The 71,673-nt window shown below is 40.3% G+C and overlaps 3 protein-coding genes and 1 long non-coding RNA gene across 6 annotated transcripts in view; 2 read left to right on the forward strand and 2 right to left on the reverse strand.

Moving 5' to 3' along the window:
• SNAPC3 (small nuclear RNA activating complex polypeptide 3) overlaps positions 1–2,786 on the forward strand; it is a 21,550-nt gene extending 18,764 nt beyond the window's left edge. For both annotated transcript variants that reach the window (XM_027742375.2, XM_039385646.1), the window contains exon 9: positions 1–2,786. This exon is cut by the window's left edge and continues 526 nt beyond it. The gene's annotated coding sequence lies outside the window, so the exon portion shown is untranslated.
• Positions 2,787–7,045: 4,259 nt separating this feature from the next.
• Positions 7,046–41,244, reverse strand: PSIP1 (PC4 and SFRS1 interacting protein 1). 2 transcript variants are annotated; one of them, XM_027742368.2, is made up of 17 exons: positions 41,225–41,244; positions 40,488–40,668; positions 39,750–39,826; positions 35,807–35,945; positions 31,290–31,406; positions 28,303–28,410; positions 27,416–27,478; positions 26,162–26,261; positions 24,455–24,530; positions 23,478–23,700; positions 22,783–22,901; positions 20,357–20,412; positions 19,153–19,223; positions 14,181–14,282; positions 13,267–13,486; positions 10,302–10,413; positions 7,046–7,833 (listed from the first exon to the last, which is right to left on the reverse strand). In XM_027742368.2, the coding sequence occupies exons 2-17, from the start codon at positions 40,557–40,559 to the stop codon at positions 7,773–7,775; spliced, it is 1,716 nt and encodes a 571-aa protein (XP_027598169.1). In that variant the 5' UTR covers positions 40,560–40,668; positions 41,225–41,244; the 3' UTR covers positions 7,046–7,772. The 2 variants fall into 2 exon arrangements, with proteins under 2 accessions (XP_027598169.1, XP_027598168.1); XM_027742367.2 differs by lacking the exon at positions 41,225–41,244 and adding an exon at positions 41,036–41,132.
• Positions 41,245–45,299: 4,055 nt separating this feature from the next.
• On the reverse strand, positions 45,300–46,699 carry LOC113999149. Its single transcript, XR_003544756.2, has 2 exons — positions 46,554–46,699; positions 45,300–46,219 (listed from the first exon to the last, which is right to left on the reverse strand). It is a non-coding gene; the product is annotated as an uncharacterized LOC113999149 (long non-coding RNA).
• Positions 46,697–61,266, forward strand: CCDC171 (coiled-coil domain containing 171). The gene is made up of 7 exons (XM_027742372.2): positions 46,697–46,795; positions 49,478–49,542; positions 49,799–49,947; positions 51,491–51,623; positions 53,072–53,246; positions 55,702–55,883; positions 59,758–61,266. The coding sequence occupies exons 3-7, from the start codon at positions 49,901–49,903 to the stop codon at positions 59,929–59,931; spliced, it is 711 nt and encodes a 236-aa protein (XP_027598173.1). The 5' UTR covers positions 46,697–46,795; positions 49,478–49,542; positions 49,799–49,900; the 3' UTR covers positions 59,932–61,266.
• The last annotated feature ends 10,407 nt before the right edge of the window (positions 61,267–71,673 follow it).

The raw sequence follows: 71,673 nt of genomic DNA on the forward strand, positions 1-71,673 counted from the left end.
TGAAAACTCATCATCTATGAATAGGGGTGCAGGGCACTGAATTTGTAGGGAGGAGAATGCTTTCTGAGAAAGCAGCTCAGAATTACGGTTAAATTCTTGGATCTTGCCTGCAAATGGGGGTGCTTCCAATCTGTAAGCTACTGCTGTCCATGGTTTGTGACTCTGAGGACTCATTCTGTGAAGAATAAACTACATTTCACTGATTAATGAACTGTAGCCTGCCTTTCAAATAATTTTGTTAACTGTTTGCAGTGCACAGTGTTCACTGTGCACTTTTTTTGAAGTATTCTGTTACTGTAAGTAATGATGTTTTTTATTAAAATGTGACCAATTTGTACTTCCTGTAGTCTGATGTTAAACTGAAGCTCTGTCAAGACAGAATGTACTTTTTTTTAAAGTCTTCTGGAGTTAAGAGGATTATTACTGGAGTTCTTTGCAGTTTAGGAAAGTTTGTAGTGCTAACTGCTTTTCTTTTGAAAACCTCAGCTAATTCTCATTAGTGTAAAGACAGCCTACTCTGACAATCTGCATACAGCAAAATGACAAACTGAATTCTGTTCAGGTCCTGTAGCTGCAGATTCTTCCAGAGCTTACTTGATTATCTTAGATGTCCTGAAACAAAGGTATCTTGAGCATTTGCAGGACTCCAGTGATCACTCATATACCTGTCTGCTTTCTGGTGGTGTATTAGGTCACATGAATATAAATCTGTGCTTTTTTTAGGAACAAAAGAAAAAAGGTTAGTTTTTTTTTTCTGCTTGTAAGCCAGCCAGCTGTTGTATTTTAGTAAATCAAGCACTGATAACAGCAGATGGTGATAGTTCTTTTATCCTACAGGAATCTGCAAAAAACGGAGTGCCTTGCCCACCACAACTGTTGCAAGTCCAGCTGCTGGGACTAGACTGCTTTGTGGTGCTGATGTTTAAAAAGCCCCCGCAACACAGCTCTGGTTGCAACTGCAGCTGCAGTATTTGCCTCCTCTTTCCAGTCCTCTTCAGTATTGGATCTCGGATCATAAAGACAGCTGGCATAATTTCTAAATATATTGTTTGCTTGTTTGATGGCTTCTTATGCTGAGTTCAGCATAAGTTCTATGCAGTCAGGTTTTTGTCTGGGGGTTTCTTCCTTTAGCTGTAGGCAAAAGGGAGTGGCCAAAATGTGAGTTTATTCTTTCATTAAAATAATTTGCCTCAGTATGCTCTCTCACCCAACCCACTTACCTTCTTTCCATTAAAAAAGTTGCTGTCAAATCTATTTCAAAATTGGTGTCCCTGCAAATTAAGAAATTTTAGAGGGCCAGTGCCATACTTCCAGTCAGGCAGAGAGAAGCTGGCCACACTCTGGGTGTGGGAGTTAGGAGCATTCAGTGCTTAACTACAAAACAGAGAACTCTTATTAGAAGCTCGCTGTTTGTGTGACCTGGTCCTACTTCATATTTAATGATTTAATTTAAATAACAAAGGAAACAAAAAGGTTACGTGAAGTCACAGTTTTTAAAGATACTTCCCAGAAGCTGTCACAGGACAACTGGGTCTGGTCTTGATTTGACATGTCTTTCTGAATTAGTCCTCTAAGTGAAATCCAGCACAGCACTCAGTGTCTGTAACTAAATTTTTATGACACCAGCTGGGTATTTGTGTTTTAGCAACTTGTTAAATGCTGTGAGTTTTTTGGTGATCAGAACTTCAAAGCAGCTTTATTAGTTCATGATGTAAAATGAGAAAGTTTTTTTTTTTATAATCCCTCCTCTGTGTGTTTAGTAGTTTAATCTCAAAAGCATTAACCTGAACTTGTGGGTGGCTTTTTGCTTTGATCTTTTTTAAACATTTGGTTATTAGGCAGCACGAACCTCTTCAAGTTATTTCAAACTTCCCAAAGGTCTTGGAGATTCTTTCCCTCATCAAAGTTTTTGCCTTGCTGACAAGATGGTGATACAAAACTCTGTTTCTTATACTGAGGAAGAGGAGATGTTCCTTTGATTTACTGCTGCTGTGAAGTTCCAAAACAAAATGTGACTCATATATACAGTGTCACTTCCCAGTGGTAATCTGGCACTTACAATGTTACTCCAAAAGCCCCATGTACTTGAATGATGAGCAACTCAGTAGGGTTGCACAGTATTTTAAGCTGTAGTGAACTTGATTCTTGAAGTAAGGATGCTGCTGTCACAGCTAACTTTGCTTTAAATTTTGTGCATAGCTGTGATTTCTTTCTTCAGAAAGAATCAGCCTTATTCCTTGTGAAACTTAAGTTTGACTGCCTAGTCGGTCTCAACTCTCATAAATTATATTTGTATCTTTCAAGAGACACAGTTCAAAGACACTCAGGCATCTTGGAAGGTGATTTGACCTTCCAAGTCAGTCAGTCAGAGTCAGTCAGATTTTGTGAATTTAGGTTAGTTCTGGTTTGTAAACAGGCAGTAAATTCAGACAGTAAAAGCCCAAGCAGCTGCATGGACAGAGTATGACACAATCAGGAGCTTCATCTTTGCATCCATCTCAACTGAAGCAGCAGCATGGGGACCCATTATCTCTGAAACAGATGTGACAGATGTGTTAGCTCTAAAACACTTGTGTGAAAATTAGGTGGATTTGGCATCCTTTTCAATAACACAGTACCTCTTTTTTTTTTGGTATAAGGGGCTTGATACAAAGGGATGGTCAAAATTGAAAAGTGCTTATGTGAGGATTTCCATTAACATCTTTACAAAAACAGGTTCAAGGGTTACAGTGAAAGTTGTTTTAGTTTCTTAAGGTTTCAATAAAATACACCTCGTGACTAATGTGGAAACATGAAAAATCCACTGTATAGTAATTATCTGTATTTGGAAACTGAATGAGAATGCTGCTTGTCTGATGGTCAGCTGTACAGCCATGTCAGTAGTTCCCCTTAAGAGCAGTTTGTTGTGAAGTGCTGGAGATTGCCAAAACTCAAAATCTGTGGAGGCCAATCATTGTGCCCATCTGCCAAAGACAGTTTCGTACTGGGGAGCTGCCATGGTGACTGAACTTGCAGGTTTGACTTGAGGTACCCTCTTCAAGACCTGAAGGCTATTCATTTGGGGTATATAAACACCTTCCATTTCATTACACAAGCACATACTCATTTTGCACATGAAAAGCTTTGCAAGCAATTTTAGCATTTAGTAACTATTTGCATGTTTTTTACTTAGTGTGGGAAACTGCTGTATTCAAAATCTTAATTATACTGCTTTGAACTGAAAGATCTTTCCAAGACGTGTTTTAACTTCCAGTAATCACGTCAGTGGGTTCTGCTTTGTAAAGAGGCTTCAGTATTTAATCATTAACCTTTGTAAGTGCCTGCAGCTTGGGACTTTAATTTCCAAGGCAGCCAAGGTGTTCCTACAAAGTGCTACTGTAACTGACTGCCACTGTGTTTTGTGCAGTCATTCATGAGTGTGAGGCTTTCCCCAGGCACATCTAGCATCTCTTCCCCCTTTAACTGACAGTGAAAAGAGAGTTTTAGATGGCTTGCAACTTCACACAGGTAGAGTGGAAGTAGTACCAGTTTGTCAATATGGACAGTGTTTTTGTTAAGGCTGGTACAGATGCCTAAATGTCCATGTGCTTCTATCTTGACAGAGATTGACAACGGAGTAGGTAAGGAATGATGAAAAAATGTATGCAATTTGTAGTCCTCAATACAGTGAGGAAACCTTTAGAAAGCATGCAGCATGTTCTAATATTAAGAAGTCTGCAGTACAAATGTAGCAAATAGCTCCGTAAATCCAGCTGCTGGTGAACAGTGTTGTTTGAATGTTGAAATAAATATTCTTCTGTTGGCTCTCCCACATTACCGAACCCACAATCCTGCCTCATCTTAACATTACAGCCAGTGTACAGAGTATTAAGACCAAAAATAAACACAATGTGTTGTGCTTAGGGACAGCTTATAGAAGCAGGTAATTTATCTACCTGTAACGCTGTGTAAAACTTCAGTGAAACTACTCCAAATAGACACCAGCAGCAGCTTATGTGTGGGGAGACACCATTGGTCTCTGGAGTGGCATATTTAGCATGGGAAAAAAAAAAACATCCACTGTTACATATTAAAAAAAAAGTGCAAAGTTGCAAAGATATCTAAAAAGCATTTTTGAACACAATAAACAGAATACTGTTTGTGCAGTGAGGGTCAGGTAATAAGTTCTGATTTCAGGCTTTTCACGCCTTTTTCTGTGCCTCTGGTCACTAGTGGGGATTTTTTTCTTTTGTAAACCATGGAAGTGAAGTGGAGGTTCAGGCTAGGATCCTAAAACTGTTATGCAGTTTACTATTCTAGTTTGTTAAAAAAAGGAGGGGGGAAGAGGCAAAACAAAAAGTAGTTTCATCTCTCCAAATTAGGAGGTAAGAGAATAAGAAGTTACTTCATAGAAGGGTATAATTTCAGGTTAAAACCCCATTATTTTCAAGATAAATCTGTCACTTCCAGATTCTGGAAAACATGGAAGTTTGAAAGCAGTGCTGAAGCTACTGACCTTCCCCTGGTTGTGATGTATGGAGTGCTGGAATTGCTTTTTCCTATTACTGAATATCAAGCTGCTTGGCACTTCTGTAAGAGCAGAACTACAAACAAAAGTGAAGACTGTACCAAGCCGCTGAACTTGAAATGGGGAAAGTCTGTATACCTTGTTTTATTTATGAGAAATCCCCTTTCTCCATACCATGGGTAAGAACAAAAGAACCATAAAAAATCCAGGTGGGCTGACTGAAGAGGCCATGGCAGCAATTTGCAAGGCATGTAAACAAGAAATAATGTGACTTCTCAGTAGTGGATACTATGCTGTTTTGGTCATGTCTCAATACTGGAAACTCTTCCTTGTTGAATGGTGCCTGTTAAGGGTTCTGAAGTCGTGGTCTCCATCAGGTTGTAATTGTGCTTTACTGTTCCTGCCTCGAAGGTGACACAATACAAAGTGATACACACAGCTGGAACACTGTTGCCTTCCCCAATAACCCCATAACAAGATTTGGGTCCATCACTGCTGGTCACTTTGTAAATAGCACCTCCTTAGAGCACAGGAGCAGTCAATTTCAAGTAAGCCAGGCAGGTGAGGCAGGAGGCCAGCTTGGTTGAGCAGGAATTTTCTTGGGAGCCAAGGGAGACCAAGAATATGTATGCCCAGTGGAAGCATGGACAAGGCAACATGGCAGAAATACAGACATGCTGCTTTGCACTGTAGGGAAAAAATTCATGCAGCCAAAGCTCAACTGCAGTTGAAGCTGGCCAGAAATGTGGGAGTGATAAAAAGAGGGTTTTTCTTTAATACGTCAGTGGCAAAAGGCAGTGCAGAAAAACATCAGCCTGTTACAGGATGAGGATGGTCACCTCACAAACAGGGACAGAGACAAGGCAGAGGCTTTCTTTGCCTCTGTCTTCAACACCTATGACGGCCCACGGGGGTCTCAGTGCCCTGAAACTACAAGCCTGTCAGTCTCACTTCAGTGCCTGGTAAAGTAACAGAGAAGTTTATTCTGGAATTTACTGAAAAATACCTGAAGGACAATGCAGGCATTGGTCAGAGCCAGCACAGCTTCAGGAGAGGAGAGTCCTGCTTATCCAACCTGATTTCCTTCTATGACAAGGTAACCCACACAGCTGATCAAGAGAAGCCAGTTGATGTAATCTTTTTGGATTTCAGTAAAGCTTTTGATACTGTCTCTCACAGGATCCTTCTGGACAAAATGTCCAGCACACAGCTGGATAAGGACAGGATGTGGTATGTGAGCAATTGGATCATGGGTGGAACACAGAGGGTCATAGTGAATGGGATGACATCAGACTGGTGACCTGTCACCAGTGGGGTTCTACAGGGCTCCATCTTAGGCCCAGTTCTCTTCACTATATTCATTAACAACTTGGCTGCAGGACTTGAAGTAATACTAATTAAGTTTGCCAGTGACACTAAATTGGGAGCAGCTGTTGACTCCCTTGAAGGCAGGGAGGCCCTGCAGAGAGACCTTGACAAGAGCACTGGGCAATCACCAACCATATGAAGTTCAACACGAGAAAGTGACGGATTCTGCACCTGGGATGGGGCAACCCTGGATGTAAATAAAGACTGGGGAATGAAATGCTGGAAAGCGGTGCCACAGAAAGGGACCTGGGGGTCCTGGTCGATGGCAAGTTGAATATGAGTCAGCAGTGCCCTGGCAGCCAGGAGGGCCAACTGTGTCCCGGAGGGCATCAGGCAAAGCATCGCCAGCTGGTCGAGGGAGGGGATTGTCCTGCTCTGCTCTGCGGTGGCCTCACCTTGAACATTGTGTGCAGTTTTGGGCACCACAATATAAGAAAGATATTAAACTCTTAGAGAGTGTCCAAAGGAGGGCAACAAAGATGGTGAAGGGCCTTGAGGGGAAGCCGTATGAGGAGCGGCTGAGGTCACTTGGTCTGTTCAGCCTGGAGAAGAGGAGACTGAGGGGAGACCCCACTGCAGTCACAACTTCCTTGTGAGGGGAAGAGGAGGGGCAGGCACTGATCTCTTCTCTGTGGTAACTGGTGACAGGACTGAGGGAATGGCCTGAAGTTTTGTCAGGAGAGGTTTAGGTTGGATATTAGAAAAAGGTTCTTCACCCGGAGGGTGCTTGGGCAGTGGAACAGGTTCCCCAGGGGAGTAGTCACAGCACCAAGCCTGACAGAGTTCAAGAAGCATTTGGGTGATACTCTAAGGCACATGCAGGGCTAGGAAGCTGGACTTTGATGATCCTTGTGGGTCCCTTCCAACTGAAGATATTCTGTGATTCTCTGAAGATTCTTAGAACTATTAAACTCTTAATTTTTAACCTGGCTGGCCGCTATCAAATACCACACATAAGTTGTTCCTATTACTGATATCAGGCAAAGTGTGTGTTTCAGAAACAGCTTCCAGAGAAACTTGTACCTGTTGTGTTCCCTTTCATGCCTTCAGGAACTTTTCTTAAAATAATTTACCAGTGTTTCTGTTAAAATTCAAGTTAGGTGTCCCCAAGTTAATGCCAAAGCAATAAAATCAAAATAGTACTAAAATCAGACTCTCATTGCTCCTATGAATGGTTTTGTCTATACAACTCTCTCTTTATTAAATTCTTTAATTCCGTAAATTGTTCAAGACACCGTTTTCCAACCATTGTGCATCAACAGGTTCTGTGAGAATACCACACCTCTTTCCAGTATACTTACTATACCAAAAGCATACCATACAGCCACATTACAGTAAATTGGCACAATGCATTTTGCAAAAACAGAACTAGACTTATTTAAAAAAAACAGTTAGGTATACTCATACATTAACATTGTAACAGCTACAAAAACGCTGCTTTCAACTCCTACAAAACAGTGAAAAGACATCCCCAGCAAGAGTTGAAAACCTATGGACAAACAGAGGTCAGTATCATAGGAAGAGAGGAGGTTTTATACAAATGAAGCAATTGGAAAATTAGAAGTATTTACACTTTTTCCTGCTATTAGCTAGACAAACATACAATAGTAAGTTAAAAAATATACTACAGCTCTAAGTCCTTTAACTTGTAAGCATTTGCCTTCTCACTGGGATTTCTGACTTTTGAAATGTGTTACCTGTTAATACTGGATAAAACTACTGGCAAAAGTGTTTACATACTTTAAAACCAAGACTAAAGGGGCTTTTATTCCACAAAATTTAACTTTAAAATACTATGCTTATAAAATTATTTAGAATTTCAGCAGTCTATAGATTTCAAATGCAAAACTTAACAATCCTCTTTAATTTGTAATTCAAAAAAAATGCTCCTGTGATGTCATTTGTTTTCAAAGGCAGAATCATCTGCTGTCTTTTCAAGCTCTCTCTCTTCACATGTCCTAGAAACAAAATAATGCAACATCATTGACCATAAAAAATGCAGCAAGAAAGACTTACTCCATGTGATTGTACAGTCTAGAGCAAGCAATGCTGATGCACATTTATCACAGTAGATGAAGTTTGGACAAGGAGGCTGGTAGTGATACCAGCGGTAGTATCATACCGAAAACGCTAGGCCCTCATATCTGAAGCTAAGATGGTAGTGACTGGCATCACTACTGATGTATGTGATGGGCTGTGAATAGCAGTCATTCAAAACTCGATTTGTATTCCATTAAAGCAATTCTCCTCAGTCTGCTGCCAAAGGTATGTCAGTTTAGGTGGAAAAGTGCTCTGGCTTAACATACCTTACCACATGTCCCTGCGTAGCCAGAAATAATCAATCCACTGTCTCCCGAAGACAGGTAACTTCAGGCAGCAGTATGTATTTTTAACAAACAAGAACTGAAAGATATTCTTAAGTGCCAATCAGTTCAGAAATATTACACAACTTCAGTCTTCCAAAATTTTTGACGTACCTCTTCAGAAAGGTACAGACATATCTCCCCTCTATCAGGAGAAAAGTTCAGAACTGAATAGACAGCACTGTGATTGAAGAGGTTTACAAACTATATGCTTAGAGTCAGCAGTGGGAACCACACAGGTGTTTTTAACATTGATAATACTTATTTTGCTTACTTGTGTCTCACTTCTAAGCAACTGGATACTGTAAATAAAAATGTATGAAAAACACTGAAAGGAAGTTTGTATGATGGAGAGTCTGGAGTGTACTTGAATTCAGAGCAGGTATGTGGATGTATTTCTCAATATGCAAATATTTGCATGAGGTGTTATAAAATCTGGTTTACAGCTGTTAGCCAACAGTAAATTCAAAGAGACTGTACCAAAGTAGACATAAAGTTTTTTTTGTAAAGTGGGTTTCTTTCTGTGTTTATGAAAGACTTTGACTGTGTCAAGAGTACAGAATTCAAAGCCACAGCAAACATCACATACACTTAACGATATAAGTGTTTATTAGCAGAACATGATACCCTCACTAGCTCATGCATGGAAAATATATTTGCAAGTTCTACAGACACAATCACAATTACTGAAGTATTAAAGTTAGAAATTGTCTTGCCTCAAAGTTACTTTTTTGAAACACTATATGCAACAGCCTTTTCCAGGCATGTTGCGTAACTGTCTGGAGTACTGGCCTTACATTTCTTTTGACCAATGTCCATTGAGGTGTCAAACATGCACCCAAATTTCTTAATTCTTTTAATCACAAATACAAAGGGCAATCTGACTGAGATTGTCTTCCTACCACTCAAAAATCCAAGTGTTGTCAGGTTCTAGAAGAAGAATGAGGAAAGAAGCAGGCCATGAAAATAGTCTACCCTGGACAAGCAAGTTTAGTAGTTGTTTTTTTTTAAATACTTGGCCAAGTATATTCTATTAGAGGAATAGAACTGAACTACTGAACTGCCTTGATGTTAATGCCAAGTAGTTTGAGTGTTGCACCTTGTTAGTACCACACTGTGTGATTGGCCAAATCACTTATTTAAGCAGCAGGTTACAATGTCTAACCTGTATGAGGAACCTACACTTGCAACTCCACTATGTTCCTGTAGCATGCTGCTCGCTCAGACCAAATGAATATTTGGCATCACTGCTCAAAAACTCCCAAACTTCTGAAAGCTGTGTAATCAGAAGTCAGTACTTCTGGGGACACCTCATATCAAATACCAAATTAAATTTCATCTTAAGGCGTTTTTTTGTTTTGTTGTGTTTACCTGCATGAAGCTACATTCTGTTGTGTATTTCTCCATATGCTGTAGGAGATTCACTGCCTGTTCTGTTTACAAAACAGCATTTTTTAGTAAGACCAAGGTTTAAATACTTAACCTCCTGACAAATTCAAGCTCTCTTAGGACTTCTTGTCTGGAAATGGTAAGTGCATCAATAAGCATTTGAAGTTCTGGAATTTCTCAGGTCTATGTTCTAGCCTGCAGTTTATCTGCATTTGAGCAATTCTATAGCTACACTGTAGAATACTAATTAAAGCAGCTTGGCTATTGATGAGAATACATGAATTCACAAAAAAATTAATAAATCCCATTTGTTTCTATAAGATTGGGTTCAGGCTTCCTTTGCTTCCAACTTAATAGCATTGAGTAGTCTAAAATAAAGGAAAAAGCTTTTACTTTGCCCTGTCCCACCGCATGCTGATTCTCTCCTACAACAGGACATCCTGCAATTTTGTTAAGTCTCCACTACAGCAGTGAGTGAGATAACTTTTAAAATGTAAATTCGAAACTTAAACAGAAGATTTACTTGCTATTATCATTCTCTGAAGTTGAGACAAAATTCAGTGAAGAAAACAGTATGCCAACATGGTTAAGTCACCTCAATCTACTGCTGTTCTATTTTACATCATTAAGCTAGAGCAGAACAAAACCTTAGCTCAGCAAGGTTATTAACTCACTTTTTCTTACTGCCAACTTCATGCCTATCTTTCTTTTCCTCAGCGCTTTCTCCATTGTGTTGTAACTGGTTGGTGTCCTGGGCTTCAGACCCTCCATTCAGAACCTTTGAACCTTTAAAATGAAAGTGCAGGAAAGCAGTACTGCAGACAGCAAAACTGTACTCAAAAGCCCCAGATAATTTCTTTATCAAATCAAGCATTATAAGTGTTTTCTCCTCACCTTGATACCCACACACCTGAAACAATACAAAAGACAGCAACTGATATGGTTTCAACTCCTGAAAATTCCATGCAAAGTGCCTCATCCCATAATTCTAGTAATGAGAATTGAACAGCGTATATCTTTCATGCAATTTCAAGTTCTTCTTGTGCTTGCTATGCTACAGATATAGGACTAATGCTTGTTTGTATTCTGACCAGTCAAAGAATATACTTCAGCAGTGAATTCTGTTTACTATTCTAACCTGGTCGGACCATTTATGGGGATTCTTGATACTCTTAACTGTACAAGTTAATAGTCCACCACATATCATTTACTCTCAACTCTAACAAATAAATGTGTGTAATCAAAATATGAGAGTGTATATAAAAAGTAAAAGTGGTTAGTTATAGCACGCAATTTGCAAGCAGGAAAACAAAATATGGAGTAGAAGCTGTATTTAGTGAAGTCCAAGCAGGAATACCTAACTTAATTTCGGTCATGACTACATGCTTTGCTCTGATATTACAAGCCAGTGAATTTTGAGTGAACTGCTGAGGAACAAATGACTAAGTCAGAACTGAATCCTATACTTCAAGTTCCAGGTTTATAAAAAAACCCCCTCTATTAAACTACTGTACTACAGCAAGAAAAAAATTCACGATGTTTCTCATCTGAATTCTTACAAGCTAAGACATGCTAAAAAGCAGACAAGATCATTTAAAGATGACATTCTAGTAGTGTATCTATTTACACTTGCTCAGAATCAATTCTGAACTTGAATGTCATGGGAGGCATTTAATAAAACAGTAAATGCTATAATCTCTTGTTACTAAAGGGAATCTGATGCTGTACGTCAAGTACAATCAATTACATTACTGTGTTTTGTAAAGATAGTCATAGTTCAGCAGTTCAGTTTGGGCAGAAGAGTGCACATAAGGATCAGAATTTCTCTTTATAGCAAATCAAGAAAAAACTACTTCCCTAAAATATCCCCCTACTCTGACAGAAGTTCTTTCCATTCTCTGTGACTGGGTAACAATATGGTATTTTACTGTGTCTTGCTGAAGTTGTGTTAACCTTATCTGGAGTGGCTTCACTAGCCAGACAATGTGTAGGAAGTCTTTCAGTTTAGCCCTTTGTTAACGTATTCGTTGTGCTGATCACTGGTTTGGGGAAAGATCTGTATGGAACATCTACTAGATCACACATTCTCTCACCATAAAATGTTTGGATTTTATCATCATCCTTGCTTCCATAGCAATTAGAAATAAAGTAGCATATCATCTACAGTTTTTCTGAATCCTTGGCATCCTTTATCACCTCAATTACAGTAATTTGTTTATTCCAGATCCAGGTGTGTAATTTTCAAATGATTTCCTAAAACAGTTTTGCTCCCACAGTTCAAGTTCAAAGTAAATATAATTTCTGTGAGGTGCTTGTGGAGATTAAGGATCTAAATAATTTAAATAGATGAGTAGAATTCCTACATTTTCAAGGATTTAAATACATTTGAACATATTTAAAAAGGCAACTATCTATTTTACTACTGATGTATTACTGAGCATGCTTACTATGGAAAGCTTTCAATATTATGCTGTACTTGTACATTACTGATTTATCTGTGATAGTACTGTTAAGAGCATAAACATTTATTCTCCCATAATAGTAGTTCTGTTAGACTGAACTACTGAAGTTGCATCACAGGAGTAGTACAGAAGTACTTAAAAGTTGCTGCTACACAAGGTAGAGCATGCATGATACAGGAAGAGGCTAATGAAGGGAATGAAGCAGCTGCAAGTTCCATTGACAGGTGGAAGTCTAGGCATGGGAGGAATGGAAGGTTTTGGCTGGGGTAGACTTAGTTTTCTTCACAGTGTCTAGTATGGGCTGTGTTTTGGATTTGTTTTGGGTTGGTAATAGGGTAACAAGGTTCATAACGCAGAGATGTTTTTGTCATTGCTGAGCAGGGCTTACACAGAGCCAAGGAATTTTCTGCTTTTCATAATGCCAATGCTGGCAAGGAGCCTCAGGGTGCATGGGCAGCTGGGAGGGGACACAGCTGGGACAGGTGACCCAAACTGACCAAGGGGATATTCCGTACCATATGACATCATGCTCAGTATATAAATTGAGGGGAAGAAGGGGGAAGAGGAGGGATGCTTGGAGTGATGGTGTTTCTCTTCCCAAGTCACTGTTATGTGTGATGGGGCCCTGCTCTCCTGGGGATGGCTGAGCACTTGCATGCCCATGGGATGAACTCCTTGTTTTGCTTTGCTTGTGTGTGTGGCTTTTGCTTTTCCTATTAAACTGTCTTTATCTCAACCTGTGAGTTTTCTATCACTTACCCTTCTGATTCTCTCCCCAGTCCCACTGGTGGGTAACTGAGCAAGTGGCTGGGTGGGGCTTGGTTTCTGGCTGGGGTTAAACTGCAACAATGGTAGTATGCAATTCTACCTCATGTCTAATTTTTTTTTTTATCCTGTAATGTAATCAAGTTAGAAAATTTAAAGAAGTAAAAAATGCTAAACTCAATTTTTACAAAAGCCTTTTCCTTCAGGTAATAAGAAATAACATGGCCATGGAAAACATTACGCTCTTGAATTTGAAAGTTAGTTATAGCAGTTTTATCCTTGACTATTTCAGTTATGTAAAGGTTTTCATAGGTGGGCAGAATTCCTACATCGTGGATGTTTTGAAGCTGTCTCAGAAATTAATAGAGACTAAGTCTTTTATATGACAAAAAACTAAAACCACATGACTTACCTGTTTGGTCCTTTTCCTTTTCCACCTTTTTGTTTGCTCCTTTCTTCCACTGTTCTTTGGTTTTGTTAGCTTCTTCATGCTGCTTCTGCTCAGCAAGTGATTTATTTAGTACTTGGGAAAGAACAGAATCTCCTTCCCCAACAAGAAACATGGTCTTGAACTTGTTATATAGCATTGTAGATTTCTCCATGATAACTTGGCTAACTTTGAATTTCCGTATCTGAAATCAAAGTAATAAAACAATGAGCTCCACTTAGGTATTTAAATGCCTATGTAATTTCATTACGCGCTAGATGAAGTTCTTCATTTAACCCGAAATGACAGACTTTCCCATTCTCTGATGTATCAAAGAAAGTAAGAACTGCCAGGTGGGGAAGGACCTTGAGGGATCTCCTTGTCCAACCCTTCATGGAAAAGAGAGCCTGGATCAGGTTAATCGAACCCCCTGTCCAACTGCATCTTGAAAACTTCCAGCGATGAGGACTCCTCCACATCCCTGGGGAGGCTGTTCCAGTGAACAATTGTTCTCACTGGAAAAAAGTTTATTTTTTAATATCAAGGTAAAACCTTTCCCAGTGCAACTTGTACCCATTACACTTCATCTTCCTCATATGTCTCCTTATGAAGAGAGAGCTTTGACACTCTCTTTGCAGCTGCCTTTTAAGGTGCTGGAATACTATGATGAGGTCCTCCCTTCAGGAAGGAAAGAACTAAACCCTTCAGTCTTTCCTTAAAAGGGAGGTCCTCCAGCCCTTTGATCAACTTGATGGCCTTCCTTTAGGTCCCCTCCAGCCTGTCTGCATCATCCTCGAACTGTAGGGACCCAAACTAGACATAGTATCCCAGTAATAAAAAAAAGCTGATATCAATTTAAAAAACATATAGGTTACTTTAATTAACATTGTGAATCTCACCTTCTTAAGAGTTAGAATCATCTCTGTATGTTTCTGAGCTTGTTGCATTGTGACTTGAAGGGATGCAAGCTCATCAAGAGCCTCAATACACCTGTTCACATCCTGTATATAAACAAGAAATTAGTTTGAAGACTTAACTGACATGTTAGTAATCTTTAAATAGCCATACTAAATTAATTTCCATGCTCACTGACACCTTCCTATAACATCCTTAATTTGACTATGTACTTAATTGTAGAATACTTTATGTAGTCAAACTTGCAAACAAAAATTTAACACCAGGTGCCTCTCAGCTACTTCCATAAAAGGCAGATGGTATCTGAGTAACTTGTAACATTTAAAAAGAATTTTATCCTTTCAAAATACAAACTCAAGTTTTATGCTAGTTTCATAATTCTAGTACTTCTATGCTTGAAGCTGTTCTGTCTAGTCAGTCTTTACCATGCACAATTTTTCACAAGTGATTTGCCACTGGGAAGGAAGTAAAGCATATTAAGTGGACTGCAGTTAATATAGAGAACTGTGTCTTTGTAGATTTTTCAGTTAAAAGTTTGATGAATGACACACTGTGCAGGACATACAGAAGGAATTATGTGAGCTTCTGATGCATTTCTAAGAACTAGTGTACTAAAGTCTTCTTTCTATAATACTTAGTTCTCATTTTCCTTATCTTCTGCTAGTCTTTATTTTAATTACTACTTAGAACTCAAAAGAGTCATTGCTGGTACAAGTCACAGTAATCTTCTGTATCTTGTATAAAGTTGTAGCTTCTGTTCTCAAAGGAAATCAGTATTAAAAAAATTTACTATTTGGCTCATGACAGAATGATTTAGGCCAAATCATGAAAAAATGCTGAAGTGAGAGCTTTCTGAATTTTCTTTAAGGTGAACTGTTTTTTGAGACAAAGTATTGGCATAGACTTAATAAAATAATTTAAGAACAGGCAACACTGGAAACTAACGTTTCATACTAACACTGTGGTGGTGTTAGCCTTGGCTAGCAGCCAGATGTCCACAACAGCCACTGCAAACAGGATGAGAAAGCTCATGGTCAAGATAAAGACAGGGATATTGCTTACCAGTTACTGTAATGGGCAAAACAGACTCTACTTAGGAAAATTAATTTATCAACTAAAACAGATGTGGGTTGTGAGAAACCAAGACAAACAGTAAACCAACACTTTTCTTTCCCTCCCTCTCCCACGCTCAACCTCACTCCAGACTCCCCTCCCCAGCCCAAGCAGTGCACAGTGGCAGAGGGTCAGTACATCACAGATCCTCTCTCCAACTCCTTCCCTCACACAGTCTGCTTCAGGTTGGGTTCTCCCCATGATCTCCAGTACTTCAGACCAATCTCCAGCATGGGTTCTCAACAGATCACAGTGTGGTCTCTTCCACAGGTTGCAAGGAGAATACCTACTCCAACAACACAGAGTACCTCCTCCCTTATTTTTTGACCTTGGTGCTTCCTCTGCTGTTTCTCACTTCTTCCTCCCCACCTCCTCCTCCTCTTCTCTGCCCAGTGTGTTTTGCTCTCTGTTCAAGTAAGTTTCCATAGATGCATCTCCATCCTGGCTGAGGGGCTCAGCCATACCCTGCAGGGTTCATCCACTGGAGCAGGCTGGAGCTATCCAGCACAAGACAGCCCCCTGCCCTCACTACCAGAACCTTGCTTCCAAAACCCAAAACAACTCTGTATTCCCAAGTTGTAGCAGCTTGCTGTTCCTCATGCTGCCATACTTCTTCACTCACACTCATACTTTCTTATCTTCACATTTTCTCCAGACTGAACACTCCCAGCTCTCTGCCTCCCCTTCTATGACATGTGCTCCAAGCCCTTAATCCATCTTTGTGACCCTTAAGTGGGTGCCCTACAGTAGGTCCATATCCCTATTGTTCCTGGGAGCCCAAAACACGATCCAGTGTCTCATCAGTGCCAAGAAGAGGGCACCCACCACCTCCTTCCATGTTCTGGAAGCCTAATGCAGCCTAGCATGCTGGTTGCCAATTTAGCCACAGAAGCAGACTGGTGGCTCATGCTAAGCTTGGTGTCCACTAACACCTCAGGTCATTTTCCCACAAACTGCTTTCCAGCCACTCAGTGCCCGGCCTGTGCTGGTGCATGGGGTTGTTGTCCAGAGGTGCAGAACTGGAAGTTAAGTTCATGAAGTTCCTGAAGGCCCATTTCTCCAGCCTGTCCAAGCCTCTCTGGATGGCAGCACTCCCATCCAATCCTTGATTTCAGTTCCATATAATTTTCAAATTTGCTATAGGTGTGGTCTGTCCCATCATCCCAGTCATTAATGAGATATTTTAATAGTACTGACTACTGGTGACTGGTCTGTAGCTGGACTCTCTGCTACCAATCAGTCTTCTGTGCACTGCTGTTCAGCCAGTTTTCAGTCCACCTTCCTATCCACTTTTCTTAGTCCAGACTTCATGAGACTGTCTTTGAGGCTGTTATGAGAGACTGTGTCAAAAGCCTTTTTAAACTTGACATAAACTGTGTCCCCTGCTCTCCTTCATTCACCAAGCCAGTCATCCCATAGAAGGATATCAGTTTGGTTAAGCATGATTTCATATTCATTAACCCATGCTGGCAACTCCCAGAGACCTTACTGTACTTTATATTATTGGAAACAGTTTCCAGGAGGATTTGTTCCATCACCTTTCAGGGGATCAGCATGGGACTGACTGGCCTGCAGTTTCCTAGACACTCCTTCTGCAAGGTGAGGGTGACATTTGCTTTCTTCAGTCCTCAGGAACCTCCCACTCATCACCATGATTTTTCAAAAATAAAATGGTGTGGATGCACAATGACACTATTAAGCTCTCTCTGCACTCTTCAGTTTATTCTGCATCAGGTCTCACTTTGTTTAAGTGTTCTGTAATTTGATCCTTGTTCTCTGAGCATCAAGGCTTTCCCATTCTTGATCTGAGACCAGGTCCCACTGGTCTTAGGGACCTAGGATTCCTGAATGGAATTGTACTAGCAAACTGAGGTGAAGACACTGATTTACCTTAGCCTTCTTTTTTACTAGGATCCCAACCCCATTCAGCAGGAGGCTCACATTTTCCTAGTCCTCTTTTTACTGGTGAGGTGCTTGAAGCTTTGTTGTCCCCCATTTCTCTCCCGAGATTTAACTTGAGGTGGGTTTTCATTTTCCTAAGCACATCCCTCCATGCTTGGACAGTGCTTGCATATTCCTCCCTGTTCACTTTTCACTGCTTCCACTTCTTGTATGCTTCCTTTTTTGTGCCCTTACTATAGTCAGGAGCTCTTTGTTCATCTGTGCAGCCTTCCTGCCACATTTGGTTATTCCTTCCGCTTGTGAAGATGAATCAACCTTGAGAATTGCTAAAAGTGAGCCAGATCTCCTGGTCCCATCTTCTCTCCATCACAGTCTCTCAAGAGATTCTTCCAAGCAGATCTCTGTAGAGGTCAAAGTTTGCTCTCCGGAGTCCAGGGATGCGATCCTTTTTGCCCTGCTCCCTTCTACCAGTAACCTGAACTCCACCATTGCAGTCACTGCAGCCAAGGTTGCCCCTGACCTGCAAATGCCTGACAGCTCTTTGCTGTCTAGAAAAATCAGGTCCAGCAAGGTGTCTTGCCTTGTTACTTTCATCACCTATGTTAGGAAATTACCACACTCCAGAAGCTTCCTGCATTGGTGTGTAAGTCTCATGCCCCTTCAGCAGATACCAGGATGTTTCAAGCCTCCAATCAGAACCAGAGGTGTCTCCCAATTGTTTAAAGATGACTTCATTCTCTACATCCTCAGGATATTACTCATATTGGTCTGCTTAATAATCCTGACCCATAAGCTCTCAGTTGGCTTATTAACTGCCCCAGTGCAGAGCTACACGTTTCCCCTGATGTTTCACAGAGTTCTTTCATCTTGTCTTCCCAGCACCCATCTTTCCTGAAGAACTTCTCACTGAATCTCTGATATCAATGAAACCGCAGGCCCTGCAACTGCAGATATCCAGTTCCCTTGGGTTGTTCCCCCTGCTGTAATGCATTAGTGTAAAGACACCCCTAAGAGAAAAACAGTTGTGCTGACATTCCAGAAAAGTTGAAAGCTCTCCTCATAATGCTGTGCTGCCAGCACTTCCTCATTTCTGTGCTGAGGTGGTCATGCCAATTCAGTCCTGTTTGGCAGAAGAATGCTGCTGGTTACAAAGTCAGTTCTGTTTACATGACTCTGCTGACATCTGTTTATATCTGACTGCCATCCTGCTCCACACCACTTCCTCCTCTGCTACCATTCCTAGTTTGATGGTCTTCAACCAGGCTGGCCAGGTTGCCTCTTGGCAGCACTACTTTTGGGTGGATCCTGCTACCTCCTAGCACACTTATCCATTCCTTCACAAGTTCTTTTCTCGAGAAAGGAGGCAACCACCTGGGTCCCTATACCTTGACCATCACTCTCAGAGTCATGCAGTCATGCTTCATAATTTCCAAGCATCCCCTGACTACACCATTGGTAGCCAACACAAAATCAGCAGTAGCAAATAAATAGTCTTACGGCCAGAAAGCTTTAAACATCTGCCAGCAATATTCCAAATCTGAAACTCCAACAAGTAACAGATTTCACTCACTTGACAGTGAGTGGAGTCAGCAGACTGGTGCCCCCAACCCCTTGCATCAGGAAGTCTGCCACTACTACACTCAATGTCTCTCTGATGTTTCCACATAGCCAAGCATGCTGATCTGGCACCAGACGCTTCATTTTACATCATTCCATCTGAATGTTTACAGTAAATAATTTATTATCAAGTATTTTCAAACAAAACCAATTTAATTTGCTGACACTCATCTTTCACTGCCCACAGTAACCACATTTAAACAGCAGTTATCTTTCAAATTTAAAGAATTCCTCTCATTTTCAGAATATTATTTAAAAACAAGCACACAATCACTTCCTACTGGAATTTGACATATAAATCAGTTTTTAAAAAAATATACTTACCAGATTATCAATTTTCAGGGAATTCTTTATTTCTGCATGTATCCTTTGAAGCCTAGAATCCATTGATGTTTCTGAAGATTAAAATAGTATGTATGAATATTTGATAAAAATATCAGGTTTGTTTTTGCAGAAACGATTCTACAAATATAAACTTCACACAGAAAGCAGAAGAATATGGGCAGGCATCCTACATGCAGGTGCACAATAAATACACCGTAGGGCTTACTATCAGAAATAAAGTACACAGTTTTTTTAAAACTGAACATTATTAGCAACCCACTTAGTTTTCTCCTTAGGACTTAAAACTGAAAAGAATTTTCTATTCCAATACACAGCTTTCACACTCTAATTGTGGGCTAGCTTAACAAGAAGTTTTAATAAATACTAAGAGTTACAAAGCTGGAAGACTTAAGACAGGAAGGACACTTTGATATCAATGATTTGTTTTCAGTAAACTGGTCACGATTCAAGTCCAAATCCACCCAAATAAATGTTCCCAGTACACATGCTTCAGCAGGTGCGAAAGATGAACAAACGTGGCCTACTCTAAATCACATGCCGAATGCCTGTTTGGATTTGATACGTATTCTGAACAATACTTCACGCAAACAGTTTTCCTTCAAGGCCAATCCATCTTGGATGAGTTTTTGTTTTCCCCCTGCTGTGACACTATGTTGGCTGGAGTCTATGACACTGGATTTGTACTATACTACAAATTACAGCCAGTGGTTTGGATTGCCCTCAAAGATGGGAGTATTGAAAAAGGAGTTACTTATCCCTGTGAAGGTCAGTCTGTGAGTATGGGTCAGTAGAGAAGACCACGGTAACCTGAATCTAAGCCTCTGGCTTAGTAAGAGGTAGTATCTAAATACTTTCAAGAGGTCTCTCAGAGTACAGTGTTATGAGACGATAGAAAGGAAAAAGTGATGGGAATAACTGAAGTGATTCAGTTCAAAGAGTAAAAGCTTTTGTTTCTTGCTCACAAACAGAAGAGACCAAGGCTCAAAAACTCAAATGACAGTAAAGTTAGAATATCCAAGATCTGTTCTAATGCACTTCAGAAAGAAAGAACACAGGTAAGAAATGCACTGTTTCACAGACCTGAATGGATCAGACATCCCAACCCACACAGCCACCCTCAGCAGTAAATTCTGCCCAAAATATAATATGACCAAGAAGTACTGTTTAACTTCTTTAAACTAACCTCTCTTCTTCTCAATCTTCTTAACTTCTGCTTTCTTGCCTTCTTCTTTACTCTGCCTATGAAAAATGTTAAAGTGTTTTTCCAATGTCGTACACCCTGCTTTTCATACTTTTTTTTCTAATTTTTGGATGAGATGCAAAATTTTGAAGCATTATCTCAGTACAACATTGACATGAAAGAACACAAAGAGACAAACCCAGGTTTTCAAAGGCTGAAACAAAGTAACCAAATTAATTAGCTAAGATACTGCTGATAAATCGTCCTACGCACAGCTGCTTTTCCCTAGAAAAAGCAAATTACAGGATTTTAAAAACAAGTCACATTTCCAAACCGTATTTTTTGGGGGGTTGCATGTATAAATTGGTAAAATGGCATTGTACAGAACTAACTTTTGGAGAAGGAAAATATTTTTATGAGGATAACAAAAAGAGTAAAACTATTTGACATTTCCATGGGGAATTATGGAAAGATCAATTAATCATAATCAGTTCCTATATGACTGATTTTCTCAAATAATTAAATGTAACAGTAAACATATCTTACAAGTGACCATAAAGATATCAGTAATAATTTAAATATTCTTGAAGGAAGTAGTAATAAGGAAAAAAGATTTACTGCAAATGCATTGAAATCTCCTGGATCTTTCTCCAATTGTATCACTGAAAATAATGCTGGGGATCGTGAAAAGCAAAGCAAAATTTGTCTCCATCTCAGTTACAGGATGAACACAGGCAGAAATCTTTCAAACGCACTTTTAAACTCCTTACTCAGAGAAGATCATGAACTCCTGTTTAGCAATTCCTCAGTCTTGTCTTACTGAGGGGTTTAAAGGCCTCATTTTAGAATTTGCGATTTCAGCATGTCATAACTAAATGTCCTGTGACTAATTTACTTCCTGTCACAGTAATATGTAGGCCTGCATGTCTCATCTTCCGTGTTTCTTTCATAAGCTATCCAGTTATAGAATCAACACTTTCAAAGTACATAAAACTAGTTTGCTTCAACTGGCAGCACAATCTTAACAGCAGAGACAAACTGTATGGTGTAAAGCACTTTAATTAAATAAATACTAACGAAGTAGCTACAAAGACCAGAAAATGGATACTATGCTGACAAGCAAAGTAATCAAAACACATAACAGTCTATACTATTTTTAGTCAATATTGAGTTTTGTGATATTAGTCATCAGCTATAATTAAATCCATTATGCATTCAGAATCTACTTCTCATTTATCTTACTGAAACAAAAATCTATCTACCCTCCAATGCATAAAATATGACACCTATTTAAAAGTAGAAATTTGATTATTATAACTAAATCAATATATGACTCGATTTAGTTCGATTGCAGAAATCAATCAGCATGTGTCAGAGTTAAATACTGATATATTAAGAGCTGCTAAGCTTCTAAGGACAATTTAATATCTCTGAAGTTGCTACAGGCAAGTAGAATAACTATGTTAGGTTTCCAGAGGAGTGACAGGAAGAGGAGAAAAAAAAGGGGCTGGAGGATTTAAAAAAAAAAAAAAAGACTCCCCCAAAACTAGATTCTTTTTAATGAACATGAAAAAGGTAGGATTTTGTTGTTACAGGTAAAGGGGACCGTTATTCTCTTCCTTTTTCTCCAAATTTTTACCTTGTTCTCCCTTTCTTCTGCCCTCCCACCAACTGTGGGGATGGGAACATCATGCCTTTGTGGTGGCAGCTTCTTCATTCATTTGCAGAAAAGCTCTTGAAAATGAGTCAGATTTCTTCCTATTGTTCCCCTCCTCCTTCCCCCCCAGTTTCTGGCAGGATCTTCTCTCCATTCTTATGCTTGATTCATTTGTGCTAAATTATTTTCCAAATGCAGACTGCTCTTGGTATCACTCAACTGGCTTTGCAGTGCTAGAGTAGAATAATGCTTAATTTTTTAACTTCTTCTGTCCAACAGCGTGTGCTCCAGCTGCCAGACAGAGAAGGAAATGTTGTCCAGATAACCCTATGCATTCCACATCTGATCAAAAATCCATAACCATGATTTAAGAGGTCCTACCAGTTGTCAATCTAATGTATCTAAAAATTGTAAGAAAAACACATGGCTGTCCTGAACAGTTTTTCGCACTGACCCCTTTATACATGGTTATTCTTAGGTTAGTTCTAAAAAGAACCACCAGTTGTCCTCTGCTAGGGATTCTAAGTCACTGAAAGACTGACATCACTTAATTTGTATGTTCAATTCTTCCCATCCTCCCACAAAAGAACATACGGTTTAGAGGAACTTTTTACTCTCCCCTTAAAAAGAAAAAATAGAAAAACAAAAAGGCAAGGGGAGAAAAACAGAACACAGTGCAAACAAGTTCGGAAGTTTTTCAGATATTGTCCCCTCCCATTAGGTTCAAAGTATTCCTACAACTTGTGGGCATCACATGTTAAAATACACTCACGATTCAGATTCTGTCTGTTCCTCCTGTTTACGCTTTCTTTCTGTTACTTCTCTCTCATGTTGGCCTCTTACAATGCCCCTTCTGTGCGCTGCCTGAAAGCTTCTTCCTCCTTTTTTCTTCTGTTTTTATTTGGCATTTAATGGTTGGAAAGAGAAAAGTGAGATTACTGAATTATTGTTTCCGTAAACAGATAAACCTACCTACACAAGTATCTTTCTCTGCTCCATGGAGCAACCTGACAAAAGGTGGCTTTCCCTGAAACTAAATATAATTTCATTAGTCTTTTCTTCCTTTTTTCTTTTCATTGGAAGGCAATGCTAAGGACTAGAAAAATGAAGACATTACAAATTGTTGGCTAGGGACAGCTTTGTACCTTTCAAAAATGTGATTTCAAGCCAAATGTTCTCCAGATGCACCCAAGGAAAACAACATCTGTGTTTCAAGGAACATAGATAAAAAAAAAAAAAAAAAAAGCCTTCTGACAAAATAAAGGCTACATATAAATTCTTAGAAAATACTGCAAGTTCCTCCAAGAATTATTTGAGGAAATTAAGTTTTGAAACTTCTGTTCTATACATCTGTAAGCCAAGTCACAGGACTCTAAACTTCACTAAGATCTAGCTTTAACTTGAAGAAAGATCTTCAGTGATACTACTTTCCTTTATAATAAGTTTGTCAGGAAAGCAAAATTATACCTTGTCCCCTTCTTGTTCTTCTTCATCTTCAGAATCAGAAGCTGATGTAGAACCCACTTTTGCAACATTTTTCCTTTTTGGTTCAGCCTCTTTCTTTCCTTCCTTTTTATCAAATTCCTTCTTTGATTTCTCCTCTTCCTTCTGACTCTCCTCATCTTTTTTCCCTTGCTTTTTGGGCTTTTCTTCTGGTCCTTTTTTCTTTGCCTTCTCCTCCTCATTAACACTAAAACACGAACAGTATTTAGGCACCATGTCCACTACCTACAGCGACTTTAAAAATGACATTTTAACTCAGTGAGCTGATTTTTTTAACCACAGAATATTAAAAATTATGAAATTAATTCACTTTCGGTTAATTTAATGCCTTTTGAAAAAATACTTTGTCTTCTTCTAAAAGTAACTGTGGGGAAAAAAACTCATACAAATAAATAATAGTATGGAGGCTCCAATGAAACTAACTTTAATATAAGTGCATAGATCCAAACCTAAGAAGTTCGTGCTCAGCAGGTTCTCCACATACATATGGGTCTGCAGGACCGAGAGTGCATATACTGTAAACTAGGTTTATGAAGTACCCTTATTTAAGGTGTACATACACCAAAACTGTGCATTTGCTAATTTATAGAAAAGTAAACCAATGCCCAACTTTTCCTCCAGTTTGCAGAAGCACTAGGGACTTGACATAAGAACTGAAGACGGCAAAAACAAAATATCTTTCCTCTTCACTCAGCAGGAATTTTGCGCAGAATTTACAAGTTAGGAAATTCAAGATTTTCTGTTGCTTGTTCCAGAAATGTAGGACCTTGAGTTACTCTGTATTATAACTACATCAACAGAAACAGTAACTCATACTGAGCACTAATGGGGCAAAAACTGTCAGGAACTCACTGCTAACTATGAAGTCTTAACATAAGGAACAACACTGTTTACAATGAAGAAACCTTAATTTTAGAATTAAGGAAAAAAACGTAACTCACAGGTCACCCTCAGAAAGACATGATGGTTTCACCAACTTGGGTCTCCCTCTTGGTTTTGGAACTTTTACTTCAGAAGCTAGTAGTTATACAGAAATAACAGGTTAGTCCACAGCCACCACCTACTCCTTGTCTATGTGGAAAGATTCTTACTCAACAGACATAAGCTACCCTTAAATCAAATAAGTTAAAGTGTTGGTAGTTTTTCAGCTGACTGGTAAATTAAAAACTTTGGTGTTTTTCAGTCACAGGCTCCAACTACCAATTCTTGTGCTTTTTACAAACCATACAGTTAGATTTGTTTCACACATTGCATAACTAATACAAACAAGTCTTAAATTAGACAATGAGAAAGTCTGAAATTAGAGAATTAATTCACTTAGTGCCCACATTAATACAGATTGTTATCCATATTTTTAGATGTATCATGGGACTTCTATCACTCTTCATGGTAACAACCCACTGTCAGGAAGTTCTACCACCACACTATAGTGCAGATCAAACCCCTGCATTTCCTCAGACTCAGCACATTCTTAGGAGTAAGACAAACAGCATGTCTGTCTTCTTGGCACCTATATACTTCAAATGCTTTTCCAGTACCACAGTGAACATGTGGTCAGGAAACCTAACACTCACTATTTAAAGTCTTGTTGGTCTTAGCACGGAGCACTGCTTAACGAGAGATGAGGGCATCATATCAACACCAGAAAAGGCTTTATAGTACACTTTCCAAAAAGGTATTTTATACTGGAGGCAAAAGCATCTCTTATAAATCCTTTCCTGCTCTTACAGACAGCAGTTAGTAAAAAACAGCAAAAAATGGTAAAGATAAAACCACAAATATTAAGGATGTACATTTGGTACATGTAATGAAATGACAGAGGGGCATGAATTAATATTTAAATTTCCTAACAACTCCCAAGGCAAAAGTAAATAAGTCTATTTAACTGTGGTTGCACTGGTTTTACATTGTCAGCAGATACAGATGACTAAATTATTTGTTTCCCTGGCTAGATGCTCATACAACGTACTTAACTGCTGCAAGGACTGTTTTCTCTTGTATTAGTTAATGATCAAGATAATCTGCAAGCTTACCATAAAACTTACAATAGATCATTGCTACTTGGAAAGAAACAGGCACTATAGTGCCACCAAATGATTCTAATTATACATTTTAAAAAAGCAAGTTGTATTGTTTTTTAATTTGTCTATCAACCTACAGGCTGCCTTAAACATCTTTTTAAACAAGTCTCTCCAGCTCTTAGCTTTTTTTTCTTGTCCTCAGAGCTCCACCTACAGGTTTGTTGTTCCCCCAGTTCTCTTGTGTTTTATGGATATTCTAACACAATCAAAGTAGTTTGTAGACCTTTAATGTATATAAACCTTTATGGAGCAAAAATGCAGAGAGAGCTCTTATCACATATTTATACTTCAGCAGTATTTTATGAAGAAGGTTTTTCTAAAGGTAATAATTGTATCCAAAACCAGTCTTTAATTTCAAAGACTGAGCATTAATGCTAACAATTTAAATCCATTTATGTCCTAAATTCATCAGTTTGAGATGAGATTCTCATTATAATCTATTAGCAAAGCCCACCTTTAGCATGAAAAAATACTCTGTAGTACTTTAGGGGAAGGAGACAACTCCCTGACTAATTCTACACAGATATTTCTGTGGTGAAAAAAATTAGATAATTCTTCTGAAGTTACCTGCTGGTCTTCCTCTTTTGGGGCTTACTTTTGGAGACACTGGCATAGGAGCTGATGCTGCTCCCACTGCTGCTTCCTCAGCTTCAGCTCGTTTTTCAGACTAATTTAAAGAATGAATTTCACAAGTGAAAAAAATACATGACCCCAGTATCTCAATTACTTTCTCAAACAACAGTTTTAAACTTCTAGAAATAAATTATTATGCTATTGGTTGTACACATGAAAAAGTTTCCAAATTCAGTAACAGATTATATTTAAGTATTACTAATTTGACCCTCTCCATACCATCACTACCTGATAAGAAATGTTTCATATAAATTCAACCAGCCCATTCATCTTCAGAACAAACTTATCTTGGTACAATAAAGCAAGGAGATTACTTGTAAGTATTTTTAAGATCACCATAACAGCACATCAAAACCCAGTTTTAAGCAGGCAAGTTCATATTTCCACCTCCCAAATACTCTTCTTTTACAGTATCCCATCATCACCCAAGCTGCATCAAAGTATCAAGGCAACAGGTGGAGCTATCCAGAAAAATACCTGCTTCCAGCTCTACAGACCAATGTTATTCACCATGAAAAATTGTATGTTGGCCTGCAGCAATGGGACATAATGACCTGTATCTACACAGTCATTTCAGGGGGGTTGGGTTGGAAAGATGGATAGAACTTATAACAAAAGATCTCGATGAAAAGATACGTATCTCCCCGCAGAAACACTCCCTGTCCATACATACAGATGAAAAGAATTGAGAAAAATCTCAACTGGAAAAAACAGTCAAGAATTTAGCATCTTGTATGCAGGACAATGAAGAGTATAGGTACAGCATGCAATTTACCTGTGACAAACATACTAGTCACAGATTTTCCCAAATTGAAGACATCACAAAATCACAAATTTGTGAAAAAGAGGAGTATTTCAGATATTGGTTCAGTGTGATAAAGATGTTAAAACATAGACTGTTTTATTAGCAGTCTAGCAACAGTTTATATCTTATTTTTTTCTTACTTGTAATAGGTTTTTTGGGAAAGATGGGAACTCCATATTCCACATCAAGTTCAAACAGAATTAAGACCTGTAAAACACACTCTGGGAAAACTTTCATTTCCACAAATCTTTCTGACATTTGAAAAAGGGGAGAAGGGTGTCAAGCACTTCAACTTACGCATAATCCGTCATTAAAGAAAATAACATTCAGTATTATCACAGCTGAAAAATTCCAGTAAGGGAACTAATTAAATGCATTGTTACCTTTCTTTTTCTTCCTCTTCTAGCAACTTTAGGAATAGAAGCATCATTTGTTTTCACCACATCCTGTGAAGATTAAAAACAGTGCAAAGAGTCAACAAAACAAAGATATATATATTGAAATTATTCTAAGTATTTTTCACAACTGAAGCCTCTAGCACATAGTTTAAACAAGAATCCTGTAACGTATATGAAGACACTTCCTGCTTTTAAATTATTAAAGTCATGATTATGGCTTTAAACTGAATAAGGGTAGGTTTAGATTAGATATTAGGTAGAAATTCTTTACTGTAAGAGTGGTGAAGCACTGGAACAGGTTGCCCAAAGAAGCTATGGATGCACCATCCCTGGAAGTGCTCCAGGCCAGGTTGGATAGGGCTTTGAAGAACCTTTTGTTCTAGTGGAAGATGTCCCTGCCCATGGCAGTGCAATCGGAACCAGATGATCTTTAAGGTCCCTTCCAACTCAAACCATTCTATGATTATCTGGTACTCAGGACTTTTTCTTGAAAGATAAAAAAATAAACTAAGTACTAAATAATATTCTGTTCTAAATAAAGGTATGTAGTGATGTTTCAGTCTGCCTGAAGTCTTTATTTAGTCCTCAAAAAACGTACATTTGCAATACAGAGTAAGTATAAAACCCACGGTGTTCCACCAGTTTTAATTCAACTCATAGAAAAGTCAGACTAAGTTTCCCCTCTGAAGAAAACTACAGTTCCTGGGAGCTTCAGTGAGAGGTCTAAACATGAGTGAACACACAGAAAGTTTTATATAATTAAACAACTCCTGAGACTGTCACAGTAGTTAGTGTCTGAATACTCAGTAACAGATTTACACCAATCAACATATTAAGATCTTTACTGGTACACAGAAAAAGCTCTAACATACTTCTTTAATGGTTTTGTCTGAAGGCGGATCATCTTCCTTTGAAGTATCCATCTCCTTTTCTTCTGTTTCAGCTTCCGTAGGTAAGTTATTATCCCCTTTAGGGGATAACTGCAAAGGGAGTCAACACGGGGTAAAAAAAATGCATTAGGAGGTATTTTACAGTGAAAAGAGAACATGCTAATTACTATCAGGCTGTTCTTCACTTTAAATAGTTTAAGAAGTAGTTTATCTACAGATTTAAGTACCCACTCAAAGCTTAACTGTACTGGAACACTTCCTCCTGCAGCATCTCTCTTACAAGGAAAGGCTGAGGGAGCTGGGCCTGTTCAGCCTTGACAAGAGACAACTGAGAGGGGACCTCATCAATGTCTCTAAGTATCTGAAGGGAGGGTGTCAAGAGGATGGAGCCATGCTCTTCCAGGTGGTGCCAAGCAATAGGACAAGAGGCAATGGGCAGAAACTGATGCACAGGAAGTTCCATCTGTACATGAGGAAGAACTTTCCTGTGAGGGTGACCACACACTGGACCAGATGGCTTAGGGAGGTTGTGAAGTCTCCCTCACTGGAGATAATTAAGAACCATCTAAATGCAATTCTGTTCCATATGCTGTAGGATGACCCTGCTTAAGCAGAGGGTGGGACCAGATGACCCACTGTGGTTCCTTCCAACCTGACACATTCTGTCATTCTGTGTTGAATAACCCTTTGTCTAGTTCAGCCCACCTGTTGTGGCCATACCTCCCACGTTCTTATGAACCTGCTTGGCAAAAACTAAAACAGCGTGTTATTGTTGTTATATAATAATATAATATATCATCATAATAATATATAATAATAACAGTGTGTTATTACTGTCATACTAAATCAAAAATACAGTATTGCACCAGCTACTAAGAAGAAAACTAACTCTATCCAGCCAAAACCAGGAGTAGTAAACAGACCACAAACAAGTTGTTTCATCATTTGTAGATTGTAATTTCTGCCTTTTTTCCTGTTTTGTTGGGGTTTTTAAACCTTAAAAATACTAGGTTTTGTTTCAGGTAAGCAGTTAAGACTTGAAAAAATCAAGTGTTCGTAATAATTTACTTGAAAATAATCAACATTTCCTTGCAGCCTATGTATCTGCGTGTTTTTAAGATTTTCAGTTCTTTCAACTTGAATACTAGTGCCTTATCCCACTTGCAAGCCCTTCTTTTGCAATTCCTTTTTAAAGTAGCTAGTTTTTAAGATCTCAACATTAAACAAAGCAACTATCACACAATATTCCTAATTACCTGAACACATGTAATATCACTGAATCTTTTTACAGAATACAATTTTAAGACAGAAGAATTATTGGCTCTCTAAAACCAGAGGAAACCAGAGTACAAGGACTGGTTAACAGAATTTTATAGCTTTATTACTTTAAAAGGAGAAGAAATTTGCTCCGTATTTTGCCTTAAACTGATTGGGACTAATAACAGAAATCTAGGTAAAAGGACCCGTTCAGGATCTTCCACTCCATCTTCATGTTTAAATTGCTCTTACATCTTCCTGTTTCTCTTCCACACTGACAGCACTAAACAGCCTAAAAGCACTTTTCATGAGAAACATGAAGCTTAAGTCATTGGCATCCCCACTAGCACATATTGCTTGAGGCATAAATTCACAGTGAAGCAAACTGATTAATAAGCCCAGTTTAAAAAAAGTTTCCCCCTTGCAGTAGCAAATACTAAGAACAAATGCTTTTATCAGCAGTGTGAATGGACAAGAACAGCATTGGTTTACTAACACTGTCAGCAAATTATGTGTTGAAGAGTGCTCCTAAGGTATAGTAGACAGAACCCAAATCACCCTTAACTTCTGCATGTGGAAGTAGTAAATAAGGAACTCTAGACAGTAACAAGTTGGGAGAAATAATCCATCAATAACCCTGTAGTCTCCAATTCATCAGAACAACTCTCAACATCATCTTATCAGTATACTACCAGTAGACTAACTTTTTTCCTCCAATCAGAGGACTTTTTTATTCTTGAATAAACAAGCCATTACAGCTACTGGACACTAACCCCAGATAAGGAACACGTGCTATGTGTTTGACACACTGTAAATTGCTCAGTTGCCGCTATGAATCAATATTAAAGGATGGCCAACAACACTTACAGAAAAACTACATTAAAATCTGTGTAAATAATCAAAATGAAAACAGGCAGAATAAAGGCAAGTCTATTCAAAATAGACTGTTATTTAAGTTAATGGCACTACTTATCGTGTAGAGTAGTAATTTCCAAAAATTAGTTAGAAATAAATGATGTTTCAGGCAGAAAAACATTTTTCTTTTTAGTATGAATACAATATATTTTAAAAGAATTAAATCTTGTTTTGGAAGGATTCTAAGGTATGCACACATTTACAAAGTGAAGAAGCTGAACTCCGTATAAACTACTGTATACTGATGACTCACAGATACTTTTATGACTCAAGAGTTGAACTGATACAGCTATGAAATCGTCTATATTCTGATTAGTTGATTAAGAGTATGGCCAAATTCAAACTGATTCTTATAATCTGTTCTGGCAAACACACTGAAGTACCCTTTCAGCCATGACAGACCCTAATGATCTGTTTGGCTTTTCAACAAAAGCCATCATAATTTTAAGTGACAGTCATACCTGTCTATGGTACTAAAAATTCTTCAAAAACTCAAAACCAGAAACTTTAAGCTAATTCTTGGTGATCGGTTCCAACTTCTCCTGCCCAGGAAGTACCGTATGAATTTAATTCATTATTATTTAGAAATATAGGCTGGTAAGAAAATTAATTTTCAAAAACACATATAGTACCATAAAAGGAATACAGAAAGACAAAAATATTACTGTAAGTATATCTGAAAAGAAACAAATGCAAGACAGTTACAACAGTAAGCCACTGTTAGTTTAAAATATTTAGGTAAAAACTTGGCAATAAAAACGTTTCTGGCAGAATAAAGCAGAAATTCAGTCACTTACTTTTGGGACAGAACACTTTTTTTTTTTGGCTCCTGCTTTTTCTTCACTCCCTTCAGCAGACTCCTGACTGCTTTCTTCAACAGTTTCATTGATAGGAGTGTTAATGGTTGGATGGGGCTTCAATATAACAAAAACATAAAAAATGAGATCTAAATCCCTTCCTCAACTGATGTGTGTTCTCCCACATACATTACTAAAGAAAGCATCATGCCAAAGAAACCTTTTATTAGGATTACATGAATATTAAATATATCTTATTTAATTTCCACTGTTTTCAATCTAAATTGCAACTTCCTTATTAAACTTTCAAGCTCTAATGCTGTAACAACTTATTTTCACATTACTAATACTGCAATATAGGGTTTTTCTTATGTGTAATATACCTGAAAGGTAAGAAATTTTAAAAGTTTGTTTTGATCGAATACAGCTTCTGATGCTACTGTAAAGAAGTACATTTTTTTAATAATCTATTGATTCTAAGTAATCCAACTACCCATTCCTAAAATGTAAGAAGAAAATATTACAGCAAGGTAATTACAGAATTAAAGTTAAAACCACAGAAACAGAGGAGATAAGGCCTAAAATACTCCTTTTTATTCAATTACATTGTGGATGGCTTTCTCCCTCTTACACATTAGCTGCTTCAGACAAAGCTGGCATTTTTAATTTTTCCCCCATTGAGGATGTGGGTTTGGGTTTAAGCAGAAGCCACAGGCTCCTTTCTCCAACTCCCTTACTAGCAGTTACAAGAAACATCTGCAAAGTATAAATACTGCTCTCAGAACATTCCAGTTCTGGGAATCAAACAGAAAATATGGCTCTCAGAAGGCCATGCTAAAACTATGCCCAGAAAAAGGACAGAAAAACTATGAACAGAATTGCAAGGGAATCCCCCTCCCTTTAATATTATCTTGCATCCAGAACAAAAACTTGATTCTGCCAACATCTTCATTCCCCTCTGACCATACCCACTACTCGTCTGAGCACAAAATTATCTACTCATTCTGAATTTTTAAGCTCTGACACCTACTGTGTTTCCTGCTATTGTCCAGTAACTGTGTTTCACTTAGCTCTAAGAATCTTTCTTAAAATCAAAGAATTGGATGCAGATAAAACAAAGAGATCGAGGAATATCTTAAGATACATTAATCTCCCAAGACCTCACCTAAAAAGTTATCCATTCACCTATGCACTGAATACCAAAACATATTAGGAGGCCATAGTGCACTATTCTACTTTAAAACGCTGTTGGGAAAACAGTGTATTTACAGTGTATTTACAACAGTGTCTACATTACCTTTCCTCTCAGTTTCATAAGCAACTACTTGTCTTCACTTTTGAGATCCCTCGCTGCCTACACTGATCGCTCGTGCTCTGCAACAGCGGGCAGGTGCTGGTGACATGGGTGGAACACAGTCTATGAGCTGGCCTGGGTAACTGGCTGGCAAGGGGTGAACTGACCCACCCAACACCCCACCTCACCTGGGAGCACATGGTAACTCCATCCAAGTGGCAAATGAGAAGGAGAAGATGGATGAGACAGAGGGATGCTCATGCACAGAACAATATGCATGCACAGGGCACGAGGGACTCCAGGGAAAAAGAGATGCTACATCATGATGGTGGTAAGTAGAGGCACACAAGGCATTGCTCAAGCCAAGCTCCAGCCCAGAGGGGCTGCCTGAAGCTGAGGAGTACAAGTAGTGCAGATAGCTTATGTCACTGCAGATTGAACTGTGGGTGGCAGGAGCCCGGGGCAAGAGACCTTGAACTGGCTCCGACCCCTTGTATAACGAAGTGCACAGGGACCTGTGGCACCAGCCAGGTGACCAGACACTCAGAGATACAACAGGAAACAAGGACTCAGCTAGAAGACTCCGCATTTCCAGGCTTAGCCTGTAAGGGTATAAATATCCAGGGCTTCCTTTGTTTGGGGTCCCTCCCAGGAAGCACCCAACTCTATTTTTCTGTGGTTGCACCATGATTAAATTATTTTAAGGATCCAGACGTCTGAGACTCTGCTATAGGAAATCGAGGGTTGAGCCAAAAAGAAAACCTGTCTGACTGCGTGAGTGTGGGGTGTGTAGGGAGTTGACGGAGCACCCATCGGATCACTGGAGCTTTCTGCTGCTCAGGTGGTGCGAGTGTGAGTGTCAGGGCGGAAAAAACTAAATCATTAGTGTTATCAATAGGATTCTTACACTAAATGCAAAATACAGCACTGCACCAGCTACTAAGAAGAAATCTAATTCTATTCCAGGCGAAACCAGGCCATTACAATTAAGCTCACTTAAACATGCATTCCCCCTTAAGTTCATCAGGGCTGAACAGCCCCAGCCCTCTGAGCCTCACAGCAGAGATGCTTCAGTCCATCATCTTCATGGCCCTTCATGGGTTTCTCTGTCCAGTATGTCTATGTTCCTCTAGTACTGAGTAGCCTACAACTGGATACAGGACTCCATCCCTACTTAGAAAAATTTCTTTTTCCAGTAATTTTAAGGCTCACTTATAGGAGAAGATTTTAAATAAAACCTGTGGAACAAAAAGGTTTTTTTTTTTCCTTTTAAGTAAAAATTGCAAAGAATAACCCAATGGCTCTAGATAGAATCTGACAAAGAAAGACGCTGTGAAAAGTGCTACCGCTGAAGCTGAAGAATCTGAATGGAACTCAAAAGGTAAAAGGACCACCCCACAGAAAAGCTGCTACACCAAGAAAACAGTCTGCACATATCTCTTGGCAGCATGTTATGTTATTTCTAATTGGACACATATTTAGGAATGTCTGAGACGCTACTGGAAGCACTGCTTTATGGAAGTGACTGATTCCTGTAGTGAACAAAACATTAGACAAACCTGTTACTGTTGAATACTTATACCCAGATATTCATTTAGTTAGAATGACTGGTAACATACAAGTTACGGTTCACAGCTGCCTCAGCCACCCATGAGCATTTCTTAATTGTCACAATGAGGACAGTGAGAAGATACAACTTGTATCTTATGGTAGTGTCATAGTTTGAAATTGCCCCCCGCTCTGAGAGTTCGGGGGGGGGGGGGGGGGGGCTGGGAGGGTGGGGCTCAGAGGTGATTCGGTGCCAGGGCAGTGTTCCCTGGAGAGCCAATCACCGTCCATTTTGAGCTTCTGCTCAAAATCATATATACACAGCACCGGAAGCAGTTGGCAGTGTTGTGCTGTTGGTGTCTCCGCGTGTAGGTGGAGAAGGTGAGGGCGTGGCTGAGCTCCTTCTTTCCCCACTCCGGGGGGGCAGAGGGGAGCCCTGTGGCCCCACCAACTCTGCCTAGGCCAGAGTTGGAGGCAGCATTGAAGTGAGTGTTTGTGAGGCCTGAAAGTTTCTCTCTGGTGTTAGTATAAATTGTGGGAAGGGGTGGGGGAGCCTGAAAATTGGATTTTAGATTTCTAATGTGGCTCAAACTGCTACAGGTAGCAGAGAAAATCTGTCCCTTATGATTACAGTCCTTCTCACTGTCATGAGGGGATTAGCATCTCCCCATATCCTGAAGCAAAAAACTGTACATCTGGAATACATCAGCTCTCAACAACACTTCAGAAACTCCTTAATCTTTATCCATGTTTTCCTTCAAACTAGAAACACAGTAACTTGGGATATCTTATGAAGCAGCAATTAATTGGTGCTGAAATGGCAACCTGGCATGTGTAAGTGCAGCAAATAAAAGATAATTCTTTTTCTTATTACTGCAGTATTGCCTAGAAGACCCAGTATGTGATCAGGGTCAGTGTGCATCCAGTGTGCATAACAAAACTAAGAGCTCACAGAATGTTCAGAGAAGGTAGGCAAAGACAAAATTAGCAAGGCAATTTCTTTGTCTTCAGATCAAATTTGGGTCTTTTTATGGGTAGCATTGCACAGCTCAGTCTAAGCTTGGAAGACTTACCAAGAGGTAAGAAATGAGGAACTACTGATGGACAAAAATTGAATAAAGTCATGTGACAGGGGGCAAAAAGCAGACATCACATTGCTTCCAACTGCTAGAATGAAAATACTGCACACTAAGAAAGGATGTACTGAAATCTTACAAGGATACTTGTGGAGAAAGGTACTAGGTTTTAGAATACAGAGACAAGTAAAGTGACCGAGATTTCAAAAAAACACTGCTTTTCAAGCACAGTTCCAAAAATAAGTATCTCAGAAATACATATAGTTGTAAGTACGTTTATGTACATAGTTAAAAGTAAAACCTGATGTGCACTGTAAAAAGTGTTAAACTTTCAGCCTTGTGCTCCAAAACTGTCAACATGATCTCTCATGAGCTTACTATGCTAAGCGGATATCTCCATCTGAACAAACCCCATCCCTTTATGCTATCAATACTAGACACCAATTAAAAAAAAATTAAAAATTTTAAAATATATGAAAATTTGTCTAACCTGCAGTTAAATAAGAGCAATAATTTAAAACCCTACAGCAGGAAAGCACTTATTGCCTTTCTCCCTTCCCACAAAAGAAACAAAGATTTGCAGCCTCTGCATAACTTACCTGCTGATGAGAGAATTTCACTTTGGGATTATTGTCAATTTCCCACAACCCTTCATTAAAACCCTTTCTTTTATTTGGTTTGCCATATTTATCTTTATTTTCTGAGTAAGGGAATATGTCCTTTGGTCCCAAAAATGCCCTTAAGGAGAGAAAGAACAAGATTCACATTTTCAATGATTAGTCTTTTCAAAGAAGTATTGACCAAATGTTATTAAGATATTAAATTAATCACTACTGTAACAACTATTCTGCTACACAAACATCCTTAGTTTTTTAAACTTTCACTTTCAACAGCCCAAGGTTTCCCTTACTGTCACCACACATATATAGACTTCCCTCCTTCCCAGAGTGTTGAGTGTCTAAGCAAGAAGTGGTCAATGCTGCATCTTAAGATTGCAGCTGACAGGTCAACCATCTACTGTGAACCAGATCAACTAAAAACCATTTAGCTTACAAACAAACAGAAAGAGCAATTGCTTCCTTAGGAGAAAAAAAAAATCAGGCTTAAGTGTGAGGAATAAAGAATCCTTGAATCTGGACAATGAAAAGCAAGAGCACAAGCTAAAGGAGATGAAATGGTTTCAACATTTCAAAATTATTAAATTAAAAATAAGTTAAAATTTAAAGCTTAAGAATATGGTTTGGGACATGAAAAAACACCACCTGAATACACTGACTGCCCACATCTTTTCAAGAATGCTATGCAATTCAGCATTAATTCAGTAGTTTTCTAGAGGGTAACAGGACCTCATAACTTGATTTATGAAAGTTAAATAATAAAAACTTTAAGATGTTTCTTATTTTAAGCTTCTCCACGCGCCATTTTCTTCATGAAGTAAACGTGAAAACTATTTTACGTAATATACTCTTGTAGTAGAGGTCTTGATGCTCCCTGGGTATCTTTCAGACAAAGACAGACTCCTGCACAGCGCTATCCCTATTGTAAGCTAACGAATGATTTTACCTATTAGTTTTTCTCATATGATAAAGTCACAGTATCCACTACTAGCTTCCCAGAGTCAGACTTCAGAAAACAAGGTACCACGTTACTGAGAACCAATTTTCTGGTTCATGCTGAAGAACAAAGACTATTTAATTCCTGCTCTCCCTTCACGACCTTTTGAAGTAAGGATTTCACCATAGCAATCCAAATGCTGCTACCAGAAAAAGACCACACTTCGGTGGTACCTGAAATGTGCACCTGCAAAGCCTATTTACCCAGACCAAAAAAGATGGGGAGGAAGACAAAGAGAAACTGGGAGGGCGAAAAACTGGAAAAACACTGCCTCCCTTCTTCCCTGTCCTTTTTCCAAAGTCTGTAAGCCTCTACCCATATTGATCAGACACTGAAAAACATCTGAAACCAGCTGCTGTGAAAAGGTCACAGCGCTTACTAGGTTGCTGTAGTCAAATCCCCATATACCAAAAAAGAAAAAGAAACAAGAAAATTGAATGAAGAGAGATTATCCTAATACACAGGCTCCAGAAACTAGAGTTCAGTGTGACCTTCTCTCTGTGACCAAATAAAATTTGCACTGATGTGTTTACTGGCACAACATATTCAAATGAAGCTTTTATTAAAATACTGTTTATTTTATTACTCTCCCCAGGCAGTAAAACAGTTGGGGTTTTTTGAAAAAATTATGAGAAAACAAAGAAAAAAGTACAAGATTACACTTGTTTGCAGTAATCTGCAAAACTGAATTAATATTATTCCTAAAAGTCAAGTAAGAATTACTCCCAAACCAGTCTTGTTTTCCTTTTTCCCCACAGTTCCGTTTTCATGTTGTAACTATCCACTTTTTAGCATAATCAAACTAATTTTGTGGATTTTCAGAGTTACCACTACTTACAGTAAGCCGAACTGTATATGTACAGCCTACTAACATGCTGGAGATACAGAGTGTCTAACTTTGCACAGGTGTGTAAGATTTAACTGTGAGAAGCACAGCAGAGAACAAGTTTACCAAATTTACTTTATTTCTTATGAAAAAGTACAGAAAATTGTTAACTCGACGTAATTCCTGATGGATCACTAAGTCACTATTTACAACTACAAACCTAAACAAAACATGGAATGTCATTCTCCAATTTTACCTGATCTGCTCCTTCCTATTGTTACTTACAGGTATCTGCTGTAAGCAGTAAGTGAAAAAAAGAAGCATAAGAGTTTCACCTGCTACCACTTTACAGAGCACTAGGTAAGCAACATGCTTAACAAACACCAGGAGACAGCTGGGTCATGGAACACCCTGTACATCGCTATATGTATGAAATGAAGGCAAGAAGTTTCTCTTTATTCTATGGATCTCTGAAATGCAGCAAACTGGAACCCACACCCTAACAAAAAGCAATCGCAGTAAAACTTTATTTTGTAACCATATCAATGACATTTCAAATTTACTCACGTAAAGTACAAAAAAAACCCCAGTCACCAAACCTTCCAAACTCGCACATCTCTCAGGAGCCTAAGCTAAATCTGAAGTTGGCCATGATGCCTCACAAAATTTGCAAAGATATTTTTAAAGCTTTAGATAAGGAGTTCTGTCTCCCTTACATTCAACCTGTATTCCTAAACTTAAAACTGCACAAAGCCTCAGTGCAATACAGAATGACACACATATTATCGGAACAGAATCAAAGCAGTATCACGTTTCAGTGGCCAAAAAAAAAAAAATCTAAGAAAAAAAAGGCAACCTGCCACATTGTTTAAAACGGTAATTAAAAAAATGGACAAGACAAACCTCGCTACGTTGAATCAAATTCCAGGAACCCCTCTTTACTCACAAAACCACACATACACACAAACCACAACCAACTAAAAACATTAAAGTCATCAAAAGATCTACTGAAAGATGAGACCACTTAAAAAACAAAACCATACGGGCCAAGCATATAGAAATATTTTTCATCAGAAAAATCACTTCTTAAAAAAAAGAACAAAGTAACAAGTGATGTCAAGAGAGTAAGGGATGATTATTCTTTAATTCAACTTCTTGTCTAAGCGTGGCTTACTAAAAGATAGATGCAAACTACCAGATTAAGGCAATTGCAATAGATTTAATAAAATGAAGAGAAAAAAGCAAGGTCTTGCCACAAAACGCAAGAAATGGAGTACTTGTATACACAACTTTTATCTCTGACCTGCCATTTTATTAAGAAAAACAGAAGAATTAAAAGCACACCAGTACAGGTTTTAGTTTGGGATTTTTTTAAAATAACAAATGGAGCACTGAACCTGATGTTATAGATCTACACTAACACAACCAGTCATGCTACAAAGTAACACAGTACCTTTCAAAAAGACAGAACTGCATAAATCCCAGCATATTAACAATCAAATTCAGCAGTGGAAGATATACAGTCCCTCAAAGCAAATGCCAGCATTGCTGAGAGTCCCCAGAGATCAGTATTTTGCTGGCTGACAGGTGTAAAGCTAACTGCACTTCCTCATTTTTCTCTATAGAGCTCATAAAAAATAACAACACCCACAATCCAAAACCTCTCTAGAAAAAAAAAACACAACAAAACCAACCCCAACACATGATCATCTGTCTGTTTCTCAAATTTTGACTACTTCACCGTTCTCAGCCTTATTTCACTTTCTTTGAGAATATATTATTGAGCATTTTGAGGATATATAGGACTATAATTAAAACTCATTACTGAAAAAGGAAAAAACCCCATCAGTCATACCACCGTGCGTATGATTTTTTTCCTTCTGATTAACAAAGTGTACACGGTATGCTTGGTCTACTGTTCACTTGAACAGTTTAAGCAAATGTTAGAGAAGCATGTCTTGACAAAAGAGATTAATTTAGGAAGAGTTGGTCTGTTAATTAATACAATAGTTAAAAACACATTACATTCAGAGAAGATGATAACTTCTTGTCACCGCATTTTAGAATGAAAAAAATATGACCCCTAAATATAAAGGACTTACGTCTCATGGGTGCCAAAAAAGAAAATAGGCATTTTATTCATAGGAGGTTTTACTGCTCCATCAGGAACTTCATCCACCTAAGGAAAACACAGACCATAATTCAAGTCAAATAACAGTTAAGAACTGTCTGGGGGAAATAAGTAAAAGCATTAAGCATTAAGCGTAATAAACTTTAAAAAAAACCCAAACAACTCCTAAGTCAGCATCTTAGCTAAATACTGTTTTAGCTACATTTCCACAGCCATCAAATGACCCACAGCAGTCCCAGTACCTGGCATGCCTCTTCCATGGGAGCAAGGAGAGCCTACTAAAGGACTGGACAAGCTACTACATAAACTTAGACTACTTAACAGGAAGCATGGTAAAAATAGCTGACTTAGGAGTAACACTGTCAGAACTTCGTATTTTCCTTTAGCCAAAGAAGAGCAGTTATTTGGGAACAGTATTTTTGCACAGTTAGGGGCCTGCACGGCTCCAGCATCACACTACCATAGGGAGGTCTTCATTCCTGAAAGCCGAGTTACACAAATTAGGACAACTAATCACTACCGAACAGGGCTACTTGTTCGCAGTAGTACTTGTTAGGGGCCTGCAGTGTGACTGAGAAGCCGCTTCCACTCTCGGGAGTACGGCCGTGCCCTCCCTCAGAGGAGGGAGGCTGGAGGCCGGAGGCCCTGTCCCGCACAGGTGTGTGAGCGCATCCCGCACAGAACGGAGGAGGGCGACGAGGAGTCTTACCCTGGCCGGCCAATGCGGATAACCTTTCATCTTGGCAAAGATCAGGTCTCCAGGTTTGAAATCTCGGCTCATGTTTTCTCACCGACGTGCCGCCCTGTTACCGCCAGGCGAGCGGGCCAAGGAAGAGCTCTGCGCCTGGAGAACCCGTCGAGGCTCTGCCGGCCGCCCGAGGTGCCCCTCGCTGCCGGGATAAACACACAGGAGCGGTGGGGCGGGCACAAGGGCAACACGCGAGGGCACGTCTGCAAGGCCGAGCGGCCCCGGCCGGAGCTACCGCGCCGCGCCCGCCCCTCGCCCCCGCCGGGAGACCCCCGAGGCGCCACGCGGGCAAGGCCCAGCCGCCCGCAGCGCCCGCCCTCCGCATCCCCCCCCAGGCCCGGCCGGCCACCCGCCCCCACGGGCACGATGGCGCGGGAGCGCAGCGCGGGGGCCGTATGAGGAACTCTGACGGTCCGCCTGCCCTCCCTCCCTCTCTCCATCCACCCATCAACCCATCCATCTCTCCCTCCAACCTTCCTTTCTTCCTTCCCTCCCTCCCGCCGCCTCACCAGGTCGCTCCCGCTGTCCACCGCCCTGGCTCCCGGCCCGCCGCCCGCCGCGGGAAACACGGTCACGCCCCCCCTCCCGCCTGAGGGCGGCACCGCCCGGCACACTGCAACGCGGCGGCGGGGGAGCTCCGCGCCGGCGGGAGGAACCCGGCGCGGGCCCCGCCGTAAAACAGACGGCTCAGCTCCCACCTCCGCGCCTGGAAAAAACGCAGGCAGCCAGGAAGGGCAGCCGTCCGCCGGCCTCGAGGCAGGGCTGGGGGAAGGAATGGAGCGAGACTCCTTCTCCCTTCAGCCATAGAAGTGGTTCGTTCCACCCCAGTGGGGGCGGGGCAGGGGGCGAGGAAGAGGAGCAGGAGGAGCCGTGGTGGCGCAGCCGCGCGGCTGCCTCGGGCCGCGGCGGAGGCGGGAGAGCTGTCCGGGCAGGCATCCAGGGGGACCACGGGCACGGGCGAGTGGGACCTGCCCAGCCGCTCACAGGCTGGAGTGGCTAAGGATTGCCACGCTCGTCTGCAAAGGGGGCGGGTGCCATTGTCCCCGCGGGTTCCTTGGCCTGTCTCCCTCTGCACGAGCTCTTTTACTGAGCCCTCCCGTTCCTGGGCTTCTCATCCCATGTTGCTGCCAGCCCCAAAGCTACTTCTCTTTATGCCTTGACTTCCCTAGCATTCAACAAGCCGTGGTGTCAGTTTCTTAAGTCTACCGAGTTCTTACCTGCTACTCAGTCGGCACTAGCTCCTGAGTGTGGCGGGGTTTTTTTCGTTGCTTTTTTTGTTTCTTTGGTTGGTTGATTGGTTTGGGTTTTTATAGAATCATAAATCAGCCGAGTTGGAAAAGACCTCTGAGATCAAGTCCAACCCTTGATCCAACACTGCCATGATTACTAGACCATGGCACTAAGTGCCAAATCCAGTCTCATCTTAAAACCTCCAGGGATGGAGAATCCACCACCTCCCTGGGCAGCCCAGTCCAATGCCTGATTACTCTCTCCATAAAAAATTTCTTCCTAATATCTAACCTAAACCTCCCCTGGCACAGCTTAAGACTGTGCCCTCTTGTTCTATTGCTGGTGGCCTGGGAGAAGAGGCCAACCCCTGCCTGGCTACAACCTCCTTTCAGAGAGTTGTAGAGAGTGATGAGATCTCCCCTGAGCCTCCTCTTCTCCAGGCTGAACAACCCCAGCTCCCTCAGCCTCTCAAAGGACTTGTGCTTGAGTCCCTTCACCAGCCTCATTGCTCTTCTCTGGACCTGCTCCAGCACCTCAATGTCCTTCCTGAACTGAAGGGCCCAGAACTGGACACAGTACTCCAGGTGTGGCCTCACCAGCGCTGAGTACAGGGGAAGAATCACTTCTCTGATTCTGCTGGCCACACTGTTCCTGATCCAGGCCAGAATTCCACTGGCCTTCTTGGCCACCTGGACACACTGCTGGCTCATGTTCAGCTTCTTGTCAATCCAAACTCCCAGGTCCCTCTCTGTCTGGCTGCTCTCCAGCCACTCTGTGCCCAGCCTGTAGCGCTGCAGGGGGTTGTTGTGGCCAAAGTGCAGGACTCGGCACTTGGCCTTGTTGAACCTCATCCTATTGGAATCAGACCATCTCTCCAGGTCCTTCTGCAGAGCCCTCCTGCCTTCCAGCTGATCAACACTCCCCCCAGCTTGGTGTCATCTGCAAATCTGGTAATGGTATACTCGATCCCCTCATCCAGATCATCAATGAAGATATTAAATAGGACTAGGTCCAACGCTGATCCCTGGGGGACACTACTTGTGACCGGCCGCCAACTGGATGCAGCACCGTTCACCAGCACTCTCTGGGCCCGGCCCTCCAGCCAGTTCCTAACCCAGCAGAGAGTGCCCCTGTCCAAGCCGTGGGCTGCCAGCTTTTCCAGGAGTGTGCTATGGGAGATGGTGTCAAAGGCTTTGCTGAAGTCCAGATAGACCACATCCACAGCCTTCCCCCCATCCACGAGGTGCGTCACCTGGTCATAAAAGGAGATCAGGTTGGTCAGACAGGACCTGCCCTTCCTAAGCCCGTGCTGGCTGGTGCTGTGTGATTGCACTTAGGATGATCTGCTCCATTACCTTGCCAGGCACTGAGGTCAGGCTGACAGGCCTGTAGTTTCCTGGGTCCTCCTTCTGACCCTTTTTGTGGATTGGCATGACATTCGCCAACTTCCAATCATCTGGGACCTCCCCAGTGAGCCAGGACTGGTGGTAAATGATGGAGAGTGGCTTGGCGAGCTCTTCCGCCAGCTCCCTCATCACCCTAGGATGGATCCCATCTGGTCCCATAGACTTGCGAGGATGCAAGTAGCTTAGGAGGTTGCTAACTGTTTTCTCCTGGATTATAGGGGGAATTTGGCTTCCTGTCTCTGTCTACCAGCTCCAGAGGCCTGTTGTCCTGAGGACAACCTGTCTTACTGTTGAAAACTGAGGCAAAGAAGGTGTTAAGTACCTCAGTCTTTTCCTCATCTTTGGTGACTTATGTTCCTCCCCATATCCAACAAAGAATGGAGGTTTTCCTTGCCCCTCCTTTTACTATTGATGTATTTGTAGAAGCACTTCTTGTTATCCCCAATAAAAGTGGCTAGAGTGAGTTCAATGTTGAGTTTTATGTTTTGGTTTGGTTTTGTTTAACTAGGTTGCTATAAATTCAGACTTTTTGTTACTCCCCTTGTCCTCTTCCTACCTACTCTCTCCTCGCTACCTTACCCATCCATATTAAGCTCCCTTCTCACCCAGCATTTCAGCCACTGCACACTCCTCTCCCGTTTCTGTCAGATGGTTCCTTGCTGAGCACATCAGCCACCTCCAACATCCGATGCTTTGCTCCACTGACACTTTTGCTCCTTTCTTCAAACAGAAGACGTCAGATCCAAATTTAGATTCAATCGCTTCTTTCACACAGCCTGCCTGTTCTGTTATGTCTAGTTCTAGTTCTTCTGCATCAAAAAGTAGCCAGCCTTTCAGCTCTCTGTGGCTTTAACTCTAAGTGATGGTCCCACACAGTGCCCCCTGCAAGTCATTGTACTGTATGTTTGTGCCATACACTAGCTGCCAAAACCTGTCAAAAGCTGTAAGAGTTGTAGCACAAAAGATTACCCCTTATACTGTTTCACAGGGGCAGACCTACCCATTTTGTGCTTGAGTTCTCATCCTCAGTGTGTAGCCTGATGCACAACTTTCAGAGGCCAATTTTCTGCCAGCTGCTCTCTGTGCTACTTACACACAAAGATAAGACCTTGTGAGAAGAATCATCTTACCACTTTCAGCTTTGATACTGAAAATCAAGTTAGGCCCAAAACACCCACTGCAGTTGCCACAGAGCAAGTTGTGCTTTTTCTAGGCTCTCTTGTCCTTAAATGCAAAATGTTCACTTATAAATGTTAACTGCAAAACTTCACACCATCTGTATGACTTTCTTTGAGGTGGGAAAGCTTATATTCCTGACATCAGTTTCCTAGAGAGTTAGACAAGATCTCACAAAAAAATAGAAAATCATCAATATATTAGATAGATGAAAACCTTTCTTCCTATGCACAAAAGAATGACCTCTTGTGACAAAAGTTAGTTAAAAAATAAGACTAAGGTGGACTGTACATCTAGAATTGTTTAGAGGAAGATAAAAGTTGGACAGTGGCACATATCTGCATTTGTAGACACTTGCAGATATGTACGTCTTTACTTTGCTGTACTGAATCATTCTTATTTCAGCAATACGTAAAGTTTTATATTTTTTCCTAAATGAGAAAGTGTTGAGTACTGCAAAAACTGTGTATATTAATATTTTGCTACACAGGAATTGACAATCTGCAGGAATTCCCTTAGTTAAGTCACTACTCTGTTTAATCATACAGTTAGATTTCTCTTGAGCATCAGATTAAATAACTTCACAACTTAGTTTTAAAACAATGCTTTTGGAATCTCTCGAGGATATTATAATTTCCTCAGCCTTCGGAACACTCCTTTGAGTCTGACATTTTTCAGGAATCAGAAGCTTTGCACCTTGTATTAAAATCCGTGAAGAGCACCTGAAAATATTTTTTTTCTTAATTAAGGAAGCAACTCAAGGTGACTTGATGACATGAAAAAGTAGGGTAGGGTGTTATTCAAAAGACAATAATGTGACTAAAGCATTTTTAAAGGTAAAGAAACCAAAGTATAATTTGGTTTTTTTAAAGAGAGAAAAAAAATTGTTCAAACAAGTTATGTTTTGTATGTAATTGGGTGCATTTGTACATGTTAAGTAACTGTAAGACTGAAGACAAAATACTGAAGCACAGAAGGAAAAGTGTATTTTGTAATCCAGACCTTGTACATGCAAGAGAGTAAGATGTCACACTGATGCTCTTTACAAACTTCAAGGACTACATCAGCACTTTTTAGCAAATGGTTTCATTTTGAATGACAGAATCTGTAAGGCTTCAGCCAGACCTGCCACCTGGTGCTTGAGTAAGAGGTCAGTAGCCTGATACACATTAAGTTGTTACAAGCCAGGAATGAGCTTCAGAGGTGAAAAACAGTTCTTCCTGTGAGGAGTTGTACATCTGGAGCTTCTCACTTTGAAACAGTCGTTCCAACTGATTTCCTGTAGGTGCGGATTAGGTCACATTGCAAAGAATCATGTTGGTGTCGTGTCTGCAAGTGAAGCAGTTGCTTCTACCAAGGCCAGACCCACACTTAAGCACCATGTTCTCCCTCTTTTTTTCCCCGAACATCAAACACTCTTTCTAAACACATCATCAACAGCTCTTTCTGAAAAATAAGTTAACGTTGAATTCCATGTGTCACATCACTCTGATTTGTTTCCACCTTGAGAAAAGGGAGCTGAGGGGAGACCTTATTGCTCTCTACAACTACTTGACAGGAGGTTATAGCGAGGGGGTTTTGGGGGTTGTTGGTCTCTTCTCAGAGGTAAAAAGAGGACACAATTTCAAGTTGCTCCAGCGAGGTTTCGGTCGGACACGAGGAGAAATTTCTTCACTGAAAGAGTTACCAACTCTGGAACAGGGTGCCCAGGGAAGTGGTTGAGTTCCCATCCCTGAAAGTATTTAAAAGTTGTGTAGATGTGACACTCAGGGACATGGTGCAGTGGTGTACTTGGTAGTGCTGTGCTAATGGTTGAACTTGACCTCAGAGATCTTTTCCGACCTAAATAATTCTATGGTTCTCTATATCAGTTGTATTTTTCTGTGTGGAAATAAGGAAAGGTGTTTGTTTAGCTACATGCACGCAGCAATACTTTTATGTCTAAAGTAATTTTTGTGAATCATGTAAGAAGGGGAGTGGTAACCTCATTATCCATCTCCCTCATCCACCCTGCTGTGGTTTTTGTCCCATGGTCTGTCCAAATAATTCACCTGTTTGTTTCTCTCAATAATTTGGGTGAAAAATGCGCTGTCCCGAATTGGAGGACATCCACACCTCAATCTGGCTCTCACGTTAGTCATGTCATTTTAATTTCCTTTACGCAGATTATATTTTTGGAATTCAGAATCCCTAAAACGTGTTTGTGATTGCTTACCCAGCTGTAAACATGCTCGGACGCCGGCAGCTTTGGGAAGGAGGGCACAGCCTCGCCGCCGTCGGGGATGGCGGCAATGACGGCCCCATGATGATGTTCCGCCGCAGCCGGAAGTTGCCGTTGGGAAGGCACCGCGTCCTTCCCGGCGGGACCGGGAGTTTGCGCGGCGTTTCCCGGAGCGGCCCCGGGGCGCTGCTGCTGGAGCTCTGTCCTGCCGCTGTTCCCGCAACCCTTCGTGCCAGGTAAAGCTCCAGAGCTGCCAGCACGGCGCTCTGTCCCGGCACCGCTTCATGAAGCCAGCGCCGCTCGGGGGCTAGCGGAGCGAGGGGATGCTGCTGCTCTGGTTTTTAGCTTGCTTTAATTTTTTTGGTTCGCTTTAATGAAAACCTAGTGGTTCGTTCAGCCGAAGTAAGTGCTGTTAAGTTTTTATACTTTGCAGCTCAGGTGTGCTAGTTACGCCTGTTTTAAATTAAATAAATCTGGTTAGATTTAATTTGAGTGATCTCAATCACGGAATGGTTTGGGTTGGAGGCGACCTGAGAGATTATCCAGTTCCATACCCCTCCCTGGTGGGCAGGGACACCTTCCACTAGACCGCGTTGCTCAGAGTTCCACCCAGCCTGGTCTCGAACACGTACAGGGATGGGGCATCCACAACTTCTCTGGGCAACCCGTTCCAGTGCCTCACCATCCTCACAGTAAAGACTCTCTTCCTCATATCCGGTCTAAATCAATGACGTTGATAAAGTTAGTTAAGTGTATACAGAAGTTTGTGAGGAGAATATGACACAAGTTTTGTAGGTAACACCCCTCGAACGTATTATCTCCTCAAGCAAAAACTTCTTATACTGTTTTGTTTAGGTCTTATGAGCCACTCCATGCCACTTGGATATTTTTTTTGTAATTGAATTAGCATGTTTTCAGAGTGTATCCATTTGTGTGCTAATAAACTTTGGATATGTATCTTAACAAAGGAATGTTGCATTTTCAAAATCATTAGCATTCCCAGAAAACAGTAGTTAGATATTTTCCCCTGCCCCCATGTGACTTCAGAGTAATTTCAGAAATTATGAATTAGTATTATAAATCATATAATTTAGAATGATGTGGGTTGACAGAGGACATTTGGATTATGTTTTGAGACAGATTTTATTTTTGCTGCAGCTATTGTTTGTTGGACAGAGATAGCAAATTTTATTTTGGAGAAAAAACAGATTTCTGAGAAAATTTTAGTTGTACCAATTTTTTTTTATTTTTCTACTGTTCATTATCAGATTTTGCTGTAAGTTTCAATAAAGCATGAACAAAGTATGGTATGAAAAACTAGTTTCATCGTGTTCAGAGCTACATCTTAATGTGAAAATTTGACACATTTAATAGAGGTATAGTTTCCCATAGCGTGATACCACATTTTTTTTTATATCCAAGCAATTGATTTTTGTTGAGTAGAATACTCAAAATACTCTGTCAAGACCTTCTTCTCTTATATAAAGCTACAGTTTTTAGCGTGTAAGTCACCAATAATTCAATGGGCCTTAAGAGGTACTTAGACAATTATACCACAGTCTGTACTTTAAAAATGAAGACTTAACTGTTTTCTCAGTTGAGATGAAAAGAAAGCTGCGTCATTTTCTCTAGGAGTGTTAATGACTGTTGTATGGTAATTAAGTGTTTGGGGTTTTATGAACACATGTACCAAGGTGAATTCTGATGGGTGGATGTTAAAAATCACAAATTTATATAGATTTTATGTTTATATTTATATATATAAAAATCACAAATATATCTAGCTATTCTTTATAAATATACTGCTTTTCTGTGAGAACAGAGCAAAACAAAACCCAAACCCATAGACTCAGAGTTTTTAGAAATAATAAGTCTGGTTTTGCAGCATTTTCTGTTAAAATTATACATTGAAGCTGAAATGTGTTTTTTCCTCTTCATATTTCTAGTGCAGGTTATTAGCAACTGGAATGAATAAAATCAGTTTATAGTTAATATATTATAGCAAGTGCTGCTGTTGGAGAGTATAAAAAAGACATTAAGCTCTTAGCATCCAAAGAAGGGCCACAAGGATGGTGAAAGGTCTGGAGGGGAAGCTGTATGAGGAGAGGCTGAGGTCACTTGATCTGTTCAGCCTCGAGGAGACTGAAGGGAGACCGTATTGCAGTCTACAGCTTCCTTGTGAGGGGAAGAGGTGGGACAGGTACAGATCTCTTCATTCTCCCAACCAGTGACAGAACTTGGGGAAATGGCATGAAGCTGAGTCAGGGTAAGTTTAGGCTGGACATCGGGAAAAGGTTTTGGAAGTGGTCGCAGCACCAAGGAAGTGGTCACAGCACCAAGCCTGACAGAGTTCAAAAGCATTTGGACAATACTCCTGGGCACATGGTGTGACTCTTAGGGATGGTCCTGTGCAGGGCCAGGATGGCCTGATCCGAGGGGTCTCTTCCAACTCAGCCAGAGATGGAGTACAGGCTAGTTTCTTGTTTGGACTATAATATGGATGTCCATGTGTGGCAGCATCCAAAAACAAACCTTAATGTCTTGTCAATCTCAAGTGTTGAATACAACTTGTTCTTCATGTTACCTTGCTTTAATTAATGGAAAGAGCTCATTTATGAGTTTGCTGTTCAACTTGAAATAAATAATGGAGTTTTTTAAAGTCTGTGTTATAAATATGTTATCTGTATTGTTTTCTTTTTTATTAGTAACACTAAATTAGTGAGTTTTTTCTAACTGGGTTAGAATGGAGTTATGTTCAATTTAGTGTTTCTTCTTTATACTCCTAAATATTGCTGATATATATACAGTAAAGATATGTCCAAGTCAAAAATTTTTTATGAAACATTTGGAAGACTTGCTATATTAAAAGCTGATGTCAGACATCATGCAATCATGGTGTATGCATTTGTCTCCCATAGATTTATTTTGAAGAGAAATGGAGTTTGTAATCTTCTTAGGAGAATAGAGAACTCAGAGGATCAATGTAAGCAAACATATTTTTTATCGACATTCTGAAAACCTTGACAGTGGATATTCTACTATATTACTATATGTATATTAACCTACAATATTTAAGCTTAGAAGTACAGTTCTCATTGTTGACTAAAACTGATGTAAAATTACATTTGGTGGTAATTATTCACATGACGTAGTAACACTGTTTCATAACTGATCATGAGTGTTAACCAAAGATTCTTTTATTACGTTGCCAAATAAACTAAAGCATGTCTCTGTTACAGGTTTTAATGCTTTTATGATATGGAAGAATAATCTTTGAAACTTATCAAGTAAAAGTCAAGGCTTAATTTTCCAGAGTTTATAAAAGCTGCCTACTGGACATCATGAGTTCATCCTCTCCAGTCAACTGCTCTGTCACAGAAACTAAAAGGTGAGCTCCACTTCTGTATTTTTAAGTCTAGTAGTACAGTTACTGTTTTTGTGGTTTATTTTCTAGATCCCTGAAAGTACATAATTCAGACTGAAGAAGATGGTGTAGTACATGCAAGCTATGCCGTGTCAATACAGTCATTAAATCACAGAATCGTAGAATGGCCTCAGTTGGAACGAACCTCAAAGATAATCTAGTTCCAATCCCCCTGCTGTGGACAGGGACACCTTCCATGAGACCAGGTTGCTCAGAGCCCCATCCAACCTGGCCTTGAACACTGCCAAGGATAGGACATCCACAGTTTCTCTGGGCAACCTGTTCAGTGCCTCACCACTCTCACAGTAAAGAATTTTTTCTAATGTCTAGTCTGAATCTGTTCTCTTTCAGTTTGAAGCCATTCCTCCTCATCCTGTCACTACATACTCTTGTAAAAAGTCTCTTTCCATCTTTTTATAGGCTCCCTTCAGATATTGGAAGGCCGCAATTAGGTCACCCTGAAGCCTTCTCTTTTCTAAGCTGAGCAAGCTCAATTCTTCCAACCTTTCCTTGTAGGAGGGGTGCTCCATCCCTCTAATCAACTTGGTGGCCTCGTGAGGACTTGCTCCAACAGGTCCATGTGCTTCTTTTGTTGGGGACCCCAGAGCTGGATGCAGCACTCCAGGTGGGGTCTCACCAGAACAGAGTAGAGGGATAGAGCCCCCTCCCTCGACCTGCTGACCTCGCTGCTTTGGATGCAGCCCAGGATACAATTGGCTTTCTGGGCTGCAGGTGCACACTGCTGGCTCTTGTCTAGCCTCTCATCCATCAGCACCCCCAAGTCCTTTGTGGCAGGACTGCTCTCGATATGTTTGTCCCTCAACCTGTATTGATACCAGACATTGTCCTGACTCAGGTGCAGCTTGTGGTGCTCAAACATGGGTCCAGCTACCTGCCAAATAGTTGTTTTTTTTTTTTAACTGAAATAGCAGCGGAAATGAAGATAGAGATTGTTTTAGAGAACTAGACCTTTAATTTGTATTTTGTTTGTGATCAGTTGCTTCTCTGTAGTTTAAATGTATGTATCTTTGAAAAAAAATCTGGAAGAGTGAGGTTTGCACCCCATATATGCATTTGTTTCATGACAGAGATGTTTCTGAGATGGTAAGCCATGTTAAAAAATGAGCCTTACTGTGGAGGCAACCAAAACCTTGCTAGTCATTCTAATGTATGTGATTGGAGTGGTGTTTTTTAAGCATTCTGGAAGTTTATTGAATCAATAAGGAAAATAATGAAAAATAATAAAAAAAATACTGAAATCAACTTTGGGAAATACAAAATGCATATCTCTTTTAAGCTCCTGCTGCTACATCTCTCATATCTTGCATAATAAGCAATATATATAACCCTTTTTTCAAAAGAGGAATAGTATGATTCCAACTGCGTGACATAATTTTACTTAGATGAATGTTTAGAACTTAGGACTCAAAATCTAATAACTAAAATAATGGAGCATTTAAACTGGAAAGGAATACTCAGTTTTTTTGATAACATTCTTATTTTGCAGCTTACATAATGTGGCGTGTGAGTTACTCCAGAATAACAGTGAATCAGATTTGGATGCTGTTTTAGATCTGAGATGGAAACTTCTTCAAGCTAAAGCAGAAAATTTAGACTTAACTATTCAACACAATCAAGAGGTAAAGACTTTTGTTTACTTTACTACTCTTGAATAAATGTTTTCTTTTTTCCTTAAAATAATACTCTCATGTGGCGGATCAAAAGCACAGTCACTAACTGAAAAATAACAAGGAAGGTGTCACTGTAGAGACCTCATACCTGCTCATAGGAACTGCTAGCATCTCTACTGTCATAGTTAGTTAAAGGTGGATGTAGGTAACCTGAGCACTTCACAACAGCAAAATGTTGCAGAAGAATTTTGTGCACCCCCAGCTCAATGTAAGAGGTTGTTTGTTTGTTTGTTACTTTTAATCAAGATAATTCCAGGGATCCATTTTATAGAATCACCCCACAGTTGATGGGGCAGTGGGAAAATAATGACTTAACTGAAGCACAAGAGCAAATCATTGTGGGAGAAGCAGGCGTCTCTTAATTTGGGTACATACTTGGATAATAAATGGATATGAAACAGCAAACTTGGTTTATTGGCTGGATTTCGCCAAAAACAGATGAATGAACACCCACATCAAGTGCACCTAGCAGACAGCTAAGAGCAGATTTGTTTCCTGTAGCAGTAATAGTACTTCTTCAGCAGCACAATTTAAACCAGGTTATCAGCTGCCAGATTGGCATTAGCAAGTGTGGGAGGTGTACCTAGTAGCAATAAATTGAAACCGGTTACAGCAGTGCCACTCTCAGTGGCCACCTTTTTGTATGTTTGCTAATGAGAAAGCTGACATTCGAACTAAAGAAAAGATTAGGTAAGTATTTTCTTTTACTTCATTTGAACATGCTACTTTGTACATGTTCTGAAGAAATACGTAATTTACTTTCCACCATCTTGTGTTGAAATAGCATGGATTTGATTTTCTGGATCCAGTTTTTGGCAGCAAAGATTACACTATGTTTCTTAGTCTGTATAATATCCATTTTTAAAGTGTTTTTCATTCTTTGTTCTGTTAACATTAATAGCATTCTGGTTTGATTTCTGGACATTACTGGACTGAATGTTATGCTTGTGCATATACTTGTGAGCTATTAGATGTCTGACAGTCTACTGTCCCAATGTAACTGTTTTTGTGAGTGTTAAGGAAAGTCTCACAGAAAATTGTCTGTGAAATATAATGTTTCTGTTGTTGCATTTTTTCCTCTTGAGTTGCAGGAAGATGACAGTATTAAAATGTTAATTTTCTTAAGGCAGTGTGTTTTTTGAAAAACAGGGGTATGCTGAATATACATGAAATTCATCCAGGAATAGGATCAGTTTGCATGAAACCAGTAGAAGTATCAAAATGGGCATAAATATGCAGTTGCATGAGTATATTTCAAATTCAAGTGGAATAAGATGGCAGTTGTGAATGGGATTCAAAATATCTTTTAAAAATATTCTGTAGGTTATTTCTGTAACATTTCACAGTTTTTCACAGGAACGTTTTTGCCAGTTTTCTGAAAGAAATTTATTTTCTAGGTGTCCAACTATGAAAGCCAGATAATCAAATTACGGTCGGAATTTGAGAGAGGAGAGGCCGTTCGACAAAGTCTGGAGTATGAATTGGCAGTTGCAAGAAAAGATGCCCATCTGAAAATGTGTACTGCAGAAGAAGAATTAAGTGATGCGAAAAACAAACTTGTGGAGCTGCAAGGTAAGTTTCAAAGAAGCAAAGATGGGATAAAGGCTAAATCAGTTCCAAGTCAGTAAGATAAGTGAGAATCAGGGACTTAATTAAATTTTCTAGTTACTGCTCTTTTTCTTGGATCTCTCTTACCCTTCCTATCTTTTATCCATCTGCTTTTGAAAACTCATAAGAGTTTACAAAATTCCTGTCTCATATGTGGATTAAAACTAACCTGCCAGACCTTTTTTTACCTCTTGCTCCTTACCTTCTGTTATTCCTTCCTGTGTGTCTATGTACAGAGCTGTAATCGTGATGGATTTGACTGTCTCCCCATCATGGTTATCTCCATGCCCAGTAGTCCTTCCTTTTCCATTTCAGGGGAAAAAGAAGAAAGAAAGAAAGAAAAAAATCCATTCCTCTTAATTTGTTTGCATATTTGCAGCAGTTTTACTTCCAGAAGTTCTCCTCATACTGCTATTTTCTTTCATCTTTTCAAATGTTTCACGCTTTTCATTGTTCTTATCTGGTTTATTTTCTTCTTGTCATCTTTGTTTCTCTTTTTAAAGGTAATGCATGTTGTGACAGTGGTATATGGAAAGGAATGATTTTATCTAGGCTTTTTTTTTCCTACCACTTTCATATTCAGAAACTCAGATTTCCTTCATACTCCTCAAACAGAGAGAGATTTCTCATTCTTACAAGTAAGTGAGGTGCATTTTTAGTTACCTAAACTGGTATAGTATCTTTTTAATCTAGTACAAGAGATGAATTTGTGAGTTTGATGAACCTTTGATATTCAATGAGGAGTTTGGAGCACTATTGAAGATTTTAACCTTCCAAGAATGGAAGCAGATTCTGAATCTTGCAGGTAGTAAAAGTACCAATTGCTTTTAAAATAATTGGAAGGCTGAACTTTCACTCCTTTGGAGAAACACATGATATATACAAATCTAATGGATTGCAAACTGGAAGAAGACATTTTTTTCCCTTGGAAATTTCTCTGTGATGGCAAGCTGAAGACTTGAACTGCTAGTTTCTCACCTAGAGAAAAGCTCTTTCTTTCTGTGCATGCTCACTCTACTGCTAATTTCCTTACCAATTTAGAAGTGAGTAGTGCCATGCCAGCACCAAGAGGCAGGACTCAAAAGGGACTGATGCTGATGGAGGAACCACAGCACAGTGACCCCAGTCTGCTATGTTGCCTGTCACCTTCATGAAGGGACTGGGCTAACATGCGGTGAGGGGACTGGAGAACAAAAAGGGTGTAGGAGGGGTTTTGCAGAGACAAGGGATATTTTCTTGAATGGATGTGTGTATATGTGTGTGTGTTAGTTTCTTTCAGTACCATAACCAAGAATTATAATCTGTCAACTGACAGTAAATTCCATTGGTCAAAATTTCTCAAACTTCTTGTTTCTGTGACAAGTGCAAAAAACCTCAAATCATCACTGTGCTTAATCCTTTAGTTTCTTTTCCTTGGTCACTTGGAACCTTTCTCACCTCATGTGATGCTTTGATGTGACTCAACAAAGCTTCTTAGACAGAATGCCTCATTTATGCCTTGTCCTCTTCAGTATTTCTCCAAATTGTTTTTCTGCCATTCTCATTGAATCCGACAGTCTTTTCCTATTGTTGTGTCCACTGACTCTCTGTGTTGTCTTAATGTGCCTCTTCTGTTCTTTTCATTCTTCTCTGACTAGGAAGAAATTTCAGAAAGCTGGGATGAATTTGAGATAAAAATCTGTTAGAAAGTGGTGATCACTTAATTGCCAGTGTAGTTAGTTGTGTTCAGTAAAATGAAAGGCCAATACAAAGTATTGTCATCTGAAAGCCAGTTAGTAAAATTAAGCAAAGCTCCTATAAAACTTCCTGCAGGTAATGAAGCTTCCCCTGGCATTTGAGCTTTCACAGAAGAGTATGTGCAATGTTCCTCTATCTCAGGTTGTTTGCTGGGCTGAAGATTCAGATCTCTTGCACAGCTATAAGTTTCACTGGAAAAGCTAAGCCTTTGCTTGCTAGCCCAACATGTCTTAGGTTTACCTCCCTTGCATGGAGCAGATGCCTGTCTTTACTGTCACTTAAATTGAGCTCAGATTGAATTGATACAGACTAACATCTGCATCAAAAATTACATTTGGAGGAAATAAGCTGGCCAAATGTAGACATCTGAAAATAAATCCTCCATGCTATAGAGAGGTCACTTGAAAGAGTTATCTCAAGTTTTTATTCCTTTCCAAGAGGAGAAGAGTTTTAATTTGTAAAAATCTCTAAAATATTCCTATCTCCTTGTGTGAAAGATGCTATAGGAACACAAAATTTGATAGTTTCTTTGTAATGAAGGTGGTGCTCTCCAGTGCTGGAAGTGTTAATATTCCGGTATATCACAGGATATCACAGTACACTGAAGAACTGATGAGTTTTTTCTGGACATGCTTTGCAGAGCTACTTGTACTTTTTGTTTCTCTTTTTCTGTAAACAATAGTACTCAATGAAAACCTTCGGCAGAAAGCGACGGAGACTGAGAAAATATTTCATAATGCTCAGCAGAAGTGGGAAGAAGAACAACAAAGACTTTCAAGGGCAAAGGATGATATCAGCAGAATTTACAACAATGAATACATATTTCTTCTTAAGGAAAGAAATAAAGTAGAAAGGATTTTGCTGGTATGATATTAATTTTTGGAAAGTTGCATGAGATGATGGCTGGAACTTTGTTGATGTGAGATTTGTAGTGGGTTGAGGTCTTTCTGGTTTAGGAAAAAATCCCTCAAATAGCTAAATACTGCAGAATATTTCTGAAGTATGTAGCCTTAGAAAGTTATACTTAGTGTGTCACAGTCTTTCTTGCTTTGATGAAAAGTGTTGTGGCTGATTTTGATGGTAAACCCCCCTAAACGAAGGTACCAGTGCAGGGTCCATTTGCACTGTCATGTAATGCCGAGTTAGTAACATCAGGGACACCCAACACCCACTGACTTAATTTCCCTGTTACTTCCCCGAGTCTGATATCCAATAGCCTATGAATATGAAAATCATTTGTATAATATGAAGACTACATACTTTCAGAGAACGTGAACAATGGTGACAGGATTTCCAGCTGTGCATTGTACATTATTCGCTCCATACCACACATGAAAAATAACCATTGTTGGAAACTCTGCCATTTGGTTAGATAAAAATTACCTAATACTAAGAGATCTATTTTAGACTGTCGGTTTTTGTTCTTCACATAGATAATTTCATCGTATTCCCTGAAAAAAGTAATTTTCGAAATTGTGTTGCACTGATATGTATAAATCAGATGTTAAATGTGTAAAAAGTTATAAAGGTGTAAACTTGTTTTTATTCTTTTTTATACAGTCAAGCTATTCAAAACTGAAATATGTTTCCAAGAAATCAAGTAGTATTATAGTATGGAAGTGCTGACTTAACATACCTAACTTTTACCTCCTCCACAGGGACACAAACAATGATACCAATGTACCTTAATAATTTTTGTCTGTTTAAATGACAAGTGAAATACATTGTATATTAGCTATGTAATAATACCCTCTGAGGGAAAGCTAGAATGTATTCAGCTGTAGGTATCCTTCATAAAAAGAAGTTTAGTGCAAAGGCTCTGTTAAGGCTGACAGACATTTATATTACATAATGGATGCAGAGAACAGATTGCTTCTAAAAGATCAATTTTTAAAATTTTTTTCTTTTATAGCACCTTTTAAGATGTGACAAACTTGTGTCAGTTGGTCTTGGCACTGGTCAAGCAGTAGAAAATTTTCTGATTGCTTTCTTCCTGCCCAATCAACTCCAAGCTGGGGATAGTACCAAATAGTCTTCCCAAATGACACTAAACAACCCTTACCTGGCAGCTTGATAGCCAGTTTCTGACATCAGACCTACCTGTGTATTATGTTATGGTGCTGTTGGTCAGATTCTATATGGCACCTGTAGAAGCAGCTCTTACAACAGACAGGGCAGAGAGAATCCCTTCGTTATGTGTATTTCAAAACTACTGTGTGCTGATTCCTCAGCTGTTTTAAGGCAAGATCTGGAAGGAGGGGTTTATAAATTATGACTTCAAATGTGTTCTAGTCTTTTGTGTTGTGTATTTACAGTCCTTTTTAAAATCATTTATAGTTATTCTGCATTATGAAATGAAAGCTAGATAAAAGTAGATTTAATTGTGGTCTTACTATGTACTTAGAAGTGAGATTCTTAGTATGTATGACAAATCCTGGTTGGCAAAGATGCACTTTATGAACTGTGAATCTGAACTTGGCTATGAAAATGCTCAGGTAGGCGTGGAAATGAAGTCAGCTTAACCCACTAAAATTTGTCTTTATGATATGAAGGAAGAGTAATCCTCTCTGCTCTCCAACAGGTTTGTATTGTGCTCTGTTGAGCGTGCTTAACGTACTGTCCAGTACATGATAAAAAGCGTTGGGGTTCAATAGTAAGTGCAATAGCATCATCTTGTGGTTAATCAGGATATAATACTCCTTCCCAGAAGCACTCAGTTTTTCCTTAGCCTATTTGTGCGGTTGTGTTGTTTATACACACTTTAAAAAAAAGCAAACAAAAAGGCATGTTTTTCATAAGCAGATGTGTATAGAAAGTATGTGACATGCAGATATACATGTATGTATAACGGGGTTTTTTTTTACATGGTGAAGTATGTTTCTCTTTGAACTTCCTAAGTGCAGGTGACTGCTGGAATAGTCTGACACAGTCATACCACATGTGGAAAGTTCATAGACTTTACAATTCTGAAATTCTACAAGTCATGTTGACTTGTTCAAAAAACTTGGTGTAATATTTTTGTCAGTTTTAGGCTGCTAGTGTTAAATACATTTCCAGTATAAAATGTTTTAAAGTCTTGATGTAGTATTTTCCAGCAAGCTGTGTATTACTTATTTCATGTGCACTTTTCTCAGCTCACATATTTAGTATGTGGAAGATAAATCTAAAGAGATTAATATTTCTGTATCTTTCCAATGTGGTAAAAGTGGGAGTAGTTGTATATTTCAGTGAAAGTAATTTTTTTAGCATGCTGATGGGAAGAAACCTCTTCATTTCTTGATATTACAGGCAAACTTAGAGGATTATCTTAAATTTAATCCATATGCAGATAGACTATTTTTGCAATATTTTGATTTACCGAGGTTTACGTTTTTTAATCCACATGCATGCTCCTTGTTACCTTTCCAGAGAATGCTAAAAAAATGTGACATAGTGCCTGCACATGAAAAAAACCCCCACAAACTTATTTTCTTCACTTAGTAGTTAGTAACACTTAGCACTGTGTTAATAAGGGAGTTGTGATTCTCTTATTGTCGTGTTTGAGTGGCCAAAACATTCTACCTTCAGTCGGGAAGAACTTCCAAAATTCGTTTTCCAGACTTTGGAAAAGACTTATATTTCTTTGATCTTCATATATAAACATGGTTCTGTCAAACTTCAATCTTCCAAAGAATCATTCTTTATGAATAATTCATTTTCTTCTCTTTCTCCTCCCCACTCTGCAGATGCCTTATGATTAGTAATTTCCAGGAACAAAATTATGTGATGTAAGAGTAATAGCAGAATTTACAGACCAGCTGGTTTATTTTCACAAAATTTCTCTTGCCATGATAAATGGTAGGAGTAAATGAACAGGAGGACTTAGGGTAATCTTCCTGTGTTTTGCGCAGAAAGTAATTTTAACAAATTGGCTCTCCAGAGGTCCTTCAGCTGAGTCATTAGATTTATAGCTTGTTTCTAATGCTAGTTATGGAAAAACTTACTCCTGTCCACTAGAACAAAGCTATTCTTTTTGAGACTTCTGGGACCTCCAACTGAAATATGTGCCAGACTACTGAGATTCACTATTTGGCTACTTTCCTCCGCATGTGTTGTGGTGTGAATGAGGATTTTGTAGCAGTGCTGCTGAGTGCAATAGTGTTGGTACTTACACCAACTTGTAGCTTGGTTCAGCTTCCAAAAGCAGAAATTGTGGTGGGGAACAGCTTAGTTATTTTATTCTTCTGAGAACTTTGTAGTTCATGTATGTCATTTTTTAAGTAATTCAGTTTGTAGGCAGAAAAGTCCTTCACAGAATAGCAGAAATTTGTTTATGGAAGTAACTTTCAGTAAATGATTTGATTTGAAGTTCTAACAGTTAAAATAAGAACAAAATAGAGCTTCTGTCCCTAAGTTTCATGTCATCAAATGCACTTAACTGTTTCCCTCTCCATCATTACTATTGAGCTGGGAGAGAGAAGAGATTGGAACAGCAGCCTTGTACTCTGTTAGAGAAAAATCTCCTATGGAGAATTGGCTCTGATTTTAGTATTACCGCAGAAGGTCATGTTCATAGTGAGTTTTGAGCCAACACATTACCTGTGAGCACATCTGCTGTTGGGCAAGTGGTTCTGCTGGCTTGTGCTGGTGTATTATTTTAATAACTTGTTCTGAGGCAGTTGGCTTTCCTCTTTTGACCCTTCTGCTATAATACTTTATGTTAGAAAAAGTATCTCAGAATGCTTTATTTTTTTCCTAGGAGCTGAATAATGAACTGCAAAATATACGCAAGAAGTTGAGAGATGTGGAGGTGGAACACAGTGGCTGTAGTGAGGTGCTGAGATGCCAGGCCCGTGAACTTAAATGCAGCACTGAACGAGAGAAGCAACTTAAAAAGGAACTCGAAGTAAGGCTTTTTCACTATTGCTATTAGGCTCAACAGGCATTGACACTGAACAATTTAATTTTTGAGGGATGGAACCTTCCAGTTAGGCTATGAATTCTGTCTACTTGATGAGGAAAATGTTGAGCGTTGGTTTTGCAGAAAAGGCTGAAGAGGTGAATGCCACTTACACTGTGAGCCTGACTTGAGACTGGTGTTTGAACAGCAGATGGGAAAAGTTTTATTGTAAACATGAAAACAAGGCTAACTTTACTTCAGGAAGTCTGTACATTTCCCCTGACCTCTTAATTTGTCTATCTTGTCTTTTTGGTTTATTGGATTTGCAGTGGAGAATCTGCTGAAGCTGAGAAAATTGCTAGATGATGTGCTAGGTGAGGGAATAGCATACTGGAAGATCACAGTGGTGTTACATTAGCCTCTTCTTATCTGGAGTTAACTGCTACAGGTAGTTTTAGTTTTCCTGTCTGTTGAGTGACACCTAATGCTGAGAAGTCTCAAGTCTTTGAGAATAATATCTTGAAGCGTGCTCCTTATAATAAACTGCTAGTTTTCTCCTAGGTTTCAACATTTTGTTTGTCCACTTAGAGGCTTTGTAATGTCTGTGTTATCTGTATGTACAATCTGGTTCAAGACTTTCTTGGTAGAACATTTGTCATTGCAGAAAAGTATAGTGACTGGATGATTCTTTATCCTTATGTATGTTTTCTACTAAGACATATTTAAATATTTTCTGCAATGAATTTTAAGGAACTATCACTTGCAGAATTTAAGGAGCCCTTAAAGTAACAAGTGACATAGTTTTCAGCAGTGTTTGCTTTCTGTTGTTTTTCTCTTAAAGGCAAAAGAAGTGTTTAAAGCATTGATTTCTAGGTAGGTAGAGTCCTGCATTGAAGCTGAAGTACAAAAGAAAATTCCTACAGGGAAGATCAAAGCTCATCAGCTAAAACCACTGACTTATTGACCAACAAGGTAGACCTTTGTGCCCTCAAAGAGTTCTACTGGAAATCTATTGTCATATATTGTGATCTACACATATTGGCCTAGGTGGAATTGCCTTCAGCTGGAAAGTGCTGCGTACTGGCGGGTTCCAATGACCCTTTTTGAAAAACAAAGAGTTTTGCTTCCAAATACTCGAATAAGGGCTCTTCTTGTGACTTCGTGGCTTTTAATATACTAGCATAGGAATCATGAGCTGAAAGGAGGAGGAGCAAGGCAGCAAATTATTTATCTTTCTAAATATTTTGATTGAATGTACCCACCATCTGTAAATTTGAAAAGACAGCACTCAGTTTTTTGAAAATGTACAACTGCTATACCCTAAAGATGGTCATATCAGGGAATGTTACCTATTAACCCATAATCTGATAAAATATTTTCTTTGCTTCTTTATTTTTGTTAAATTATTTTAACTTTCTGAATCTCTTAATAATGTCATGAGAAAATAACATATTCAGTCTACAGAAAAATGAGTCTTGTGGTACTTACTGTAAGTATAACTATTTAAGCAGTGATTAAGGAAAAGTATGTGAAGAAGCGTCTTGCATTTGAAAGTTTTAGCAAATTATCACAAATTTCTGAATCAAATAAAAAAGACTACGTGAGACTTCAATACATATGCTTTTGTCAGATTGCATCTCACTTTACCATCTCAAAAGGAAATTGCATGTGTGTAACTGTCTGAAAGGGCCTACAATAATAACTTTGTAGATGGTGACTCTACCACTTCGCTGGGCAGCCTGTTCCAATGCTTTACAACCCTTTCTGTGAAGAATTTTTTCCTAATATCTAATCTAAACCTCCCCTGGAACAACTTGAAACCATGTCATCTCATCCTGTCAATTATTACCTGGGAGAAGAGACCGACCCCCACTTCACTACACTCACATTTCAGGTAGTTGTAGAGAGCAATAAGGTCTTCTTTGGGCCTTCTTTTCTCCAACTTCCATTCACATGGAAGCATGAGAGGATCTCCCAGCTTCCTCAGCTGCTCCTAACAGGACCTGTGCTCCAGACCCTTCACCAGCTTTATTGCCCTTCTCTGCACTCATTCCAGCACCTCAATGTCCTTCTTGTAGTGAGGGGTCCAAAACTGAACACAGGATTCAAGGTGCAGCCTCACCAGTGCTGACTGCGGGGGGATGATCACTCCCTTAGTCCTGCTGGCCACACTGTTTTTTCTAAAAGCCATGATACCATTGGCCTTTTTGGCCACCTGGACACTCATGTTCAGTTGCAGTTGACCAGCACCATAAGTCCTTTTTTGCCAGGCTTCTTTCCAGCCACTCTTCCCCAGCCTGTAGCACTGCATGGGGTTCTTGTGACCCAGGAGCAGGACCCAGCACTTGACCTTGTTAAACCTCATACCACTGGACTCAGCCTATCAATCCAGCCTGTCCAGACCCCTCTGCAGAGTCTTCCTACTCTCCAGCAGATCAACACGCCTGCTGAACTTGTTTTCATCTGCAAACTGAATTAGGGTGCACTCAATCCCCTCATTCAGAACATCGATGAGACACTAAACAGAACTGGCCCCAATAGTGAGCTCTGGGGAACACCACTGGTGACTGGATGTCAACTGGATATAACTCAATCCTCCACCACCCTCTGGGCCCAGACATCCAGCTAGTTCTTTACCCAGCGAAGACTGCACCTGTCTACACCACAAGCAGCAAGTTTCTCCAGCAGAATGCTTGGAAAATGAGGTCAAAGGCTTTGCTGAAATTTTAATAGATAACATCCACCACCTTGCCTTCATCCACTAAGCGGGTCATGATATCTGTATCTGAGCTGGATTTCCATTTGCATACAGAAACCTTGAAGTAGTACACCCCAGACAGAATGGTATAAGTTTTTTCATGAAGTAGCCCTGTATTTCTTTCTCTCTCTTCATAGAATTTTTAGCTTGTGGATTGAAATTGATAGATATAGGAGACATCTTCAATTTCCACGCAGAGTACCTTGTGTTAATGGTGATTTGGTTAGCAAATTTGTGCCTGATTTCTTGATGATAGCAGCAAACTTCTCAAGGTGATTGTGTGATGAGTAGTGTAATTCTACTTAAAAGCCAATCTTAAAATCTTTTGTTATATGCTACTTGATAAGTAATGAACTCTTTGGAGTTCACAAAACTGTTCTTTTACTACCCTCTGCTGGATATAAGGGAGAAATCAAGGGGAGAATACTTCTTTTTCGGTAATTAAAGGAAATGTTAAATTTAAAACTCTTTCCTTTTGTACGATGGCACTCTTGTGAAGAGTTATATCCAATAGGCTATTATAAAGACGGGAATGTGAAAAAAATCTGCCTATGCCCTGTTGGGTTTTTTCTTGTTTATTTTTTTCTTCTTTCAAAAGATTGTTCTGATTTTACCCTTCAAGCATTATTCTGATTGTGATCTAAAAGAGAAAATTTCTAGTTTCTGAAGTTAGAAATGAAGAGAAAGAGTAATAGCAAGTTTTAGTGGACTCTTCAGTTGAAAGACAGCTGTTGATGCACTGTCTAACCTGCTAGCTTTCCAGTTTGCCAGTTTGTAATACCAACATGCCATGCCATTGCATGGACATGGAGTCCTTCTGAAATAGAAAACATACTGTGCTAGAAAAATTGAGAGTGTGAACCTTAATATCATTCTGCCTCTTTAGGCTAAGATTCAGCAGCCAGAGAAATTATTGATCTAATTCTATTGAACTCATCAAGATACTACTATCTATTATAATCAATTTCCCAGCACCAGTGTCTTTTATTTTAGCCTTTAGCTCCATACCTAATGATGATTCTTGGGAAATATAGAGTAATTTTTATATAAAAATAGTTTTTCTTGTGATGTGTCCAGCCAAAAAGCTGGGTGGAAAGTAGTTTTGCAATGAGAATGTGGATTTTACCATGAGAAACAGAATTATTAGTTAATAAATTTCAAACTCTTTGCCTTGTTCACAAAAATGTAATGACTTTCTATTGTTTGTTTTATGTGTTTGAGGCTGCCAGCTCTCAGTAAGCTGAACTCAAGGTCTCAAAGTTTTTAAGTCTTTCTCATGAAGCCTGAAAAATGTCCCATAATGTGGTCCATTTAATATCTGAGACTGAGTACATTGTCATATTTCTGTGACTGTTAGTTACCAGTTAAAGACCATTCCCTTAGCTTTCACATTGCCTTTTCTGCTCCCCCCCACCTTCTGTTATATACTGAGCTTTTCATGTCCTGCTGAAATATGTGTTCTTGTATTATCTTGGTAATGCTGGTATGATGGGGAGATGACTGCAGCAAAGACTTGGGTGATGGTCGATATATGTATTTGCACGAGGTGTATGTACAAGCAATACTTTGCGGCTGTGGGTTTATTTCTTGCTGTATCTAAGTCAATGAAACAAGAAATTTAGGTCTCAGCTGAAAACAAAACTAAAACTCCCAAAACCTGCAGACCCGCTTTTTCTTTTTTCTCCTTGTTGCTATAATTCCACCATGAACTGCACGCTCAAGTAAGTTATGGTTTTCATCAGAACAACTTGCAAAAGCTCTAAGCAGTGCAAGAGAGGACACATTCCTTAGTCAGTTGACAGTACTGCTGGTTAAACTTTAAACTAGCATTTGTTGTCTTCTATACACTTCTTGGTGGCTTACCCCTATCCTTAATCTTCTGCCTTCTAGTGTCTCCGCAATGCACAACTGGCATCTAGAAATTCTAGCTACTGTGACTGTATATAGTGTGACTATATTAGTTACTACACACTTAGTATGTAGTTTACTTATAATACATATATATATATAAAACTATACTCTTTCTATATATATTTATAAATATATAATACTACATACCTGGAGGATTCTAAGCACTGCAGCTTTCGTAGTGGTGTCTCTGTGGTGGCTCCAAAGTTTGTATTTCTCCAGCAACAAGCTCACTGACATAATGACTTGTGCAAAGCGTTTGACACTGTCCCACACAACATCCTTGTGTCTAAAATGGAGAAATATCGCTTTGATGGAACACTTGGTAGATAAGGAATTGGCTGGATGGTTGCCCTCAAAGGGTTATGGTCAACAGCTTAATGTCCAAGTGGAGACCAGTTGTTGACCAGGGGTTGGGACTAGTGCTGTTTAACTTCTTTGCTGGCGACATGGACAGTGAGATTGAGTGCACCCTCAGCAAGTTTGCCAATGAGACCAAGCTCTGTGGTGAGGTCGACACACGTGAGAGAAGGGATGCCATCCAGAGAGACCTTGACAGGCCTGAGAAGCGGGCCTGTGTAAAACTCACGAAGTTCGACAAGGCCAAGTGCAAGGTCCTGCACCTAGGTCAGGGAAACCCTGAGTACAAATACGGTCTGGGAAGAGAATGCACCAAGAGCTGCCTTGTGGAGAAAGACTCGGGGGGAAGCTCAGCATGACCCAGCAATGTGCACTTGCAGCCCAGAGACCCAACCGCATCCTGGGCTGCATCGTAAACAGTGTGGCCAGCAGGTTGAGGGAGGTGATTCTGCCCCTCTACTCTACTCTAGTAAGACCTCACCTGCATCCAGCTCTGGGTTCCCTAACATAAGAAGCACGTAGACCTGTTGGAGCAAGTCCAGAGGAGGGAGAGCCATGAAGGTCATCAGGGGGCTGGAGCACCTGTCCTATGAAGACAGGCTGAGAGAGTTGGGGCTGTTCAGACTGGAGAAAAGAGGGCTCTGGGGACACCTTATAATAGACTTCCAATACCAAAAGGAGCCTACAGGAAAGATGGAGAGGGACTTTTTACCAAGGTCATGTAGTAATAGGACAAGGGGGAATGGCTTTAAACTGAGAGTAGGTTTGATTAGATACCATGAAGAATCTCTGTACTGTGAGAGTGGTGAGGCATTGGAGCAGGTTGCTCATAGAAGTTGTAGATGCCTCATCCCTGGCAGTGTTCAAGGCCAGGTTGGATGCGAGTTTGAGCCGGGTGGTCTAATGGAGGGTGATCTTCAATGTTCTTTCCCACACAAACTATTCTATGATTTTATAATAATGGACTTTCTCTCAGAGAGGAGCTTCCTCTTCATAATCTCCTATGTCATCGTATTGTTCAAGTCTAGTTTGAAGATTGTTTAGTCTTACCTCGCTGTCAGACCAAAGTTGTTTCAATACTGTTTTATGTAGCCCTCACAAGGAGTTTGGAGTCACTGAGTCTTGTCTGTGCATGTATAGAGTAACAGTGTCAGTTTGTGTACTGTTAAGGGCTCTGCTGAACATGAGAACATAAGCTACTGAACATGAGAACCAAAAGAGACATCTTTCCCCCTCAAGGTACTGTAGAAAGGGAGAGCAGGTCAGATGGCTTCTCCAGCTGCGACTCAGTAGCAGATTGGAATGAACTTGGATTTTATCCAAAGGCAACCGAACTGTATCAATTTAGCAGTCCTAATTGGTTTTACTCTTTAACCTAAAGTCAGGCATATAGCATAACTTGAAGCTTCCAGGCCAGCATACTTGTTTATCCAGTGTTGTGCAGGTCAAGCATGGGTACTCTGTCACTGAGACATGTTTCTCTAGACTTCAGGTACAGGAAATGTGTATAGTGAGGGTCAGGCTGAAAGAACATTAACTTCAATAGTTAAGAATTGTTTGCATTCAAGTAACTTATAGTTAAGGTTGTTTATTTTCCAAACAGGAGATGGCTCCACCTTACCACAATCAAGAGGCATCAGCATTTCTAACACTAGATAGAAGTGGTTGGCACATCTCCCAAAGATGTGTTTAGACCCCCGGTTTGAGTTATGAGTATAGGGAAATGCTCTTAAGTAGGAATATCTTAATCTATTCTGAATATGGAAGCATAGAGTGGGTGGATGATGATCCAGATATGAGTACATGTGTGTCTTCTTAACTTAAAACTTTATCTTGGCTGAGTATTTCACATAGATGTCGGACCTCAGCTTTGGGAAAGTGTAAGTATCCTGATAACTTTTTAGTGAAATGAAACTGAAACATCTTGCAGAAGTGGTCCAAATAGAAGCAGAGAAGAGAAAAATTACTTCGATTATTGTATCCAAACATGCTGTAAATGTACTTCCCCCCCCATTGTTTTCTTTGTTGCTTATCTGATAAAGCGTATTTTTATGTAAATGCAAACATCAAACAGCAAATGTGGTACTGCACAAATATAGGATACTGAATTACACTTTCAGTATGGAGTACACCAGTATTCACAAATATTGCATACTTGGAGCAAGTGCTAGGGGCTGAGAAAAGTGGAAGCCACAAAGGATAGTTTGCAAACTGTTAGCATGCAGAAAATGTCTCCTAGAAACCACATTAGCATTGATGTACAACAGGACACTGGAAAAAGCAACTGAAGTTTAAGAGATTAGATTAAACATATAGCATGGTTGCCCACAAGTTTTAAGGCTGGCGTTGAATTTTTCCTAGTCACGTTTATTTACAGTTTCTCAAAAGTCACAATTCTGTCTGTGCTGTTATGGAAACTGATCCCAGATATCTTTGGTCTTAAAATTAAGACTGAATTCAACTCAGCTTGAATATCTAAGGAAACTTTAGAAATTCCATGAGTTTGCATCTGACATCTAAAGTAGGATGTCTGCTTTCATATATCCTGTTAGGTGAACATGAAGGTAACAGATGACTGAATCTTGTTGAATAACCAATGTTTTTGATGTTGGATAAGGAAGCACTTTGTAGTCATTGGAGAACTCACTTTCTGGTCCATCATTGAGATGGATTTGGACCTGACAGGAAACTCTCAATATTGAAGCAGAATGTATTCTCATTTGACTCCCAGATGAGACCTTATGGTCTGGATATCTGTGGCCTGCAAGCTTGCTCTCTATTTTTTCACAGCTTCTTTTTGGAGACAGGCATTGTGTAAAATTTTCATACACATGATTCAGTAAGGATACTGATTCTTACCTTTCATTTGATTCAAAGAGGTTTGACTCTGGTACCACCGTTTTTCTGTTTGTCAGACAGGAACACAGAACTCCTCTCCTGCCTGTTTTTCTTTTTGGATTTTTTAGCATGGCTTTACAGGCTAGTCTCATCCCTGACACTTTTCTTTCACTCACAGAATGTGTAATAGATTGTTCTCACTGGTGGAGCATGTAGCTTCTCACTGTGAAGGGAAGTGCATGTAAATAGAGCCTTTTTGAACCTTTACTAGCAAAGTAGAATGGATTTTCTGTATAGTATTTTGTTGCAGCTGTGTTCTTCCCAGCTGAATCTTCAGACTCAGCTTGGAATCCAAGTTTTAAGTTCTATGACTGATGTGCACTTCGATGGGTAGAAATGCCAAGAATCTTTTCCTTAGAACAATCTAAGCAAGTCTGAATTTTTTTATATTTAATAACTCTGTATTGCTTAGAAATGCTTATGTGCTAATGGCTAGTTCAATATCTCTCATGAAGTTTTTGTTTTCTGACTAATTTCTCACTGATTTCATAGAATCATAGAATCATAGAATCGATTGGGTTGGAAAAGACCTTCGAGATCATCGAGTCCAACCCTTGGTCCAAATCCAGTCCATTTACTAGATCATGGCACTCAGTGCCACGTCCAATCTGCGTTTAAAAATCTCCAGGGATGGTGAATCCACCACCTCTCTGGGCAGCCCATTCCAATGCCGGATTACTCTCTCTGTAAAGAATTTTCTCCTGATATCCAACTTAAATTTCCCCTGGCGGAGCTTAAGCCCGTGCCCCCTTGTCCTATTGCTGAGTGCCTGAGAGCAGAGACCAACCCCCACCTGGCTAGAACTTCCCTTCAGGTAGTTATAGACGGTGATGAGGTCACCTCTGAGCCTCCTCTTCTCCAGGCTAAACAACCCCAGCTCCCTCAGCCTCTCCCCATAGGACTTATGCTCCAGTCCTTTCACCAGCCTTGTTGCTCTTCTCTGGACCCGCTCCAGCACCTCAATATCCTTCCTGAACTGAGGGGCCCAGAACTGAACACAATACTCAAGTTGTGGCCTCACCAACGCAGAGTACAGGGGAAGGATCACTTCCCTGCTCCTGCTGGCCACGCTATTTTTGATACAGGACAAGATCCCATTGGCCTTCTTGGCCACCTGGGCACACTGTTGGCTCATGTTGAGCTTCCTGTCAATTAGTACCCCCAGGTCCCTTTCTGCCTGGCTGCTTTCCAGCCACTTTGTGCCCAGCCTGTAGCGCTGCAGGGGGTTGTTGTGGCCAAAGTGCAGGACCCGGCACTTGGCTTTATTGAACTTCATCCCATTGGAATCAGCCCATCTCTCAAGTCTATCCAGATCCCTCTGCAGCGCCCTCCTGCCTTCCAGCAGGTCGACACTCCCTCCCAATTTGGTGTCATCAGCAAATTTGCTGATGATGGACTCAATCCCCTCATCTAAATCATCAATAAAGATGTTAAACAGGACTGGACCCAACACAGACCCCTGGGGACACCACTGGTGACCGGCTGCCAGCTGGATGCAGCTCCATTCACCAGCACTCTCTGGGCCCGACCCTCCAGCCAGCTCCTAATCCAGGAGAGGATACACTTGTCCAAGCCATGGGCTACCAGCTTTTCCAGGAGTATATTATGGGAGACAGTGTCAAAGGCCTTGCTGAAGTCTAGATAGACCACATCCACAGCCTTCCCCTCATCCACCAGGTGGGTCACCTGATCGTAAAAAGAGATCAGGTTGGTCAGACAGGACCTGCCCCTCCTAAACCCGTGCTGGCTGGGTCTAATCCCTTGTCCATCCTGAAGGTGCTGTGTGATTGCACTCAGGATGATCTGCTCCATAACCCTGCCAGGCACCGAGGTCAGGCTGACAGGCCTGTAGTTGCCAGGGTCCTGCTTGCAGCCTTTTTTGTGGATTGGGGTGACATTCGCCAACCTCCAATCATCTGGGACCTTCCCAGAGAGCCAGGACTGTTGGAAGATGATGGAGAGCGGTTTGGCAAGCTCTTCTGCCAGCTCCCTCATCACCCTGGGATGGATCCCGTCTGGTCCCATAGACTTGTTAGGATCCAGCTGGCTCAGTAAGTCGCTAACTACATCCTCCTGGAATACAGGAGGGCTATTCAGCTCTCTGTCTCTGTCTATCTGCTCTAGAGGCCAGTTGTCCTGAGGGCCACCTGTCTTACTGCTAAAAACTGAGGCAAAGTAGGTGTTAAGTACCTCAGCCTTCTCCTCATCTTTGTTAACTATATTTCCCTCCAAGTCCAACAGAGAATTGAGGTTTTCCTTGCCCCTCCTTTTGCTATTAATGTATTTATAAAAGGACTTTTTGTTATCCCTAACTGAATTAGCCAAATTAACTTCAAATTCCACTTTTCTTTCCCTAATTTTTTTCCTGCATGACCTAGCTCTCTTCGTAAATTCTTCATAAGTAGCCAGCCCTTTTTTCCACAGTCTGTAAACTTTCTTTTTATCCCTGATTTCTTTCAGAACCTCCCTATTTAACCAAGCCGGCCGTCTTCCCCTCCGGCTGGCCTTTTGGCTCACTGGTATAGCCTGTTCCTGTGTGCTCAGAATTGCCTGCTTGAAGCATGTCCATCCCTCCTGGACCCCCTTGCCTTTAAGGGTTGTTTCCCAGGGTATGCCCTGAATTAGTTTTTTGAGTAGGTCAAAATCTGCCCTCCGGAAGTCCAGAGTAGAGGTTTTAATGATGGCTCTCCTTACATCCCTGAGGATTGAAAATTCTATTATTTCGTGGTCACTATGCCCCAGGCAGCCTCCAACCACTACATCATCCACCAGCCCCTCTCTGTTTGTAAACAGTAGGTCTAGCGGGGTGTTGTAGATTAGGAAATCAGGGGAATTTTCCTTCCCCCTGCCCCACTCCAAGGTAAAGAAACAGTGAGCGGGGGGAAGGGAGGTTATTAGCATTACTAAAGATGTAGCTAGCCTGGGTTGATTGCCCACTTAGGAGAAAGAAAAGGCTGGGCGGGGAAGCGGAGCAGGGGGAGCCCTGGCCGGGAAGGTGAGAGGGATAGTGTGTGGCTGTCTCGCTGGGTGCAGACAGGCAGTTTGTTGGGGAGGGGGACTGGAGGTTTAGCTCCCTTTTGGCTGTTAATCCGGGGGAGTTCGACCTCTTGTCCTGTTGGCTTTGACCTGCCTGACTGTCCCGCCACCGGAGCTGCTGTGTTTCATCGGAGAGTTTTGCTTGCCCGCGGGAGAGGAGTTTTGGAGACACCACCACTTGAGACTGCAGTGAGTTCTTGCCACTCGAGACAGCGGTGAGTTCCCGTGGGAGTGGGCGGCCTGCCTTCCTTTTTGTCCCCACGGAGACGAGGACACCCCATCTCCTCGGCTTCCCCCACGCGGCCCGGGACCACCCCTCCGGTCCCCTTTCTCCCGCGGGTGACTGCCGGAGCCCACAGCGCCCCTGCCGACCACGACCGGGTACTGCAGGTCCTGCACCTTCCAGCGGCCCAACAGCGCCCCCTGCCGACCACAACCGGGTACTGCAGGTCCTGCACCTTCCAGCGGCCCAACAGCGCCCCCTGCCGACCACAACCGGGTACTGCAGGTCCTGCACCTTCCAGCGGCCCAACAGCGCCCCCTGCCGACCACAACCGGGTACTGCAGGTCCTACAGCTTCAGCGGCCCAACAGCGCCCCCTGCCGACCGCAATTAGGACCGTGTTAAAGGACAGAGGAGTATTCTTTTAGACTTGTTGTTGTGGTTGTTGTTGCTGGTGTTGTTGTGTTTTGTGTTACTTTTTTTTTCTTCTTTTTTTTTTTCTTTCTCTTTTGTACCAACATTTATATATTTCTTAATAAAGGGTTGTTATTTCTCCTGTTTTTTTTTCCACATTTTCCTCGAGTAAAGCCCCT

Source organism: Pipra filicauda, unplaced genomic scaffold, assembly GCF_003945595.2.
Source record: "Pipra filicauda isolate LSUMZ 115617 unplaced genomic scaffold, ASM394559v2 scaffold426_size588282_pilon, whole genome shotgun sequence".
Lineage (NCBI taxonomy): Eukaryota > Metazoa > Chordata > Aves > Passeriformes > Pipridae > Pipra > Pipra filicauda.

Bases quoted from the DNA above. Each gene is read 5' to 3' on its own strand.
- PSIP1 (XM_027742368.2), bottom strand. From the start codon at position 40,559: ATGAGCCGAGATTTCAAACCTGGAGACCTGATCTTTGCCAAGATGAAA. The intron at 39,827-40,487 runs GTAAGACTCCTC...TGTTTTCCTTAG, and splicing joins ATCCGCATTGGCCGGCCAGG to GTGGATGAAGTTCCTGATGG. The intron at 19,224-20,356 runs GTTAGTTTAAAG...TTTAATCTTCAG, and splicing joins GAAGATTGAGAAGAAGAGAG to AAACATCAATGGATTCTAGG.
- CCDC171 (XM_027742372.2), top strand. From the start codon at position 49,901: ATGAGTTCATCCTCTCCAGTCAACTGCTCTGTCACAGAAACTAAAAG. The intron at 49,948-51,490 runs GTGAGCTCCACT...CTTATTTTGCAG, and splicing joins TCTGTCACAGAAACTAAAAG to CTTACATAATGTGGCGTGTG. The intron at 55,884-59,757 runs GTATGATATTAA...TTTTTTTCCTAG, and splicing joins AAGTAGAAAGGATTTTGCTG to GAGCTGAATAATGAACTGCA.